Here is a 72089-nt window from a genome sequence, read left to right as displayed (position 1 = left end):
CTTTCATTTATTTGTCATAATCATTATTGATATGACCGTAGGAGGATGGAACCGCTCTTGGCCCTTATTGACCATTGAAGGAGTATGGAAGAGATGACAAATGGGACAAAATAGGGGTACCAGTGAATTGCAGTTGAATTCTCACAGACGCCATTTCGAAAAATGCACAAAATTCCTGATTTGACCCTTATTTGACCTTCAAAGTGACCTTGAGAGGTGATAGTGACCTTGAATTGCAGAAATGATATTTAGAATCACATTCTCTAACCCCGTAAAATCTTCCACATGGGATTCATAACATAAATCAACCTTTTCAATTTGTAACTGCAGTTGACCTTTAACCCGGATGGCGGCCATATTGGATTCCACCAATATGGCGGCCCCAAGGGTTTTTAGTCTTGGCGCCCATCAAAAATCGAAAGAGTATGGTACAAGGGACCTATGAGCCAAATTTGGTGCTTTTGGAAGAATCTGACCCAAACAACCCATTTTGAGCCCCTAGGCCCCCAACTATTCAGAGTTTCCCCAGCCAGGCAGTAGTGCAGTGGATGGAAGGGGGGGGGGGGGGGGCTCTGCTGCGGCGCGGCATGCAGCTGAGCTGCTGCCTGCTAGGAATGGGGCAGAGGGTCCATTGCTAGAGAGGCAGACCAGACAGGCAGCCCCCAGCTACAAAATAATACAAGTGTGATTGCTCTTCTTGTACAAGTTACCGCTCCGATTGCTACCACCGAATAGAGACGTTTGAGACGATATGTACTAGTTGCTTCTGGTGCAGATTATTATCGTGTAGCATTCTCATCTGATCTGTGATGATTATGTGACGTGTGCCATGCCAGATCGCGTACTTGTGAATGATGCAGAGTGTATTTGCCAGCAGCGATGAACTACCTGAGCTGAGGTGAAGTGCGTGTGTGAAAGGGATTAAACATTATGAGTGCTGAGTTGGAGCCTTCTATTGAAGTTCTAATTACTCCAACGACAGATAGCACGGCATAAATATCAAGTACCCGAAATCGCTACAATATACTGACACACTTTCTTGTAATGACCAACCTTTTATCATATTTTGTGCTTTGTTAATATGCTTTTTTGTATTTTTGTTTCTTTTTTTTTGTCAAGTACATGTACAGTGTACAAATTTGATGTGATGTGAAATATGAAATAAACAGCTGGAACTGTTCACTGTGTCTCAAGTGTATTACCAGTGCAGTCTCAGTAATTCAACTTTCCGAGATGATGAGTTGTTTTAGAGTATTTTGAGATCAAAAGTTTGGTCGGTATACTGACTTTTATTCTAGACAGATCGATACTAACTCGGTCTCAGGGAAAACTCGGCTCTATTTCAGACAATTTACACGCAGTTCTTGATCCCCCTACCAAACCACCAATTCAAATGCCGTGTTATCTCTGTTAAGAAGCTCGACGGAAGACGGCTATTTTAGAACCACATTTATAGGGCGTGAACTCGTGCATGTCTACCACTTTACCACTTTATAACACTTTATGCACTGTGCGTTTCTTTGAAAATGTATTGCTATTGTCATTAGATAGTTAAGGTAAGGTGATTTACCTGTAGTTATGAAAACATTTTACTCAGTTCAGACTTCTTTATTAAATCGGGGTAATTCATTTTGATAAATAAGACGTCAATTTTTTATGTGGAATATCGGCTCGTTATTATACCCTACTGATTTCCAATCTTTCTCGTTACTGATCGAACATTCTCTAAGGCCAGATGTTTTGCCACCCGAACTACATTTTTTCCCAAAAAACGATAGACTGCTGAGGTGTCGTGAACAGTGTTCATACCTGAATGCTCAGCTTCTTTTCTGAAAACAGAGACAGAACCTCTTTTTTTTAATACTGCTGTTACTTCAAAGAGTTCCCATACTAAACCACCAATCCAGATGCCGTGTTTTCTCTGTTTAGAAGCTCGACGGAAGGCGGGTATTTTGGAACCACATAAGGCGTGAAGAATTCTTGCCAGTGCACCAAAAGCCATCAAGAATCGCTGTGCAAGCGAAGTGTCCTGTTTTAAATTGTAACTTTGCTGCGACTTCCCTGCGTTTAATTTGTACTACGCCCGACTCGATGGTTGATAAGGTGTATATTGCTCGACGTTTCCAACTGTCGAAGCTTTAGAGGGACGTCATGGAGGCGATATGGGTATTGACGATAATATCAAGATCATTGTCGCGAACGACTACCACTGTTAGGGTGTCATTTTTTCACGGAGCACGCGAACGATTTGCGAAGGACGGGAATGGAAAAATCCAATATTCGGAAAGTTTTTTTTTTTCCGAATGTGTTCCGACAATGAAGCTGAAAACCATTCTTGTGCAATTTGTGCGAAGTTCTCACGACGTATGTGCGAATGTCAAGTGCATAATTGCTAAAGTGCTGCATGTTGCGTACCCGAAGAACATGCGACGGAAATGCGAACACCGCAAATTGTTCAATAATCACGGGAAATATGTACGCAAGGAGAGGCGAGAGCTGTCTTGAGTTTGATTTTTTCCCCTGTATTTCTCCTTTCTTTTCCTTTCATTTCTCTATTGTGTGCGTGCCTACTGTTTTTTCTTAGGACCTATCTCCACCAGTAAAGAATATGATATTGTTTTTTGCAGTTTCTCCAACACTTAATCTCTAGTTTCAAATGTAATTTTGGCATACTTTGAATTCATTTGAAGCGTATCGTGCGATTTTTTGTATATCAAACATTTCCTTCTCTTTGCTAGTCCAGTCCTTATTTTTTTTTTTCACTATAGTTGTTAATAATGGTTTGATGTTAATGTATGCTACTTTGAATTGTAAAAAAACGTAGGTCATACATCCCCCAACAATGCGCTAAACGTTCGTGAGAATGTCTCAAAAGGTACTCTAACAGTTTGCGATAACGTTCACGAACGTTTTGCGAACATCGCGCGTATCTTGCGAAGGTTTTGCTCATATGACGAGGCTTTAAAAGACACTTTTTTTTCCACATTTTTCTTTTGGAAATTCTCGCCTAAGTAAAAACGACATTCGTGAACAGTCGACTACGTTTCCGAACCCTCACACGTTCTTTTGGCGGTCTTTTGCAGAGTAAAAGGCCTGATTTCAAGGAGCGCGCGAACAATTTGCGAAGGACGCGGATGGCCAAAATCAGAATTTGTATTTTAGTCTGCAAAGGATCGCCGAACGAACGCGGAGGTTCGGAAGCGTCGTCAATTGTTCGCCTATGTCGTTTTTACTTCGGCGAGAATTAAACAAAAAAGGTGAAGTTTTGGTGACCCTTTTCCGCACACTTGGTCGTGATTTGCTTGTGATTTGTTCTCGAAAGTGTCTTTAAAGCCTCGTCATAATATATGCGCATGACCTTCGCCAGACGTGCGCAATGTTCGTAAAATCTGTAAAACAAATTTAAAGAAAATAAAACTCTGGAAATTAGCCTATATCTCTCGATCTCTTCCGATGTCTTCCCCACTATCTCTCTCTCTCTCTCTTTCTATTTCTCTTTAAAGGTAGAACTGAGCAGTGGATTAATGAGTGCACTTCTAATTGGAAGAGCACAACAACAACAACAGCAACATAAGCACTAAAATCATATGAAGTAGGCCTACTCAGCATAAGATCACGTACGTGATTGCAGTGAAGCAGTTTTTGACAGTTTGCACATGATTGTCTGAAGAAAACCCTTTTATGAAGAGTGCAGTAATGAAAAAACAGATACAATCCTTAACGAATTGAATTCCCCCCTCCATTAATTCATGTCAATATTACTGTGTCCAGAACCCTAATGTCTCTACTCTCTTCCCTCCCCCAGAAATAATAATGCTAATAATGATAGTTGGCTTGATATTCATAGTAAAAAACAATAATAATGACAATACTAATAATAATAATAATAAAACAGTCAAGTTCAAGTTCAATTTCATTTCGCTTTTCCACAATAGAATTAATATAAAAACGTTAAATCTCACTTTCTTGAGTTACAGATACAATGCATTCACAGTTGTACAGAGAAAACTACAATAATTGAAAAACTTACAGTAGCGATACATTGAAATAATTGCTGGGGTAACGAAAGTAAAATAATTGTCAATATGCACTTGTCTGAAAAAAAAAAAACCCAACAACGGAGGGACCCACTAAAAAGACAACGCTTGTAGAGTGTGGGCCCCTCTTGTATTAAAAGCTCGATGCAAAATCGATGCAAGTCCGAGTCAAAGAGGCGGGGGGGGGGGGTCCTATGATCCATTTAAAAAATGTTTGGAAAAGGGGCCTAGAGGTGGATTTTTGAACGTTTGAAAAGAAATATACATGATTAAGCTATAATTGAACCTTTTATCAAGTGTAAAGTAACTTGTACATGAATGAAAAAAAAAGAAAATGATATTCACAATCCTTGAAGAATCAACTTTTTTCCTTCCCTTAATTCATTCTTATACTAACGCGTCCAAAATCCTATTGGCTATGATCCCTTCTCCAAATAGTAGTAGTAGTAGTAGTAATAATAATAATAGTAATAACAATAATAACAATACAAGCGATAATGATGACAACAAAAGTAACTATAACGAGAAATGAAACTCGTCACACTAAAGACGAGTTAGGTGATACGCTGGGAGTCATCAGAATGATATCGGTCACGGGTGATCGACAACGAAAATGACATAAAATAGCGACTTTGAGTCATATTGAGAAACATTCGTGAGGTCCAGTTTTTTATACAGTCCTACATAATTCAGATCAAATTGTTTCTGTCATGCAATCAAGTGGAAATTTCATGCATGTGTCGGCGTGTGCAAATAAGTCGATTAGATTGGCTATGTAACTGAATGTTTACCAATAGGTCTTCAAAATGTTAAAAAAAAGGAAACAGAAATCAAACATGGCGATAAAGTCTTTTAAGAGTCACCTTCACTTTATTATTTGTATTTTCAAATGTGAACTTTGACCATTATTTACATAATCAAGAGGGCCATGTCTCATCTCGCCGTCATTATATAACTTTGACAAACCCTATAAGCCTGCTAAATTTTGTGCTCTCCAACACAAAACAAAGGGATATTGTGTTGAGTGCTTGTGTGTGCATATGGGTGCGTTTACATGAGAACGTGATTTCTGCATGGACGAAGGTGTAATTACTCCATTGAAGAAAAAAAAAAAAACCCGTAAAAGATAGAAGTATTTTGTTTCGAGTTCTTGTGGGTTCGAACCCGCACGTGTGCAACCTCATGTCTCTGGCGCCAGAGACGTCGCCTTTAACCTCTCAGCTATACGTCTCGACGACGAAATATGGGGAACGTAAGACATGTGAAGATAAATCAGGAATCGTTTCGTCCACATTCAATTCTCATTTTCAATTTTAAGCTGCAAAATTATCAACCTGATGAGGAGATTTGAAAAAATAAAATGCATGGTTACTGCAGCTTATTGTCTCAACTGAAACATACTTCAGTTTCAGAGGAAATTGAGCAAAATCAGCTGAGGTAAAGGTGCTTGAACGTTATCAAGTCAATGCATGGTTTAGAAACAAAATCACCTCCAATAGACATAACACGTGAACTTGGCTGATTTTGAGTCTTTGCCTTTAATCAAAATTTCCAGTATGATGACTTTATCAAGTTGCAAAACGATGACATGGACTTGAAAGGGAAATGTTCAAACTACAACATATCCGAATTGGGGATAATATTGAGTTAAAACAACAAAGATACCAGCAATTGAATGTCAGAAACAGTACCTAAAAAAAAGGTTTTCAGATGACGATATCACGTCAGTAAGTATTAAGGGAAATATTGATACTTGAAATGTTATATACAATTTATATGCTTTTGTAACATGTAATAAAAACATAGGGTTAGCGGAAATTTTAAAGAGTTATGGCGAAATAAACAAAGACATGTTTTTAACTATATTTACACATAGACGCGCGCACGGATTTTTAACTTTGACGCCAGTGCATTCCTTTGTTATTGGTCAAAATTGATTGGAAATCAATGGATATTGTTACTTAATGTATCAGGAACAGAAATCAGTCAAAAAAGTGCATATTATCATCCAATGTTAATACAACTTGAAAGAGTGTATGTGGGCATAACGTTCGAAATATTACGTCGCTCCGATGTAATTTTCGCCATCGGGCCACCTTGTATGTCGGCACAATGTTACATCAACATTATACCAACCATATTTCCACTTTCAATACTGCATTTGTTCAATGTTAATGAAACTTGAAAATGTGTATGTTGGTCCAACGTCTGAAATATGACCTCGCTCCGACGTCATTTCGACCATCGGGCCAGCATTGCCCAGACATTGAAAGCCTGACATTAGACTGACGTTGGTTCAATGTCAGAACGACATTATACCAACCAAGTTACCAATTTGAATGCTGCGTTGGCCCAATGTTGGTCAAACGTCATGCGTGTATGTTGGCACAACGTCAGAATATGACTTCGGCTCAACGTCATACTAGTCGTCGGGCCACCACTGCCCAACAGTGAAAGTCTGACATTGGAATGACGTAGGCAAAATGTCAAATCAGCATCATATCAACCATATTTTCACTTTGAATACTACGTTTATCCAATGTTAATTCAGCTTAAATGTGTGTATGTAAGCACAACGTTAAAAGACATCGCTCCGACGTCATTTTGGCCATCGGGCCAACATTGGCCCAACAGTGAAAGCCCGACAATGGACCGACGTTGGTACAATGTCAGACCGACATTATACCTACCATTTTACCACTCTGAATGTTGCGTTGGCCCAATGTTGATCAAACGTCATGCGTTTATGTTGTCCCAACATTATGATATGACTTTGGTTCAACGTCATTTTGGTCGTCGGGCCACCAGCGGTTCAACAGTGAAAGTCTGACGTTGGATTGACGTTGGTGCAATGTCAAATCAACATCATACCACCCATATTTTCACTTATTTGAGTACTGCATTTGTCTAATATTAATTCAACTTGAAAGTGTAAATGTTGGCACAACGTTCGAAAGATTACGTCGTTCCGACGTCATTTTAGCCATCGGGCCAATATTGGCCAAACAATGAAAGCCTCACGTTGGTCCAATGCTGGTACAATGTCAGACCAACGTTATATCAACCATTTTCTACTTTGAATGCTGCGTTGGCCCAAAGTTGGCAAAACGTCATGCATGTATGTTGGCCAGCGTCAGAATATGACGTTGATTCAACGTCATTTTGGTCGTCGGGACACCACTGGTACAACAGTGGACATCTGACGTTGGCACAATGTCGAATACATCATATCAACCAAATTTCCACATTGAATACTGCGTCTGTCCAATGTTAATCCAATTTAATGTTTGTATGTTGGCACAATGTTAGAAATATGACGTCGTTCCGACGTCATTTTGGCAATCGAACCAACGTTGGCCAAAAAGTGAAAGCCTGACGTTGGTCCAATGCTGGTACAATGTCAGACCAACATTATGTAGTAAGACAGGTTGAACTCCGTGCTCGGCGCTCGGTTTGGTTGTATGGATGGCGATTATATCTGCCACCGGAAGTATATAATATATAAGGTTGGCGATAATATATCTGCCACCAGGAATATATGTTATATACGGTCGGCGATAATATATCTGCCACCGGGAATATACAAGCCAATACCGGTGCCGCGGTACATAAGGTTTACTGGTGCGTAGCCCCGTCCGTCGCCACGCATACACTGTAGCAATGCATGGCCATACTGCCGCGTCCTCCGGTAATCGGCGTATGTGCCAACACAGGCTGACGGACAGCACAACCCCCAACAAACGTGCACGCACGCACCAGCCGCACGCACGGAAAGTTCACCTGGAGGGCAAAATAGAGACCAACAGACAGACGGACCCAGGACAGACGACTTGAAGGACATTTCCCGTACCTTGATTGTCCTCCGTCCCGGTCCTTGGACGCCACTGACATTATTCACTACCTGCACTTGGAGACGCGAGCAGCTGCTCATAACGGTAAGCAGAGGCTGAGCCTGTTTGTTATTAGTGTTTATTTATAGCGTTAATTAGGGCATAATAATAGTAGATATTTTGATAGCGTTTATTCCCTATATACCCTCGGCACCTTAACTAGGGAAAAACGCTACAATGGCGACGAGGATGTCCTTTTCGGACCTTTAGGTTACTGTTTAAGAAATTTCAAATTTGCCGCCATTTTACAATGGCGACGAGGATGTTCTTTTTTTGAACCCGGGAGAGAGTCATCTTAGACATTTTGAATTTGCCGCCAATTTACATGGCCGGCAAGGATATTTGTTCTTTTTCTTTTCTTTTCTGAAAACCCTAAGAAACTGTAAGGTAGTTTAAGGTATGTTATTATTTTGGAGTATTTTTCAAGTAATTTATACCGACTCTTAACGAGTTTGTTTTTCAAACATTTGAGGCTTCTTTACAAACAAATTATTTGCATCATTTTTTTCCGGTTGGGAACAAATACCGGCGCTTACTGCTGCCGGTTTTCTTTAATTCGTAACATTTTGTGGTAAATTCTGGTCTTGCCAACCCATTACGTACGGGTGTGGCAGACCAGAAAGTCACAACAGAAACAGGAAAAATTCTCTTTTTGGTTTACGGAGAAAGGAAATTTTTAAATTTAGGTAAATTAAGTTTAGTTTTATGGTAGTTAAGTGGTGATTTTGGGATTTTTCGTAACATTTGAGTTCACGTGCGGATGCCGCTATTGTTTGGAAGCGCGCCGTTTAGACCAGGTGACCTAAGATTCGCGCCGTTTGCGATCCCGCGGTCAAGTTCCTTTTGTTTAGCTCCTCTTGAGCATCCACCTGTTGGTTTGGGGAGCTAAACAAAACCTCAATTCCGCACAGCACCGGTGATCCACACACGAATGTAAGTAGTAATTTGAGTTATTTTGTATTTTGCTTTCTTATTCTTTCTCCGTATTATACCCGGCTGCTGAAGTGACGTTTTGTGCATATTCGGCAATCTTAATAGTTGATGCGTCGTCCTGCTGGACTTAACGTGTTCCGAAATAGACCGATTGATTTTAGCGTAGTCGCACCGTTAAGTGTCGAGCGCTCGCTTTTGTATTTCTTTGTTTTCTTTTTTCCGCTCAGTAACGCACTCGGGTAGGAAGTACGAACATTTTGACTACCCAATTCGTTGCTTTATAGGGTACGCCGTACACTTTTGTTTTTTCTATTTCGCTTTGCTTTCTTGTTGAAGTAAGGCTGGTAAGATTGATTTGTATGTGATGTATAGCCGTAGTTTTTTCTCCTGAGTAGCGTTTAATTCTTGGTGAATTATTATTCTTTCTTTTTTTTGACAGCTCGTTGTTGATGTATATAGTCACTTGTGATTTTTTTTTTGTCGTTCTCGCTACTCATGTATAACTAGAGGGGTTAGATTTTCCCTTTCTGTTTATATACCACCGTATAGTGTGAGAATCGGCAGCATATTCAACGCTTGCCGTACTTACATGTTTATATGCGTTTTTCGTTTTCCGATTTGAATAGATTTTTTTTCTCTTTCTCGGATAGTCGGATTTTCGCGGTTGCTTGCGCCGTTCGGAATGACCGCGGTAAATAGATCGCGTTGAAACCAGGCAATCGCGGCATCCTTATGTTTCGTTTCTCGCATTTGTATTGCATCCTTATATACTTTATACGTTTGCATGTTTGCATTTGTACATTGTTGTATCTTTGTTTGGTGCGTTTGATGATTGATTTTTGATTGCTTTGAATCGCTGGTGACACATACGTTATATTCTTTCATGCAATCTTCTTTCATGCTTTTCTTGACGCTTATACATGTATTTTCTTGATGCAATTCCTATTTCTCTGTTATATGCTTTTTGCATGCTCTCCTGAGAGTATGATTACATGTTGTACACGCAATTTCTATTTGTTGCTGCGAATGTTTGTTGCGAGAATTGCTTGAAAATGATTTATGTGTTTGTGTTGATTTCATAAAGTGATTTTTGCAGGCGCATTTGTTAACGTTCCACCACATTTTGGACGTCCTAAAGTGATTATAATTTCACTATAAGGGATGATCCAAATATTGGAGGATATAAATTATATTGATTGCTTTATCGTATACCTGTATTTGTCTTGCTTTGCTTCTTTCTCCAGTTTCTCCTTTTCTTTTCCAAGTATATCACCTTTGACGTTCGTGGACTTTGGAAAACTATTTTCTGCATCGTTCACGTAATTCAGCCCCTTGCCAGCATCGCGCGTTCGTATTTGCGTGGTATTTTTTTTTCCTTCGTTCTTTGTTTCTTTACCGCATAATTGCTTCCGCATTAAGAAACCGGAAAGCAAAGCGTTGAATTTGTATTTTATTTTCTTCTTTTCTCTTAATTTCTTGTGATCAGTTTGGATTTAGCGTGCCTAACCTGACTCTTCCGTATCACGTATTACATCCACGTGGTCAGTCCGGCGCCTTTCTAATAAGAGGCTGCCAGACATCGGGACAGCGGGTAAATGTGCTGCCGAACTGATGCATTTTTGTTAGTGTTTGTTCGCTATTAGGCGGGTGTGTATATTTGGTCACTAGATCAAAATACGTAATTGCGTTTCAAACATAAGTATATAATATGTTTATTATTATTACTTTGTCGTAATATATTGTGATTTTCCGCGATTTGTGGTGCGTCTTCGCAGTATAGGCTGCCATATTGGGCAAGCAGATAGGAACTGCAGCCCTAAGTGAACTGTTTGATTTTTTTTTTTGTTTACTATTTGGCGCATAGGTGATCAGTATATACTAGGGTCACTTGACCTATATATATTACCGGCCGCTTATTTTGGTGGCAAATAGATATATTTGTTGTCAGAATATTCAATACCGTGTATAGATTTTTTTCTTTTTCCTTATGTTAGTAATTGTTGGTAATTAAGGTGGTATACCGGGTGGTATTGCCGTTATTCTACCGCTCTGATCAAGAGTATACGGCATAGTTGCGCTTCATTTTGACCGGTATTCACTGAGTATCATACTCAGTTGTTATTTATCGGGTACTATCGACTGTTTGGATATCGGGATATTGCATTTTTTCTTCTTTTTTTTCTCTTCTTCATTTTAGTACAAGTATACCGCACAGTGTAATAATGTCGAAGATTCGTATTAATTTTTGCACGGAAGATGAATTGACGCTGGTGCCAGGGATTGGAAATGCTTTGGCCCAGCGTATTTTGGACTTGAGAGAGGCACAGGGGGACCTTTCCCCCACTTTGCTCTCCTCTATGTCTTATTTGAGGAATATTCCAAATTTGATGGATTATTTTGATTTCTCTCCATCTAGTCCCGGCAAGCGTGACCTTAGGTCACCAAAGCATGCTGCGACCAATGGGTGCGATCAAAATAATCCAATGCCCTATCCCTTTGATTATTTTCCGCCACGTACGAACCAAAGAGAGACCCAACTTAGAGCCCCTGCAGAGAGGCGATCTCCCACTAGGGAGAACCCTGAGTCGGTAAGCCGGGGATGCGGCACCTCTCCGCCCAGATCGTTAGGGGGGGGGGTGGGTGTGCGGCACCTCCCGGCGTGGCAGGGAAGCAAGGTGAGTGCCATGCAGCTCAAATGTATGGGAAAGGAAGCCATGGTACTCAAACCATGGATTACAATGTTGATCAGAGGGTGCAAGATGATCACAGACGTGACCGGTACCCGTCCCCTGGGCTAACCCAGAGGACGCGTTACCGGGATTGGGAGGCTATGGAAAGGCGCGAGCCTCAGTCTGTGAACCCCAGGGAGGAATATGGGAGGGCAGCTCCTCCTTATGAACCTCCCTCGTACAGAGATAGGTATGCCCCCAGACACTACTACCATGAGCGAGAGGCGAGAAGTACCGAATTTGTGGCACCTCCACCGGTTGCCAGGGTTCGGTCTTCTCCTGCCTTTCCATCCCGAGACTATCGGGAGTATGAGAGCTCACCAAGAGCAAGATACCCAGATGACTTTGGTAGGTCCACAGCTCCTACGCGGCCGTTGATTCCGAAGTCCATCACATTTGACGGCAAGGGAAGTTGGCAAGCTTTTATGGCAAAGTTCAATACCTTCGCCGATGACTGTGGATGGAATAGCCGGCAGAGGCAGCGTCAACTATGCTGGTCCTTGGAGGGAGGGGCTAGTGAATTCTATGCCCTCCTCATCAAAAGGGAACCGGACATAAGCTACTGGGACCTGACCAAACGTCTGGAAAAGAGGTTTGCCCGTAGAGATCTACCAGAAGTGTCACAAATGCACTTCACTTATGCTAGACAAAACCCAGGAGAAACTTCTGTGGAATGGGCTGATCGCTTGATGACTCTCGCGACTTATGCCTTCCCAGACTTGCCTGAAAGCCACATTCAGAAGCAAGTAGTCCTCAGATTTTGTCAGGGCTCGCTGGACCGGGAGGCCGGTCAGTACGCAATGAACTCCAGGCCTAGGTCTTTGGATGAGGCACTTGACTTTGTGAGGTGGTACAAGCACACTCACTGTGCAATATATGGTAAGCCGTCTAAGGAAGTAAAGCAGCTTTCAATGACGGAAAGGCCTGGCCGGGACTTTGAAATCCGGCAGGTTTCACCAGCAACCACCAGTCAGCGTCCTCAACCTTCAGACCATGTGGAAAGGCTGGAGAAACGAGTAAGTACCCTGGAAGGAAAGGTAGACTCCATCTATGAGGCAGTCAACCTAATCCAAGGTGCCGTCCAGGGAATTCAATTATCCCTCAAAGATCTCACGAGGGCAACTTCAGCCTATCCTCGTCAGTCCCCTAACCGACTCGCTTCGCCCGGTAGGACCATTCAGTGCTACAACTGTGGCAAAACTGGGCACTTCAAGCGAGACTGTCTAGAAAAAAGACAGAAAAGTCAGTTTCGTTTGTGGACGAGGATCAGGGAAACGGTCGCGGATCGGTGGATCAGACCCAGACCCGGTCCGAGTAAATCTGGGTCAAGGGTTGCCGGAAGTCGAATCCGGCACCAATGTCAAACCTCTGGAGAAACCTTCGAGTTTGCAGGCACAACTTGAAGAGTCCAGAGAAGAAGAGACAGCCTTCACTCCTTCATTTCTGGCGTCTGTGGTGAGTGAAAGATCAGCTGGGGAGAGTCGTGGCACCACGAAGGACACGGTAGGCGAGGATGCACCTCTGCCTTCGTCAAAACCATGGCTGCTACCACCATGGCAATCAGCTGGGGGGAGTGGTGGCGCCACGAAGGGCACGACAGGCGAGGAAGCACCTCTGCCTCCGTCAAAACCATGGCTGCAACCACCATGGCCATCAGCTGGAGGGAGTGGTGGCGCCACGAAGGACACGGCAGGCGCGGACGCACCTCAGACTCCGTCGAAACCATGGCTGCTACAACCGTGGCCCCCTCCTACTGACAAGGTAGAGCTGGACCCGGACTGCCAGAAGGTCGGTGACAGAGCACTGAGAGCAGTTGTGGACACAGCTGCAGAGGTAACTATCATGTCAGATAGGGTGTACAACACATTGTCCCCCAAACCAGCAGTGCTGAGGTATGTAACCCTCAACACTGCGGGAAGGAACATGAAAATGACGGGTATGATAGTCGGACCGGTAGAGTTGTCATTGGGCGGTGTCAATTTCAGTGAAGTTGTATACATTGCACCAATTGACGACGATATGTTACTGGGGGTAGACATCCTCAGAAAACATAAAGCTAACATCAACATACCGGAATCCATACTGTCTATCCAAGGCGAAGACATCCCTATAGACTCGGGGCAACCCACAGTATCAATGACCACGGTCCTTGTATCAGAAACTGTGGTAATCCCCCCAAGATCCATTAAGAGGGTGAAGTGCCGAATGAGTCACCCCTCAATCAGTTCCTGGTACAGCCAAGCAGGGATTTAGTTGGGTTCATCCCCCAAAATCACTCCACGAAACTGAGGCAGACATGGAAATCTTTGCCCTAAACCCGACAGGTAATAATATCCGCTGGAAACGGGATAAGATCATCGGGGGGCAATGGAAGTCTCCATTGTACATCCTGTGGAAGCGGATATCTCTCGGGAGGGCAAGAAAGTACAATTAGTTGATTTCCCCACTAGAAATCAACTGCCTGCCCAGTTAATGGACCTATGGGCAAAGTCAAGCGAACACCTAAACCCAGAACAGCAAGAAATGCTGCGGGAGTTGCTCATAGAATTTGAGGGAGTCTTCGCAAAGGACGAATTCGATCTAGGCGATTTCAAAGAAATAACGCATCAGATCGATACTGGGGAGGCTAAGCCAATCAAACAAAAGATGAGGCGAACCCCCCAGAACTTTGTGCAGGAAGAGAAAGCACATTTGAACAAAATGCTCTCAGCAGGGGTGATTCAACCTTCGATGTCAGAGTGGGCTTCAGCTCCGGTGCTGGTGAGGAAGAGAGACGGGGGTGTTCGGTGGTGTATTGACTACCGTCGTCTTAACACTGTGACAAAGAAAGATGTCTACCCTCTGCCATGCATCGAAGAGTGCCTTGATACGCTTGCGGGCAACACATGGTTCTCGAAGCTGGATGCCAACTCGGCATACTACCAGGTCAAGATCAAGAAAGAAGACCGGGAAAAAACAGCTTTTACCACAAGGTATGGCCTGTTTGAGTTTGTTCGCATGGGCTTTGGTCTGTGCAACGCCCCGGCAACTTTCTCGAGGGTGATGAACCTTGTTCTCAGAGGACTAAATTGGGACATCGCCCTCGCCTTCCTTGATGACGTGGTAGTGCTGGGAACTTCGTTCAATGACCACATGAGCAACCTGAGGAAAGTGCTTGAACGCTTCCGGGATTACAAACTAAAGCTGAAACCCAAGAAGGGTGCACTATTCCAAAAACGAGTGGAATTCCTTGGCAGGGAAGTAGACAGCTCAGGTCTACACTTGAAAGAAGACCACACTCAAGCAGTGGTAAACTGGCCAGTACCGACCAACACAAAAGAAATTGAACAATTTCTCGGTCTGGTCAACTACCACAGAGTCTTCCTCAAGGACTATGCTAAGACGGTGGGTCCCCTGTATGAATTAACGGGTAAGCACGATTTCCACTGGGAGGCGAAGCACCAAGCAGCGTTTGACAATGTTAAACAGCTGATGACTTCTGCAAATTGCAGCTCCACTGGTAGACAATATTGAGGAAAATTGAAGGGGTTGGTGCAATATAGTGATAACCCACACAATAGTCATTTTGAGATAATCGCTGTTGAATGTTTGGAAAGTCCACACATTGTACATTAATAAAACATGAATGCATACATTTTTACCATCTTATTGGTTGAATTCAAACAAGATATTTTCACGGAGGTTAGAGTGAAGGATAAGAATTTTGAAAATGCATGTAACTCAATTTTGACAAAAGTGTGGGTTAGCACTATATTGCACCGACCCCTTCAATTGTTTTTCTATCAAGATTGTCACCATGCAGGTGACAATCTATAGGACCGGGGGGAGTGTAGTAAGACAGGTTGAACTCCGTGCTCGGCGCTCGGTTTGGTTGTATGGATGGCGATTATATCTGCCACCGGAAGTATAAAATATATAAGGTTGGCGATAATATATCTGCCACCAGGAATATATGTTATATACGGTCGGCGATAATATATCTGCCACCGGGAATATACAAGCCAATACCGGTGCCGCGGTACATAAGGTTTACTGGTGCGTAGCCCCGTCCGTCGCCACGCATACACTGTAGCAATGCATGGCTATACTGCCGCGTCCTCCGGTAATCGGCGTATGTGCCAACACAGGCTGACGGACAGCACAACCCCCAACAAACGTGCACGCACGCACCAGCCGCACGCACGGAAAGTTCACCTGGAGGGCAAAATAGAGACCAACAGACAGACGGACCCAGGACAGACGACTTGAAGGACATTTCCCGTACCTTGACTGTCCCCCGTCCCGGTCCTTGGACGCCACTGACATTATTCACTACCTGCACTTGGAGACGGGAGCAGCTGCTCATAACGGTAAGCAGAGGCTGAGCCTGTTTGTTACTAGTGTTTATTTATAGCGTTAATTAGGGCATAATAATAGTATATGTGTGGCGCTCCGTCGAATTGAGTCAAAAGTCGCAAAAAATGAAATCGTAGTTATGCCTATATGTGAATTCTACAGACTCTAAGCTTTACACTGATATGTAATTCAACTCATTTCGACATCCCTATAGATCATAAAAACGAATATTAACTACACTTATGATGTCAGTCCATTTTCTAAATAACGGAGAAAATCGCTCTCAAAGTTCAGGTTATGTTCAACATCACAACCTGTTTCTTTCACGGGACGAAACAATACAACAGTCCTGCTTAGCGACGGCGTTTACGCTCCATCGCACGCACAACCATATAAGGCGATAGCTTGGGTGTGTAAGATAATTAACCAATCGCAGGACAGGTCTATCATTAACGATTCTGACCAATACGGTAGTCCGAATGTAAACTTCGGGGCGTTTGTGTCCGTGCCGCTGCCGCCGCATGAATGAGTCGGTACGCGTTGTGTGTCGGCTGCGGTGTAGTTTGCCCCAAGTTTTTAACTCAGAAACAATAGGAAACAGTAGAAAGAAAAAGGCAGGCAATGCGTATTACGAAAATCATCTATAGCGAGAGCGTTGATCACTTCCATTCTCCTCCCATGTTGTTGTCAATGGAAACTATACAGGATGCGTTTAGCAAGTACAATGTACCAATACCTAAATCGAACCTGAGAACCTGTTGTAGGCGGGCACGCAATGCGTCTTACGAGAAGCGTCTTTTAGCGAGGGCGTTGATCGCTTCCATTCTCCTCCCATGTAGTTGTTGTCAATGGAAACTAAAGAGGATGCGTTTAGCAAGTACCAATACCTAGATACACTCTTAAAAATCCCGGGTCAGAATTGACCCTTTCCGGGTCAATTCTGACCCGGAAACTGGGTCTGTTGGGGTCATACACCGTCCGGGTCAGCCTGACCCGGAGAAAAGAGTTGGCACTACATTAACCCCTTTCCGGGTCACCTTTCTATTCAGTGACCCGGAAATCTGTTGACCCGGAATTGACCCGGAATTGACCCGGAATTGACCCGGAAATCTGTTGACCCGGAATTGTGTTGACCCGGAATTGACCCGGAAACTGGGTCTGTTGGGGTCATACACCATCCGGGTCAGTGTGACCCGGAGAAAAGAGTTGGTAATATATTAACCCCTTTCTGGGTTACGTTTCTATACAGCGACCCGGAAATCTGTGTCACTGGTTTGTACCCTTTCCGGGTCAGTTTGATCCAGAATTCAAATCCGTTGGGGTCAAAATCGCCCCCGCGACATAATGCTGCATGACTCTCGATACATCTTCACATGACACTGCAAAGTATTTGAAATTATTTCATCATGAAATTGTATTTAATACAATTCACTACTTTAATTTAAGTTATACACATATATGGCGGTCTATTTTGTATAAAAAAAAACAATATTCATAAACAGCGAGGATTTACTAACTTTCCCATTACACGTGATGAATAGGCAACTGACATGCCCTTGGTTGATATACTATTATTTGCAGTATTTTGTCAATGTTTGTGAAGTTATTTAGTAAAGTACATTTCTAACTAGAAATGTCGCTTTGGCGACTGGTATGCCTCCGCCATAATGCATGATTTTCCCAATAGGTCTAGATAGTACATGTGGACACTGTGTGATTACATTTTCACAAAATTGGCAAAATATTGGAATGACAAGTTTGTCACAAATGTGTTGAATGTTCACCTTCCTTGACGTAGGTTTAATTGGATGAATAGGAGAGCATGTATCTAGGGATTTAAGGACTTTAACTTGACTTTGACCCACTCATACATTAAGGCATTGAATAATTTTCAAGGTACAGGTGTGGAGAAAAAGTGCAATTTCTGAATTGAATAGTAAATTGTTACCATTTTCATCTGGCCCTTGACCCTAAAATTCATAAGATAATTACTTTCAGGTAGAACATGCATAATATGTACTAAGTTTCAAGGTAACTTGCGCCACTTCCGAGATATGGAGGAAAAAGTTAGTTCAGCACTTTCACTTGATCTTTGACCTTTTGACCTTTGAGGCAAAAAGAGAGAAAAAAAAAAAAACTTTCCAGAGAATTTCTATTAGGTTACACACGCATACACCAAGTGTAAAAAAATAACCCTGCTGGCATTGCATAAATATGAGGGTAATAGTAAAATATTGAAGTCTTGCACTTGACCTTTGACCCCTGACCTTTGACCCCATGAACCCTACATTCTCTAGATAATCACTTCCAGTCAGTACATGTATATACTATGTTCCATGAAGATACCTTGAACAATTTTCCAAGGTATGGAGAAAAAAAAAAAGAAGTTTTGATATTTTTACTTGACCTTTTGACCTTTGACCTTTGACCTCATGACCAAAACTTTCACCAGAGAATCTTAATTGGGTAATACATGTATACACTAAGTTTCAAGAAAATATCTTCAGGCATTCAATAGATATGGTGGAAATAGTGAAATTTTATGTATTTGACCTTGACCTTTTGACCTTTGACCTTGAGCATGTGCACTCAAAAGTTGATAGGCACAACTTCACCCCCTAATACACATACATGCCAAGTTTCATTAGGATACCTCAACAGGTTTCGATAGTTACCTTGTCCACAAAATTCATTACGGACGGACGGAAGGACGGACGGACGGACGGACGGACGGAAGGACGGACGGACAACCCGAAAACATAATGCCTCCGGCACCACTTCGTGACGGAGGCATAAAAAGCTCAAAGTTTATACCAACACTGCTGTGATCATATTTCGAGTAACTATATGAATTTTTTCCGGTAGTTGTCACGATGACTTGTATACATGTACATCGAAAAAAATGAAAAACACACATTAATATTCACAACAAAGAAAATACTTATCGTAAAGCCTAAAATAGGGATATTTATATGATTATGAAGTCAAATCATTGATGAATCTTCCTTTGAGTTCTGTGCAGTGGAGTGTGAGGATCCGCTCAGTGAACGTGCTGGTGCTAAGTCTGATGTCACACCTGGTGTAAAATGGACTGGTATGTCTTTAAGACCGCAATACCTGTACAGAGAGAGAGAGAAAGGGGGGGGGGGGGGAAAGAAGACAAACTGGCATTACATGTAACATGTAATTCCCAATCCAATGCCCTGCCTTATACTGCCCCACCCTACCCTGCCCAAAGCCGTTCCTAACAAAGTTTACTGCAATTCGTGATCTCTGAGAAAATTGCCCAAAATCATGCAAAATCTTTACAATAACATTCATGCTTAGCAGAGATCAAAAAGAATGCAGTAATAAGAAAATGAATTTTGTCATTAATTGTGTGTTTTGTTTGTTTTTTTTTTTTTTTGTTGTTGCATATTCCTATTAAACATTGCATTGCTTGGTCCCACATAAATATAGTCCCATAGTTGGTCCGACATAATGCATGTCATGTTTCCATAAAATTATGTTCAAACTCACATTGCCAAAGGTTTAACAGGTGCTACTTTGACTTCGCTGGGTCACACCTGACTCAAAGATATAATGCTAATAATTCAATAATCAAATATTCCTGCATGTCATTCACAAATTTCCTCACCAGAGAACGTGAGAGACATTTTCTTCAAATGCTAAAATTATAGGAATACTGCAAACATACACTATACAAGTACAGCGCTTTCTCATCCAGTAGTACGAGAAACTTTCTTCCCCTCTTTTCTTTGTTCTTTAAAAACACATTTTCAGCTGACGGTTCAGAGAAATTGAAACATGTTTGAACACTGTTTCAATAGGCCTACACCGCATCACGACCATGAATGGAGAACCTCACAATAGGCTTGACAGAAATTATGATGCAAATATCAGATATAGAACTACAGTGAAATAACGTAATAACAATTATAATAGTGTAGGGCCTAGTCTTTGTTTTAGTGACCATTTTTTTTTTTTTTGTCTTGGTAAGGGAATGATTCTAAGTGCCCTACAATAAAAGAACAAATACAAACTATGAGTAAATGGACAACAGTACGCAGCCTGCCAATATAATCTCGTACAAAGTAGAAGATCTATACCTTTGATGACCATTCCCTTTAGTGAGTGGACAACAGTAAGATGGCTAAGTGCTATTGATCAAGGATGGCCCGAGGAATCGTCAGCAGCTCCCAAGAGGCTTCAGGCTGTTCTTGCTCAGCAAACTGCAGGAGTTCAGCTGGTGGGTCAGCAGGGCGGGGCATCTTCACCGGTCACTTCTCGTTACTCTATTTCTTTTGTTTTTTTAATACAAACAAACAGAAAATGATTATAGCCAATTTTTCATCTCACGCTGCAAATCCGCCGTGCATCTCATGCTCTCTCCCTGTCCATATGATGAGTTTGATCATGAGAATTAGTCGTGATTCTCTCCTCAAACAAGATACGACCATCCACATGTCTGTCTAAAAGTGCGCTATTGTAACTGATTTGAGCGTAGCCAGTCACAATAGCATCAAAACAGACAGGCAGTTATATATGGATTGTAGATCTGAGATAACATAATTTAATGGCATAAAAGCACTGACAAAAGCGGCATATGTGAGGAATCATTTCATTTCAGTACAATGTATATTACTATTGTAACTGTTGTCATCGACATTGTCATCATAATGATCATTTCCAATATTATACAAGAAGTGAATGGACACGAGTGCGATGGTACAAAATTTCGCACGCAGAAAGATAAAGTGAATCGTGAGCTTTTCATATCTTTCAAGTGGAAATTACACTCGGAATAAATCATTGATGCAGGGTGATCGTGCTTTATCCGATCCGTTATATGGAACCAAAATTGTGGAACCAGTTACCTATTCAGTAAGAGCAACTGTCATCTACAGAGACATTCAAATCTTACAATGTACTGTTCCTATCACACTGAGGACCGAAATTGCTCTCATTAATGTTCGGAAAAATATTCTTTATTTGGTATATGCTGTATTCTTTTATTATTATGTTTGTTTGTTGTACTGGGTATGTCATTGTCTTCTTTGTTGTCTTGTTTGAACATAGATCTATCAAGACAAATGTAAAGATCTAGTTCTATATCTTTTAATTCTTGAAGCGCCATGAGCACTGAAACTAAGCTGGACCTGTGCGCTATAATCATCATCATTATCATTATCATCATTGCTATTATTATTCTTATTATCATTACTACTACTACTACTACTACTACTTTTACTACTACTATAGTACTATATTAGACCACAGACTTGTAAAAGGTGAACTATAGGCCTACTGGCAGCCAGTCATGGATAGATAGGCCTACCGTACGCTTGACAGACAGCAACCACGTTAGATAGGCTCTACTGTTGAGTGGACTAAGCTGGGGGAATTAATTTGCACCTTACTGACGAAACAAATTTGATCGAGCAAACTATAGCCAATAAGTCTCTGCACGAGAGTTTCTACTGACATTAGGGGTGCCTGCATCCTCATCCTTAGCTATCCCTCCTACCAATACCTCTAAATTTACGGCTTTAGCTTAAAAAAAAAAAAGAGACTTATATCTAAAACTGCAGGGCCTACTTTGTTCTTATAGTCTGAAACCAACCAGATAGATCTAATTTTAAAGTTAGAGCTCTAACTTATATAGCTAGAGACTAGGTCTTTATAGCTACCCGACCGGTAGGACCTAGCTATTAAATAGATTCTATGTTAGAATTATATTGTCTATAACTTAGGCCTATAGGCTACTTGGTACTAACTAAGATCCTATTGTATTCCTAGGCCAAGCCCAAGCCAAGGCGATATTAAATTAACAGAAATAGATCTAGCCTTATCCTCTAACCGTTAACACTTTAGGCCCTCTTGGCCTACTATTTACGGTAAGAAAATACAACTTTTGAATAGGCCTAGGCCTACGAAGGACGCTAGGTCCTACCTAGAATCTACCATGCTTTCGATACTTATCCAGGCTGAAGATCTCCTGCCGTACACACGCGTAGTTTAGTCGGCGCTCGTGAAATGAGACGTAACTAGTATATACAGTAGAATAGTGGCTGCTGCATTACAGTGCGTACACTCCTGTTTACACAGTGGATTGGGCAACAACACAACAGCCAGGCGCAGGGTAGGTTCTATACGATAGTGTCTTTCTTGACAGATTAGAATCGAAGTCGAGCCATCAGGCATATTTGGGGGCATATCTCTGTTATTTTCATCTACTTATGAGCGTGAGAATTTTGTGAAATATGTGAGAGTGGCAGCCCAATCCCAAAAAGATGATAACCATAAGACCCATGACTTTTCGTTTCGTCCCGATTTGATCCAGTGCACTGCCGCTGGTGATCCACCCCGGGTGTACAGACTGCATTGTACACATAGTCTACACTGTTTGCCCCAATCGCATTGATCTTCGCATGATGAATAACATGTTAAGTTTACCGCAGAAAACCAAAGCTCAATCTAGTTCCATGATTAGTCAAATCAGAACATGAATATAGAGTATCAAATTGTCTGATCATAGCTACGTACCTTTGAAATTTGAGGCAAATCTCTCCAAACCCCAGGTTTCAAGCAGCCTCCTGACACACGGCATTATCGTGCAGCGTCGCCATGATGAATGTTGATGGGATTTAGGCCAATGAACGAAAGGACCAATCAGGCTCGCGCTTTACTAAGATTCCTCCAATCAAATTGCATCTCCTGAACGTCTGCAAAGCGTTGACCACGAACGGGGTCACAAGCATTTATTCAAGTGCTGGAGCTCCAGAGCTTGTGTCCAGTCGACTCCTTTCCGGGTCACATTGACCCGGAAAGGGTGAGATATTTTTGACTGGGAAAAATGGTTAGAATTCTGACCCGGGGTTTTTAAGAGTGTAGAACCTGAGAACCCATTGTAGGCGGGGGTTCAAAATGAAGTTAATTAACGATAGTCGTCTTTTGAAATCGTATTCTTTGCGTGTACTAAAAACCCTCAAATTACGCACATGGTCGTAATGTTGCAGAACATCAAAGACTGCTTTCGCGTCTGTTCTGCTGCAGCTGTATACCTCCGTAACATTCTGAATTCCCGCCATATTAGGCACATTTCCTTTATAGGCGTTGCGTCCTCAGTAATTATCGCTTATCAAGCTTGCCAATGCTGCACATACTATACGTATCAGAAGCAAAGGTTGATGTAGGCCTGACAGCTTCACGTTGGGTTTATAATAATGACTGTATCATGAATATACTTCTTATTCTAGATCACTTTTGTAATACCATAGCATATAAAGAAGCGTTAACTTGTAACTTAAGTTTTTTTTTCCCTCACATTTACAGTTACAATCTTTCTGCATTTGTGAAGTTGAGTATAGATAATTATACTGACATATTATATTCTGAATTAATAATTTACGGAGGCCTTACTCATTTCGTTTTGTAATCACAAACCTTACTAAAATAAATGATTGCTTGATTACTTTCGGCTAAAGGAAACACCGGAAAAGGAACCGCATTTAATGTGTGTGTGTTTGTTTGTTGTTGTTTTTTTAACGAACCTAAGCTAATAGCGAACCATATTTCATTGTGTGATTAACGAACCTTCAGAATAATCAATTGAATTCCCCCCAAAAAACAAACAAACAAACAAACAATTCAATGTCATGCGTTGTCAATAGTGATAAAAGGCCCGTTTTTATTTAGTAGTGTGCATGTCTCAGTACTCCTGTGTTTCTTTTTAAGGATGTAACTCTCCTTATGATTGCGATTGATGTTGAGCTATTTCTTTCCCGCAAGCTTGAAAAGGAAGCAGCTAAAATTCAGGCAAGGAGACGAGTTTGTTTTTTTTCCATGAGATACAATCATTAAGACACACAGTACATTTATTCCCGAAAGTTGTGTGATTGCTTATGCGCTAAAGAATTGTGTCCATTGTAATGTATCGGGCACTATACAAAACGGTTGAAATCTGCTGAAAGTCGAACTTCGTTTTTTTTTTAAATATTTCATTTCCATTTCAAGCGGGGATAGAATATAGGAATTAGTTTGTCTATACTGACAGGAGACACTAGTTTTCCAGTACAAACTCCGCATTTAAACAGTCGCCATATTTTCGTGGTCAGAATCAGATACACACGTCCATACCTACCTGTAATAGTCCGCATAAAAAAACAAGCACGCCAAACAAATAATTTGATAGAATTAATAGTACCCTCAGCGATATCATGCATGGCAGATCAAATCAAGTTCAATAGGTGAGAAAGCTAAATGATGTTAAAAAGTTGACTTCTTTGCGTTTCTCTTTCAGTTTATGAAAACAGAATTACACTATTGAAGCGGATTGTCTTTGTTTCCAACCATTGCCATACAAAGCATTTTTAGTCTTCTGAGCAAATCCGAATCCCGATATACTTTAATTTTTGCTTGATAATGTAATAACACTGGTTATAACTTTAAAAAGGACTCGCAAATTCAAAGTTTCCAACCGTATACTAAAACATTATATTGAAAACGGTGTATTTCAAAAAAACATTTTGAATGCGTTGTGTGTTAGCATGTTAATGGAATCAATCTGCCTTTTATTTTCCGTACGTAAAGCGCACAAAAACGAAACCAAATGTTACCAAATACAGTGGAATCCATTGTACGGGGTGGTATTATCATTATAAGTATATCCCTTTCCTTTTTACTTTTATTATTTGCTTGAAGCAGTAGTCAAACCATGTGTCATTATCGTAGCGACATCACTTAGGAATTAGAATGTATGAAGATAATGGTTACTCATTTATTTCACGCTATTATTATAACATTTGCATTTTCCAACTGTTATTGACAGTATTATGGTACTGTATGGTTACGATTACGAATGTTGGTTATGAATTCAAAAGACTGGTTCATTAATCGAACTATAAAGGTAGCTGTTTTGAAACGGTAGTTTGGTACAAGTTCGAAACGCAAACGAAATCATCGTCATAGGGGGAACTGATAGCTCTAGAAAACTTGTTTAGCCCAATAAAGATTACCGTATGCAATCCTTGTAAAATGTTTTGACTATGGCCATCTGTTGAGTATTTTGAGAAATTATATAAAAAATTATTTGTTTGGATTATGCCAAGAATTAGTTTGAACTATGAGAATAAAAATGCGTGGTTACCCCAACAATGTCGTAGTTCGATGTATAGACATGATGGGTAAAGTGAATTCATGACTTGTTGACTAATCTTTGCTGATTGATGATCATTTCTGTATTAAAAACCATCAGATAAGTCTCGTAGATGATACCTTTGTAATCGTAGTCAAAATTCTGTTGAGCGATGAGACGAAAACCAACAAACAAAATGCCATGTATCATCGCTCGAGTTTCCAACATTTGGCGTCACCCGACCAACAATAAGTGACGAATCAAATGGAACATTATATTGTGGGAAAGCGGACTGTGTTACGATTTTGAAATGTTGCGAGCAATTCTTTAAACAAAAAAAAAAAAAAAACGAGACATGAAACTCGTCACACTGACGAGTTAGGTGATACGCCTGGGGTCATCAGATGTCGGTCATCTGTGATCGACAAAGAAAAGAATGTGATATAGGCACCTTGAAGTTATATTGAGCGTGCATGCAAAACGGTTTCTCTAACCACTCGGCCACGGGACATCCACGGAAACGGTAAGGCCGAAAAAAAAAAAATGTATAGATATTACAGGGGGAAAAAGTCAATGCCCACTCAACAATTGTGGCCGCGTGAACATGTATTGCATTACTAGAAGGAAATGCGGCCTTGTAACGACTGAGGTCGCTGTGCCATTTCTGGCAATTTCGGAAAAATACGTCCCGCAGACATAAAACCTATAATCGGCTGATTTTGATACCTTGCCTTTAATCACAATTTTCAGTGTGATGACGTCATCAAAGTACAAAACAATGACATGGACTTGAAAGACAATTGCTCAAAGTACAACACCTCCGTTGTCGTCATTACATACTATTTGACAGAGTCAGGATGCAACATTCTGCAGCAGTCGAAGCAATGTGGTCTCCAACACAAAACAGAGGGATATTGTGTGTGTGTGTGTGTGTGTGTGTGTGTGTGTGTAGGTGCGTTTATATACGAACGTAATTTCTACATGGACGAATGTGTAATACACCATTGAAGAAAAAAAAAGTAAAATAGCTAGGTATTTTGTTTCGTGATCTTGTGGGGTTCGAACCCGCACGAGTGCAACCTCACGTCTCTGAGACGGCGCCTTTAACCACTCGGCCATACGTCTCGACGAGAAAATATGAGGAACGTAAACTTATGTATGTGAAAGATGAATCACGAATCGATTCGTCCACATTCCATTCTCATTTTCAGTTTTAAACTGCAAAATTGTCAACCTCATGAGAAGATTTCAAAGAACAAAATGCATGATTACTGCAGCTTATTGTCTCAGCTACAACATACTTAAATTTCAGAGGAAATGAAGCAAAATCAGCTGAGATAAAGGTGCTTAAACGTTGTCAAGTCAATGGATGGTTTTAAAAAAAATCACTTCCCATTGACATAACACGTAAACTTGTCCGATTTTGCATCTTTACCTTTAATCACAATTTAAAGTATGATAACGTCATCAAATTTCAAAACCATGACATGGACTTGAAAGGCAAATGTTAAAAGTACAACATATGTGAATTTGGAATAATATTGAGCTTAAACAACAGAGATACGAGCAAATGAATGTTAGAAACAGTACCTCAAAAAAATTAATTCCACTTTTTTGATTTCAGATGATGATATGATGACGTCATAATGTATTTCGGGAAATATTGATACTTGAAACGTTATTTCCAATTCATATGCTTTTGTAATATGCAATAAAAACATAGGGTCAACGGACTTTTTAAAGAGCTATTGCGAAATAAACAAAGACATGTTTTTCGCTATATTTCCACATAGACGCGCACACGAAATTTCAACTTTGACGCCAGCGCATTCCTTTGTTATAGGTCAACATCGATCGGAAATCAGTGGATATTGTTACTCAAAGTATCAGGAATCCAAATCAGTCAAAAAAATTGCATTTTCATGTTGGTTACGCCCTCTGCGCGCGAAATTGCGCGGACGGACGCGCACGCGAGAAAATGTTTGAAACGCTTAAAATTGTCTGAAACTTCGAGATTTCCCATTGGGAAGTCGTTTTGAGCCTTTTAAAATTTTGACGCGCTCTTACGCGCGCGTAATGAAGACCTGGGTAACTAGCGTTAAAAAGTAAGATAGAGCGTGACCTGAACTTTATGTCCACCGAAAATGACGCAGATATTACATCTAGTTATGAAGTTATGATCGATCATGTGACAAGGTCCGAAAATCACAAAATGGCGCCTAAATGACGTCATAGATATGTTACTGTCATGAAAACCTTATTGTGGCTAGATATTGTTATGAGACATGTTGACTGAAAATTTCATGTCATTCCGTAATGTCATTGTTGAGATATTGACGACACAAAATTGTCCAGAAAGAAAGAAGAACGAGATATGAAACTCGTCACACTAAGGACGAGTTAGGTGATACGCTTGGGGTCATCAGATGTCGGTCATCCGTGATCGACAAAGAAAAGAATGTGATATAGGCACCTTGAAATTATTCAGCGTGCATGCAAATCCGTTTCTCTAACCACTCGGCCACGGGACATCCACGGAAATGGTTAGGCAAAAAAAAAATTTATAGATATTACAGGGGGAAAAAGTCAATGCCCACTCAACAAACGGGGCCGCGTGAACATGTATTGCATTGCTAGACGGAAATGCGGCCTTGTAACGACTGATGTCGCTATGCCATTTCTGGCGACTTGGGAAAAATACGTGCCGTAGACATAAAACCTATAATCGGCTGGTTTTGATACCTTGCCTTTAATCACAATTTTCAGTGTGATGACGTCATCAAAGTACGAAACAATAAGCCAGTTCGGGGTTCCACTTTGAGCATGAGCAGAAAAAGGTCATCTGTACCAGCAGAGCATGGTGGTTTTTAAATTCACTGAGATAAGCATCTGTAATGTAATGATTATTCAACTGATCCCTATAAGTGGTGCTTGCCAGCACATCCACATGACAGCAAAAGCGGTGTCTGACAATATCAATAGAAAGAGATTGTTAATACATTCAATGCAAAATAATGAAATGGATGCTTTCCAAAATGTCAATGGAAGGATCATTCTGGTCACCTGGTCTATGCAAGTTCATCCTTTGTTTGAACATGACTGATGAATTCCATAAATTGTTACGTTGGGCAAGCTCATGCCTTCTGTCGCTTGAAACTAGTGGAGTGCCTAATCAACTGAGAAAGAAGAAAGGTCATTTGTACCCATGTGCCCATGAGCTAACCCCGAACTGGCTTATTGACATGGTCTTGAAAGACAATTTTTCAAAGTACAACACCTCCGTCGTCGTCATTACATACTATGATCGGTTTGACAAAGTCAGCCTGCAAAAGTTTGCAGCAGTCGAAGCAATGTGGTCTCCAACACAAAAAAGAGGGATATTGTGTGTGTGTGTGTGTGTGTGTGTGTGTGTGTGTATAGGTGCGTTTATATACGAACTTGACTTCTACATGGACGAATATGTAATACACCATTGAAGAAAAAAAAAAGTAAAATAGCAAAGTATTTTGTTTCGTGATCTTGTGGGGTTCGAACCCGCACGTATGCAACCTCACTTCTCTGAGACGTCGCCTTTAATCACTCGGCCATACGTCTCGACGAGAAAATATGACGAACGTAAACTTATGTGTGTGAAAGATGAATCAGGAATCGTTTCGTCCACATTCCATTCTCATTTTCAGTTTTAAACTGCAAAATTGTCAACCTGATGAGGAGATTTCAAAGAATAAAATGCATGATTACTGCAGCTTATTGTCTCAGCTACAACATACTTTAGTTTCAGAGGAAACGAAGCAAAATCAGCTGAGATAAAGGTGCTTAAACGTTGTCAAGTCAATGCATGGTTTAAAAGAAAAATCACCTCCCATAGACATAACACGTAAACTTGTCCGATTTTGCGTCTTTACCTCTAATCACAATTTTCAGTGTGATGACGTCATCAAAGTACAAAACAATGACATGGTCTTGAAAGACAATTGTTCAAAGTACAACACCTCCGTAGTCGTCATTACTTATACTATAATCGGTTTGATAAAGTCAGCCTGCAAAATTTTGCAGCAATCGAAGCAATGTGGTCTCCAACACAAGAAAGAGGGATATTGTGTGTGTGTGTGTGTGTATAGGTGCGTTTCTATACGAACGTGATTTCTACATGGACGAATATGTAATACACCACTGAAGAAAAAAAAAAGTAAAATGGCTAAGTATTTTGTTTCGTGATCTTGTGGGGTTCGAACCCGCATGTGTCATGGTATACCCTACTGTAAAGTCATGTAATGTCGTTGTGTTTCTACTGTCTTGTTCTCTCCTGTCTTTGTAAAAAAAAAAAAAAAAAAAAAAAAAAAAAAAAAAAAAGTTTAATGTATTCACAAGAATCCTTTTGAGTGGTTCACAATTTACAAGCATGCTTTTCAGTGAACCTCTCAGTTCTTTCTTTTTTTTTTTATCCTCCAAACATAACTTTGTATTTTGCCGGTATGCATGTATAATTTCGTATTTGTTAACCATTTCAATTCAATTCAATTCAATTCATTTATTTCATTCTCATTTTCTTTCCAACAAAACATAACACGAGGTAAATCAGAAAATCCATCATAAGCATGTATACAGTACAAAGTGCGAAGGATTAACGATATCCAACAAACTAATAGAGATGAATCATGTATACATACGGGAAAATACAAAGTTATATTTTGAGGAGAAAAAAAAAGAGAACTGAGAGGTCCACTAAAAAGCAGTGCTTGTAGATTGTGGACCACTCAAGAATTTCTTCCAAAAATACACATACAATTACAAATACATTACACATATGCACAACAACATGGCATAACTAAACTAAGGAGATACAATCGAACGGAATGGGACAAAAACAGAATTAGTGGAAGAAAGGGAAAGGAAGAAAGAGAGAGAGAGAGAGAGAGAGAGAGAGAAATGAGAGAGAAGGGGGAGGGAGAGGGAGGGAGAGGAAAGATAGAGAATGCCTACACGCTGAACAAGAGAAACGGAAGAGCGAATTGATGAGGTGCTTCGAACAGCTGGTGACTGCACGCAGCTGTGTAGAAATTATGCAAATAACATGCCGTATTTCATTGCCTAGTAATGCCGTTTTTCACTGCGTAATAATGAATTAAATAACCGATGATGACCCTCATGTTTGCTGTAACCTGTATAGGTAATGAAAATAAATATCTTAGCTAGAATTTAACAAAAAAGATTTCAAATTACGCTTAAAAATGTATAACGATGAAGAATTTTTTATTTCAGGACCTAATGAATTCCAAAATTTAGGGCCGATGTATATAAATGTGTTCTGAGCTAATAAGGTTCTCAAAAGGGGTAAGTGAAACTCATTAGAGCTCCTAGTAGGATAATCATGAAAAGATTGATTTCGTGGAAACATTGAATTAAAAATATTGGGAAGAGCATTTGTGTTATAATTGAACATAAACTGGCCCAGTTGAAAAAGAAACAAATCTTTAATTTTTAAAATCTTATATTCAATGAACAATGAATCTGAATGAGAACGTGGCGAAACCCCACAAATAATACGAAGTACTTTCTTTTGTAATAATAATAATTTATCTAATAAAGTTTGATGGGCGCTACCCCATGCTAAAATTCCGTAATTAAGATAAGGTAATATTAAAGAAAAATACAACGTTAACAAAGACGACGATGGAATGTGAAACTTAAGTCTGTTGATAATACCAATATTTCGTGAAATTATTTTACTTATGTTGATAATATGAGGCCTCCACGAAAGCTTATCATCCACTGTAATACCAAGGAATTTTATGTGGGATACACGTTCTAATTGAGTACCATCAAAAATAAGATCTGTGCTTAATGTTTCTATGGATTTACTAAAAAGCATATACTTAGTTTTCTGGAGATTAAGTGATAATTTATTAGCTCTTATCCATTGAGTCACTTTTTTCAATTCAGAGTTGACGGTGTCAATTAAAGTAACTGGGTCTTGATGGGAAAAGAAAACATTTGAGTCATCAGCAAAAAGTATAAATGAGAGTGTATCAGATGACCTGCAAAAATCATTGATGTAAACAATAAAAAGTAAAGGACCTAATATACTACCCTGAGGGACGCCACATTTAATAAATTTGAAACTTGAGTTATTCTCGTTCAGAGATACATATTGTTTTCGGTTTTGCAGGTAACTCCTGAACCACTCCAAGGCCTTCCCCCTTATGCCATAATGTGACAATTTATGAAATAAAATGTCATGATTAATTGTATCGAAGGCCTTGGAGAAGTCCAGGAAGATACCAACAAGATGCGAATGATTATCTATTGTATGCGCGGCATTATCAATAAACTTCAATAGAGCGTGAATAGTGCTGTGTTTCCGACGAAACCCAAATTGAGAGTTTACAAAAACATTATGAGAGTTAAGAAAATTAATTGTTCTTTTAAATATTAATTTTTCTAAAATTTTAGATAAGGATGAAAGTAAAGAAATGGGTCTATAATTGCTGACATCAAGATCATCTCCTTTTTTAAATAAAGGGACAACCTTAGCAATTTTCATTTGATCAGGAAAAACGCCATATAACATAGATTTATTGAAAATATGTACAAGTGGGTCCACAATTGAAGATATAATACCCTTTAAAATGAAATTACTTATGTCATCATAACCCGCACTGCGTTTGTTATTCATTCCAGCAACAATGTCCATTATTTCATGTTTCGTAGTTGGAACGAAAAAAATAGAACTAGAATTAGATTCACCTAAAAAATGTGAAAAATGTGTATTAGACGGTGGTACTTCTTTCGCCAAATTCTCTCCAATCATTGAAAAATAAGAATTAAAAATATTTGCCATATCACCAGAATCTTCAAAAATTCTATCATCAAATCGAATTTTTGTAATACTTGATTTCTTTTTTGATACATTCATGGCCTGTTTCAATACCTTCCATGTATTCTTCATATCATGTTTATATTTTTCTAACTGAATCACATAATATTTCCTCTTTTCAAATCGTATAACTTTAGTTAAAACATTTTTATACGATGTATATTTCCTTTTTGACTCTTCAGTTTTTTTCATTTTATATTTATAATATAACCTATTTTTCCTATTCACAGAACGCAAAAGGGATTTAGAAATCCATGGAAGCTTAGGGGATGTTTTATAATTAACTAACTTATCTTTTATTTTAGGAATATATTCATCTAAATTTCTATTAATTATCTCTAAAAAATTATCACATAATACATTAACATCATCATTATCACAAACACCAGACCAATCAACTCTTTCTAAGCTAGCACCAAGGCTAGCTAAATTTTCTGGTGTGGCTCTTCGTCTAGTTGGAGGAACATGAAACTTATTAACCACATGCTTAAGATTAAACCAAGCCATAACTGGGAAATGATCAGTCATGTCGGATAAAATTATAGAAGAATCTAAAAATTGTAATAAATTACCAAAAATATTATCAAGGAGGGTGGCTGAATGATTTGTAACACGTGTGGGTTTCGAGATTAAAGGCAAAAATGAGGCTGATAAAAGTATTTCAAGAAACTCTTGTGACATGATATCATTTTTTATCAAATCAATATTAAAATCACCCATTACAAAAACATTTTTATTAACAAAAAGGGGACTCTTTAACACATTTGTAATACAATTCAAAAAATCATTAGGATTAGAACTAGGGGGTCTGTAAACAATACCAATTATAATATTCTTACTTTGTGGAACAGATATTTCCACAAATAAAGATTCTATAATATCATTCATTGAATTTAACTCATCGCAAACGTTGTAATCAAATTCATGAGACAAATAAAACGCTACCCCACCACCCGTCCTATTCAATCTATTATTAACTATTAAATTATAACCATTCATTGCATACGGTAAATTAATATCAGATGATAACCATGTCTCAGTTAAACCTATAACTGAAATTTGTTGTTTATTTTGATTATCTAATAATATCTGTAATTCATCAAAATGCTTATTGATACTCCTGACGTTTAAATGTAACATAGAAAAAATATTTCCAGAAAAATTTTTCACGATACCTTTAAACTGATCAACTGTAACATACTTAGAAGAAATTTGGGCCGGATCATATTCAAAATCAAAATCATCATATAAATCTTGTGAAGACGAATTAACATTATTGGCAAAACAATTATCAATAAAAGCAGATGAATGTGAATTATTCCGACTTGATTCTGTAGGGGAGTGTCTAAACAAATCAAAGAGTTCATCATCATCAAGGGAATCAAATGCTAGGTTGGGTCTATTAGCCATAATGAAAAGCAGGATCTACATAACAGCATATCAATTGGTGAGGTTGCAAGAGAAAGACATATTCTGGCATAAGTGAAGCACAAACAATTCCGAGTTCATGGAGAGTACAGCGAGTAGGCAAACACAAATAAACAAAGAATTCTGACAACATAAACAATGAACATAGAACACATAAACAGACTTGAATAAGTGTATGAAAAAACATTAATTTTCAGCACAAAGCATAATATGTCTGCGTTGCAGGTCTCATAAATTAATCTTCTTGTTTTTCTACATGGGACATTGGCTATCCTCTTGACAAAATATGGATGTAATCAAGGTGTCGATAAAAATTGTTAATGGCAAACAGATATTGCAGAATGTTGGGGGTTTTTTTAAAATAAAAAATCAAGATACACATGAAAATGAGCTATAGCTTATCATGCTAAGTGGATGAGTAATAAACAGATTAAAGCTTTCACGCAATGAATCCATTTTGGGAGAAAAATATACAAAGAAAGTGTATATTATTTGTGTTGAACAAAAGGAGCGACAATGTGGAGGCCACAAAGAAAAGAAATATATATATATAAAATCACACATTATCAACTCAATATCAGAATAAGTTTACACATATTACACAGCACTGTTATTTCCAATAACAATTCAACAGTAAATCTATTCTGATCACTTTAAAAAAAAAAAAACTTGAACTGCATGTGAATAATAATCAATATATGTAAAAAAAAAACAAACAAAAAACAAACAAAAAAAAAACATGCAATACCCTCAGAGTACATCGTTAACCTGTACACCTGTTTTGCAGTCAATCACCTCACAAATGATTGTGCATACAGCCACGGTGCAAGTCATTGTGCATGACCGGACGGTCGCGCACAGAGTACAGTCGAAAAGGTAAGTGTGCCAGCACGGACGGACAGCAGTACAGGTGTGGTGAGGTAAATAAGAATTCCTTTCATAATCTGTAAATACCTTTCATACTTGTGACGTTTGTAATAACTATTAACCTATGCATCAACTTACTATAACCTATCAATCATTAAAAAAAAAAAAAAACGTTTTAGATATAAATTCATCAATATTCAAACCTATCATATCGAGTGGATGACTGGTAACAACTACAGACAATGTCATTCTCATCGTATTAATATAAGCTAAATATTGTATATGCTTAGAAAATACGAGGGAAAAAATGAGGGAAAAAATGAAGAGCCTGTTTGCAAAAAACCGATAAGTCCACATTTGCCAAACGGAGATATTTGCGATTAAAGGTCAAGAAAAATAAAGAGAATAATAAGAAAATTTTTGCTTCTTTTGACTATAACTTCAAAAAAGTACCTTTATATGTAATGACCAAGATATCATTTAAAAAGTGATATTTTGTACTTTATGACAGAGACCGTACTTCAAAATCTTCAAAAATGGACCCATCGGTTTCTGCAAACAAGCTCCTCAAATGTACCAGTACAGACATCGAATAAAGAAAGCACCGATATAGGAGTCATGAACTCGATCCATGTCGAACTATCACACAGCTGACTCGATCATCATCGGGATATAGGCCAATATACATGTACCGATGGGTCTGTGTATTAAACAGTACCAGCCACCATTTATAATACCTATTCTTATCAATAAATTCCTAGATTACTTAATACTAACGTAGTCAAAGTAACGCCACTCTGAGCCTATTCCCTATTACACAGACGAGCGTAAAAAAGTACTCATACTGCATGCACAGTACATCACCTTTCGCCCGCACGTAATCATTCTGAAAAATACATGTTGTGTAACAGCAGGGATGGACGGTAACACCATCCTTTAACATGCGCGCACACCCACATAAAGTTACATGTTTAATAATTACGACTAAAATCTATAGGAGTGCCAAATGAAACAACTGATTTCTTAAAATTCTTCTTGTTTATCGGATTCATACATAAGATCCAGATGTAGGGCTATTACTATAAGCCTCGGGCCTTCCTCCCCATATCATGTTATTGCACTAATACTATGTGCAGTACGTGAATCACCGTCTTCATCTATGCATGTGAAAAAGAATTTTAAAAAATCTAAACAATTTGCGTTAGAGAAAAAAAAAAGCAAATAGTTTTTATGACTTGTGGTCTCAGTACAGATTGTTGTGATAAGACTGTAAACCATGATGAGAAAGACGAAGTGTATAAACTGCTCTGGATGTCAATTTCAGTCTGCCAAAAAAAAAAAAAAAATAGAAATGATAAATAAAAAAAAAAATATATATATATATATATTCGGCTGTTTTCCTAACAAAAATGTTTATATATAACACACCCCGCGCACAATCGTCTTGCCTTTTACATGCGGATATCTAGACTTATTACTCAAACACAAAAACAAAGACTGAAACGTTCAGAAGAAAAAAAAAACAAAAAACAAGGAGAATTATCTAACTGATCCATACTCACTCCCACCTCAGTTTGATAACTTTCCCCCAAATTGAGTGAGCTGCAGTTACCGGAGAGGGGATTTAGATCATAAAAGTACACGTATTCTTCTTGGGCGACTTAATTCATGCTGACAATCTATTCATCTAATGCTTTATACTTACTGAAAAAAGGTTACCTTAAAACTGAAAATTCGAATATCAAAGGTAAGTCATGGTGCTTGGCTGTATGGCCGCGCACAGACAGTCTGAAAAGGTGAGTATGCCAGCACGGACGGACAATAGCACAGGTAAGTATATATGAAATGAATAAAAATTTATCTTATAATCTGTAAATATCTCTCATACGTGTTACTTTTGTAATAACTGTAATCCTATATACCAGCTTATTATAACACATCATTAATTAAAAAATATAATTTACGTTTCAGTGATGGATTCATCAATACTCAAATTAGATTGTCCTGTCATATAAGATGGATGACTGGTAGCGACTACATCATTCCCGTCGTGTATATAAACATATTATTGTATATGCATATAGTAAATACAAAAGAATGTACCAATTCAGACATCGAACAGAGAAAACAGCGATGTAGGAGTCATGAATTCAATTCATGTCAAGCAATCACACAGCTGACTTGATCATTATCGGGACATAGGCCTTATACATGTACCGATGGGTCTGTATATTAAACAGTACTAGCCACCATTTGTAATAATATCTGAAGAGCCCGCTCGCAGAAACCGACGAGTCCACATTTGTCAAATGGAGATATTTGCGATTAAAGGTCAAGAAAAACAAAGAGAATAATAAGAAAAAATGTGCTTCTTTTGACCATAACTTCAAAAATATACCTTTATATGTAGTGATCAATATATCATTTAACAGGTATTATTTTGTACATTATGACAGAGACCGTATTTCAAAATCTTCAAAATGGACCTATCGGTTTCTGCGAACAAACTCTTCATCTATTCTTCTCAATATATTCCGAGACTACCTGATACTAACGTAGTCAAAGTAACACTACTCTGAGCCAATACACTATTACACAGTCGAGCGTAAAACAGTACTTGTGTGTACTCATACTGCATGCACAGTATGCACCACCTTTCGCCCGCGCCAGTGCCGTATATTATACGGCACTGGCCCGCGCGTAATAATTCTGAAAAATACATGTTGTGTAACAGCACGGACGGACGGTAGCACCACACCCACAAAGTTACATAAAATGATTACTACTGATGTTTGAGATCTATGAGTGCCCAATGAAACAACTGATTGCTTAAAATTCATATTTATCGGATTCATACATAAAATCCAGATCAAATATCATTAAAGATCCGTAAGCCCATTACTATAGGCCTCGGGCCTTCCTCCCATACTATGCAAATGTACTATGTGCAGTACATGAATCACATTCTACATCTGCATGTGTGCAAAAGAACTGTGAATATCCAGACAACAGCAAAGAGATGAGAGCAAATGAATGATAACTTGTGGTCTCAGTACAGATTGTTGCGATAAGAATGTACACAAGACCATGGTGAGAAAGTCAGACTTTTAGAAACTGCTCTGAAAATTATTTGCAATTTGCCAGCTAAAAAAAAAAAAAAAGAATACTCGGCTGTTTTCCTAATAAAGTGTTTTTTTTTTTTTTTATGTATCACACATTGCACACAAGCGTCTTGCCTTTTCACTATAACACAGATTAAAGGATGGAGCGTCAAACAGTACTGATATTGAACAGTACGCCACCTTCCGCCCGCGCGTAATCATTCTGAAAAAAATACATATTGTGTAACAGCACGGACGGACGGCAGCAACACTCTTTAACATGAGCGCACGCCCACATTAAAGTTACATAAAATGATTACGACTGAGATCTATTATAGGAGGCTGAGGGCCAAATGAAACAACTGATTTCTTGAAATTTGTCTTACTTGTCGGATTCATACATAAAATTCAAATCAAATATAATTATACCTCAAAGTGAGCTTCTCAAATAGCTTTATTTCTCATTAATATCAAATGGAGAAGCATTTGTATAGCTTTCTTGATTGAGGACACAGTGTAAATTTGATACAAGAACTAAAAAAAAAAGAATAAATAAATAAATAAATTGCCATATATGCCAAATGAGCGTTGCACGTAATTTGTTACAAAAACAAAACAAAACAAAACAAAACAACCCAAATGGTTATTAGTCAATATCCATATATTCTTATCAGATTCATACGAATCATAGATATACAGCAATTATTTAGCACTTATCTTCATACATGTAGGTCGTCCTTCACTCAAAGTTGAAGGGGATGCCACCAGCCTGTCGCCATTTGCCGGAGTAAAACTTCAGTTTTGTTCCTTTGTTGTATAGATCCTGAACTTGTTTTGTCCACTTCTTTTTTTCCTCCAGGTCCGTTGGGGTGAGATCATCTGTGATGAAATACCTTTCATCCTTCAGGGTCTCGCGGGCACGGCGCATGATGTCGACCTTTTCTCTATACGAGAGAAGCTTCACTAGAATATGCCTGGGACGACCTTCGACTTTTTTCCCGTCACGATGGGCTCTCTCCACTTTCGTCTTCACCTTAAACTTGGAATGGAGGATCTCCTCCACTATGGTGACAGGATCTTCGCGTTCGCCTTGAGGAGCTTCCGGAATACCCACCAGCCTGATGTTGTTTCTTCTGGAGAACCTCTCGCTTTTGTTGTTGGCCGCTTTGTTTCTCTGAACTTCCAGTTGGAGCTCTGCTATTTCTTTTTCCATGGCTTCTAATTTGCTTTTCATGCCCTTTTGATTTTCCACCAGGTCGTCTACACGCTTCCGCTCAAACTCCAGCGAAGCTCCAAGATTCAGCTCGAGCTGGTGCAGCTTATCCAGGAAGTTCTCCACCGCACTGCTGATCATCCTCTCGAACCTCTCAGTTGCCTTCTGAAAATATTCTTCCATGTTCGATGAAATACCTTCTCTCTCCACCACAGGTTCCGCAACGGCCTGGCAAGAGGACTGGGAGGGTGACCGACTTTCGTAAGACGTGGTTGCAGGCGCCATATTGATGACGTCATCACCCTCAGCTTCTACAACTGGTAGCGTGTCGCTGTTGTCTGGCGGCGTAGTGGCTGAGTTCACCGGGCTAGCAAGGCTTGCCCGGCTCGCGGACCGAGCATTCAAATTTGGCGGGCTGTTCCGTGCCGTAGCTGGTTGGGCCTTTCGAGCAGGTTGAAATGGTACATAAGTTTTCGGCCTCGTAGCAGCTAGTCGTTGAGGTCTTTTGCTCTGTTGTTGATCCATACTCGATCTACGATGAGTAATGAGTAAGATACTGCAGAGATTGTTTGAAGAAAAATGGCCTTGGAGTCCCAAATCTGGAAAATTGTAGCCACTTTTGAGACGAGCAACAAAACGCGTGTTCGCTATTCCATAGCGCCCTCTATTATCTACCATGTAAAGTCGAATACATGCCTATGTTATATCTTCTGATACATTTCGTGTTATGTTTGACGAAAAAGAAAGAAGGAATGAAATAAATGAAATGAAAATGAAAATGAATGAATGAATGAATGTGTGCAACCTCACGTCTCTGAGACGTCGCCTTTAACCACTCGGCCATACGTCTCGACGAGAAAATATGAGGAACGTAAACTTATGTATGTGAAAGATGAATCAGGAATCTTTTCGTCCACCTTCCATTCTCATTTTCAGTTTTAAGCTGCAAAATTGTCAACCTGATGAGAAGATTTGAAAAAAAATAAAATGTATGATTACTGCAGCTTATTGTCTCAGCTACAACATACTTAAGTTTCAGAGGAAATGAAGCAAAATCAAGTGAGGTAAAAGTGCTTGAGCGTTATCGTCTGTGCATGGTTAAAAAAAAAAATCCCCCCATAGACATAACACATAATCTTCGCTGATTTTGATATCTTGCCTTTAATCACAACTTCTAGTATGATGACGTCATCAAATTAGAAAACATCGACATGGACTTGATAGACAATTGTTCAAAGTATAACATATTCAACGTATGTCGTCAGTTTGGTATTGACTGGACGATCAAACACAGGAACATGAGGCAGCGATTAGTAATCTTCGCTGATTTTGATATCTTGCCTTTAATCACAACTTCTAGTATGATGACGTCATCAAATTAGAAAACATCGACATGAACTTGATAGACAATTGAAGGGGTCGATGCAATATAGTGCTAACCCACACAATGTTCATTTTGAGATAATCGCTGTTGAATGTTTGGAAAGTCCATACATTGTATATTGATAAAACATGAATGCATGCATTTTTTACCATCTTATTGGTTGAATTCAAATATGATATTTTCACGGAGGTTAGAGTGAAGGATAAGGATTATGAAAATGCTTAATCGTGTCATTAATTCCCAATCAATGACATCCCTACTATAGGCATATCATAATTTCTCATCTAAAATCAATGGTCTATAGGATTCATGCACCATTACTTGTATAGTGCATAAACTTTGCTTTTTAAGCTTTGAGTGAAACGTGTCATAGCATAATTCTGTAATTCCATCAGCAGTGATTGACATAATGAAGAAGAAATATATATCACATTGAACGCTTAGAACCTAACGGGGGGGGGGTATTATAGCATGATACTCGGTTTTTTACTGCCCAGCTAGATGCCAACAACATCCATCACTCACGGCTACGCATAGAGAAACAGCCATGGCGAAAATAAAACTTTGCTTTCTCATAGGCACAATGACACAGAACCCCGTCAAACACACTTTTCTTGGCAGGGATGGACATGAAAAAGTTCATTACTAATACTAAACAGCGTATGCACTCCATTCATGTGGAGCTAGATACCTCTATAGCAACATAAAGCCTGTCTTCAACTCCGTTGATAGAACAATGACAACCTGAAATTTCAAAGAGATGAGCGAGACGCTATATACACCTGGCCTAGAGTTAATTTATTCAGTTCTCATTCCTACTTCAAGTTGGGTTATGTTATTGTAATCATTCCCATCTGCAGTATAACAAAACCAAAGTGAGGGAAAAGGGGAGAGAAAAACGAGAGGTGGCAAAAGGAAAACTGCATGCACAACTGCAATCCATAGCATTGCGTGTGACAAGTGAAACAAATGTTTTAGTTGTTATAGCAGTGTTTTATGAGCATAAACAGACAAATAGACAGACAATGTCAAATTTAAAAACCATCAATTTAATGTCAGAGAAGATGGTAAACAAGATGCATTGAAACCGTAACTAAATCGAACATATTCAGATATAACATTCTTGAATTAAAAACAAGATAAAGAAAAATAATGTCCACGTCAGGATTAAAAAAAAAAACGCCGCACGAACATGCATTATATTCTTGATGCAAAGTTCCAAGGATTGTCTCATTAATTTAAAAGCAATGATTCCCTTACCACCACCAGCACCACACCACAATGACGTCTCTAAAATCAATGGTAGCACATATCATTGTATCTTGCATTGAATTAGCTCCCTTTTCCTAAACTACCAGTGAAACGTGCCATATTATATGGTGTAATTCGATCAGTAGTGATTGACTTTAAAGAAGAAAGATAATGCAACAAATTGAATGCTTACCACATTGCTTATAGGGCTATTCCAGTTTGGTACTGATCTGTTCTATTCTCCCAGATGCCAACAACACATATCACCTATGGCTAAACTAGTGAAACAGCCATGACGAAAATAAACGACAGAGAACCCTGTCAAAATCACTACACTAATTGGAAAGGTATTGCCCGAAATTCCTCATATAATATGAAGCAATATCAAGTCACTTCCTTCCCTGCCTGTCTTTAACTCCGTTTTTGTCAAACAATAACAACCTGGAATTCTAAACAGATAAGCGAGACGCCATACACCTGGACTAGAGTTAATTAATTCAGTTCCCATTCCTGTTAGTTATGTAAACGTACACGTTCCTAAATATCCTGCTACAGTATAACAAGAACAAAATCTAAATGAAGAGAAAAGGAAAGAGAAAAAGAATGGTAGCAAGCGTGGCACTGTTTCAAGGGGCAATTTACAACATTATGCGTGACAAAATTAATGAAGCAAACCCAACCTCCAAACTCCAATACAAAACAAGGGAAATAGAGTAGCTGTGTTCATGACATCAGAGTGAAGCTGAACTGCTGAAAAAAAGAAAAGAAAAAAGAAATAAAAGGAAAAAGTCCTGCGGGACTCGATTAACTTCTCTCCTTCCGGTCGGGCATTATAAACACGCAGCGTGCTAAGCGATTCTGCCACACGGAAGATCCGAAGATCCTGTGCGAAACTTAAATCTATCTATGTATGCTATACACAACACAAATTTACATTGATATTCAGTTTTTTGGCGATATACGTCAAGTGACTGATAGCGCTGTTCAACTTCCCACGAGTGGCCGCGTGGATTCGATCAATATACAGTTACAAAGATAAATCGGGAATCGTTTCGACCAGATTCCATTCTCATTTTCAGTGATCGACAACGAAAATAATGTTAAGTAGCGACTTGAAGTATAATATAATATTGAGAAATATTCGTGAAGTCCAATTCTTTATGCAGTCCTACATAATTCAGATGAAATTGTTTCTGTCATGCAACCAATTGAAAATTTCGTGTGGTGTCGGCGTGTCCAAGTAAGTTGATTGGAAAGGATATGTGAATGAATATTTACCAATAGGTCTTTATATTGTAAAAAAAAATCAAACATGGCCATGCGGTCTTTTTAGAGCCATCTTCACTTTAACATTTGTAATTTCAAGTCCAAGTTGCCAGTCAAAGCAATGTGGTCTCCAACACAAAACAAAGGGATATTGTGTGTGTGTGTGTGTGTGTGTGTGTGTGTGTGTACGTTTACATGAAAACGTGATTTCTACATGGACGAAGGTGAATACTCCATAAAAGAAAAAAAGCAAAAGATGTAAGTATTTTGTTTCGTGTTCTTATGGGGTTCGAACCCGTACGTGTGCAACCTCACGTATCTTGTGACGTCGCCTTTATCCTCTCGGCCATACGTCTCGACGAGAAAATATGAGGAATGTAAACTTATGTATGTGAAAGATGAATCAGGAATCGTTTCGTCCACATTCCATTCGCATTTTCAGTTTTTAGCTGCAAAATTATCAACCTGATGAGGAGATTTGAAAAAATAAAATGCATGATTACTGCAGCTTATTGTCTGAGCTACCACATACTTAAGTTTCAGAGGAAATGGAGCAAAATCAGCTGAAATAAAGGTGGTGAAACGTTGTCAAGTCAATGCATGGTTTAAAAAAAAAATCACCTCCCTTAGACATAACACGTCAACTTGTCTGATTTTGAGTCTTTACCTTTAATCACAATTTGAAGTATGATGGTAAGTCTTCTCGAACTAAGAGTGTGGAACGGAAGCTTCTACGTGAAAGATGAATCATGACGATCACCCGTGACCGACACATCTTTAAAGGGATCAGTTATTAGAGGTGGAAGACCTCGTGCCAAGATATTGTTTCAGCAATTCCAAAGCAATGATACCCTTACATTTAGGTATACCATAATTTCCTTCTGAAATCATTGGTATTATTCATGTACAATTGCTTGCCTTGTCCATAAACTTTGCTTTATAAACTTTCAGTGAAAGGTGTTATAACATAATTCTGTAACGCCATTAGCAGTGATTGACTACATAAGTAAAGATATATCAAATTGAACGCTTAGCGCGTATAAAAGGGGGATTTTAGCCTGATGTTGTGTTATTCACTGCTCAGATACCAACAACACTCATCACCTACGGTTACGTATAGAGAAATAGCCATGGCGAAAATAAGGTTTTCCTTTTCTTTGGCAGATAGACACACAACCCCTTTGAACACACTATAATTGACATGGAGGGACATGAAAAAGTTCATTACTACTACTAAACAGTGATGCCTTCTACTCATGTGGCACAAGATACCTTTATAGCAGCATAAAACCTGTCTACAATTCCGTTATTGGGTCAAACAATAGCAACCTGGAATTTCAAAGAGACGAGCGAGACGCCATACACCTGTCCTAGAGTTAATTTATTCAGTTGCCATTCCTGCTCCAGTTGAGTTATGTAAATTATTTTCCGACCTGTCTTGTGCAGTGTAACAGGAACAAACGTAGAGAAAAGGAAAGAGAAAACGAAAGGTGGCAAGCGGGGCACTGTATATCAAGGGCAATTTACAACATTACGTATGATAAATGAAGCAAATCCAACCTCCAGCCTCCGACAAAAAAAAAAAAAAGGGAACTTGAGTGACTGTGTGTCGTGGGGTAATGACATCGGAATGAGGCTGACCTGCCAAAAGAAAAACAAAGAAAGAGAGAGAGAGAGAAAAAAAATAATAGCGTCCTGCGGGTCCCGAACATCTCGTCCTAAGGTAGTGCATAATGACCATGCAGCGCGCTAAGCGACTATAAAGCCACACGGCTGTCCCGAAGATTGGATGTGAAATTCATATCTTTATATCATTTACAACATGAAAAAGTTCATTACTACTACTAAACAGTGATGCCTTCCATTCATGTGGCACAAGATACCTCTATAGCAACATAAAACCTGTCTACAACTCCGTTATTGGGTCAAACAATAACAACCTGGAATTTCAAAGAGATGAGCGAGACGCCATACACCTGGACTAGAGTTAATCAATTCAGCTCCCATTCCTGCCAGTTATCTAAACGTACATGTTCCTACCTATCCTGTTACAATATTACAAGAACCAATGAAGAGAAAAGGAGAGAGCAAACGAAAGGTGGCAAGCGGGACACTGTAACAAGGGGCAATTTACAACATTAAGTGTGACAAAATTAATGAAGCAAACCCAATCTCCAAACTCCAATACAAAACGAGGGAAATAGAGCAGCCGTGTTCACGGGTTACGTATACTTGGTAAAATAATACGATAAATGACATCGGAGTAAAGCTGAATTGCCGGAAAAAAAAAAAAAAAAAAAAGAAAGAGAAAACTTCCGCGGGAGTCGAACTTCTCGCCTTCCGGTATGGCGTTATGAACACCCAGCGCGCTAAGCGATTACGCCATATGGCTGTCCTGGAGATTCTATGCGAAACTTAAATGTATGATTATACTGTCGTGACAGTGCTGACTGAGATGGCGCTATTCAACTTCCCACAAGTGGCCGCGTGGATTCGACCAATATACAGTTGCAAAGAACAATCGGGAATCATTCCGTACAGATTGCATTCTCATTTTCAGTTTTTAACTACAAAATTGTCGACCTGATGAGGAGATTTGAAAATATAAAATGCATGATGACTGCAGCTTATTGTCTCAGCTACAACATATTTATGTTTCAGAGGAAATGGAGCAAAATCAGATGAGGTAAAGGTGCTTAAACGTTGTCAAGTCAATGCATGGTTTGAAAAAAAAATCACCTCCCATAGACATAACACGTAAACTTGTCTGATTTTGAGTCTTTACCTTTAATCACAATTTCTAGTATGATGACGTCATCATATATCAAAACAATCACATGGACTTGAGAGGCAAATGTTCAAAGTACAACATATCTGAATTTGGGATAATATTGAGCTTAAACAACAGAGATACGAGCAAATGAATGTCAGAAACAGTACCTCAAAAAAATCAATTCCACTTTTTTTATATAAAATGACGATTTGATGACGTCATCGCGTTTCTCTGGCAATATTGATACTTGGAATGTTATTTACAATTCATATGCTTTTGTAATATGCAATAGAAATATAGGGTCAACGGACGATTTAAAGAGCTATGACGAAATAAACAAAGACATGTTTTTTCACTATATTTGCAGAAAGACGCGCGTGCGGAATTTCAACTTTGACGCCTGTGCATTCCTTTGTTATGGGTCGAAATCGATCGGAAATCAATGGATACTGTTACTCAAAGTATCAGGAATCCAAATCAGTCAAAAAAAATGCATTTCCATGTTTCTTAAGCGCTCTGCGCGCGAAATTGCGCGGACGGACGCGCACGCGAGAAAATGTTTGAAACGCTTATAATTGTCTGAAACTTCGAGATTTCCCATTGGGAAGTCGTTTTGAGCCTTTTAAAATTTTGACGCGCGCTTACGCGCGCCTAATGATGACCTGGGTAACTAGCGTTAGAAAGTAAGATAGAGCGTGACCTGAACTTTATGTCCAGCGAAAATGATACAGAAATGACATCTAGTTATGAAGTTATGATTGATCATGTGACAAGGTCCGAAAATCACAAAATGGCGCCTAGATGACGTCATAGATATGTTACTGTCATGAAAACCTTATTGTGGCTAGATATTGTTATGAGACATGTTGACTGAAAATGTCATGTCATTCCGTGATGTCATTGTTGAGATATTGACGACACAAAATGTGGCAGAAAGAAAGAAGAATAAAAAACGAGACATGAAAACTCGTCACATTGAGGACGAGTTAGGTGATACGCTTGTGGTCATCAGATGACGGTCATCTGTGATCGACAAAGAAAAGAATGTGATATAGGCACCTTGAACTTATATTGAGCGTGCATGCGAAACCGTTTCTGTAACCACTCGGCCGCGGGTCATCCACGGAAATGGTAAGACAAAAAAAAAAACAATGTATAGATATAACAGGGGGAAAGTCAATGCCCACTCAACTAACGTGGCCTGGTGAACATCTATTGCATTGCTAGACGGAGAAGCGGCCCTGTAACGACTGAGGTCACTATGCCATTTCTGGCAACTTGGGAAAAATACGTCCCGCAGACATAAAACCTATAATCGGCTGGTTTTGATACCTTGCCTTTAATCACAATTTTCAGTGTAATGACGTCATCAAATTACAAAACAATGACATCGTCTTGAAAGACAATTGTTCAAAGTACAACACCTCAGTCGTCGTCATTACATACTATGATCGGTTTGACAAAGTCAACCTGCAAAATGTTGCTGCAGTCGAAGCAATGTGGTCTCCAACACACAAAAAAGAGGGATATGGCGTGTGTGTGTGTCTGTGTGTGTGTATAGGTGCGTTTATATACGAACGTGATTTCTACATGGACGAATATGAAATACAAAATTGAAGAAAAAAAGTAAAATTTAAAAAAAAAAAATGTTTCGTGATCTTGTGGGGTTCGAACCCGCAATCTCACGTCTCTGAGACGGCGCCTTTAACCACTCGGCCATACGTCTCGACGAGAAAATATGGGGAACGTAAACTTATGTATGTGAAAGATACATGGGGAATCGTTTTGTCCACATTCCATTTTCATTTTCAGTTTTAAACTGCAAAATTGTCAATCTGATGAGGAGATTTCAAAGAATAAAATGCATGATTACTGCAGCTTATTGTCTCAGCTACAACATATTAAAGTTTCAGAGGAAATGAAGCAAAATCAGCTGAGATAAAGGTGCTTAAACGTTGTTAAGTCAATTGATGCTTTTAAAAAAAATCACCTCCCATAGACAATACACGTAAACTTGTCCGATTTTGCGTCTTTACCTTTAATCACAGTTTAAGGTATGATGACGTCATCAAATATCAAAAGCATGACATGGACTTAAAAGGCAAATGTTCAAAGTACAACATATCTGAATTTGGGATAATATTGAGCTTAAACAACAGAGATACGAGCAAATGAATGTCAGAAACAGTACCTTAAAAAAATTAATTCCACTTTTTTGATTTCAGATGACGATATGATGACGTCATATTTTAATTATGGAAATAATGATACTTGAAACGTTATTTTCAATTCATATGCTTTTGTAATATGCAATAAAAACATAGGGTCACCTGACGTTTTAAAGAGCTATGGCGAAATAAACAAAGACATGTTTTTTCACTATATTTGCACATAGATGCGCACGCGAAATTTCAACTTTGACGCCAGTGCATTGCTTTGTTATTTGTCAAAATCTATCAGAAATCAATGGATATTGTTACTCAAAGTATCAGGAATCCAGATCAGTCAAAAAATGTGCATTTTCATGTTACTGACGCGCTGTGCGCGCGAAAATGCGCGGACGGACGCGCACGCGCAAAATTGTTTGAAACGCTTAAAATTGTCTGAAACTTCGAGATTTCCCATTGGAAAGTTGTTTTGAGCCTTTTAAATGTTTGACGCGCGCTTACGCGTCCTAGATGACGTCCTAGGTAATTAGCATCTGAGAAAGAAAGATAGAGCGTGACCTGAACTTTATGTCCACAAAAACTGATACAGAAAGGACCTTTAGTTATGAAGTTATGATCGATCATGTAACATGGTCCGAAAATCACAAAATGGCGCCTAGATGACGTCATAGATACGTTACTGTCATGAAAACCTTATTGTGGCTAGATATTGTCATGAGACATGTTGACTGAAAATGTCATGTTACTCCGTAATGTCATTCTTGAGATATTGACGACACAAAATGTGGCAGAAAGAAAGAAGAATAAGAAAAAAGACAGATTTTGACAATCACAATAGGTGATACGCTGATAGCGTATCACCTAAAAAGAGAAATTTTGACAATTACAATAGGTGATACGCTGATAGCGTATCACCTAAAAAGAGAAATTTTGACAATTACAATAGGTGATACGCTGATAGCGTATCACCTAAAAAGACAGATTTTGACAATCACAATAGGTGATACGCTAAAAGCGTATCACCTAATAAAAAAAAAGAGAAATTTTGACAATTACAATAGGTGATACGCTGATAGCGTATCACCTAAAAAGAGAAATTTTGACAATCACAATAGGTGATACGCTGATAGCGTATCACCTAATAAAAAAAAATAAAGAGAGATTTTGACAATCACAATAGGTGATACGCTGATAGCGTATCACCTAAAAAGAGAGAGAAAATGAGGCAGAGTTCAACAAATTAGAAAAAGCACGTAAATGCAGGCGATCATGATTAATAGTCAAAGTATGAGATTACAATCGGCCATGCGGATGTATATGATTGCCTTATTTACATGTCTGATTTCTATAAACTATGTTATATTTAAATTTAAGTTCCCTTCCCTCCTTGATAAAAGTTGTGTTGGGTTTTCGCTATAGGCATTTATTAGGACACGCTATAAAAACGACAACAAATGACTACTATACATCAAGAGATGACCTATACATGAACTACTATAATTCTGTACGTTCTGATATAATGCAACTGCTTGTTTGTTTGTTTGTTTGTTTTGAATTACCATGGTCTATGTCAGGGGAAAGATGAAGAAAAATAGTAGAGTGTATCACTCTCATATCCGAATGATTGAGATAAGTGTGTATTCCCGCCCTTTCTATACAGGTAAACGATTTAAGCTTGGTATGCTATTATAAAAGCCTTGTGTCACGCAGAAGAACTGATTCCGCGATCCCTTTAACCTTTCATAAAATTCACGTTTTAAGATAGTAACGATAGCTTGTAGGAGATAAAGTAAGTTAGCGTCCCTGGCTGTGGTTCTGAACACAAAAGGGACTGAAAAAATCTTTTACAAATTAGCAGACATAATGCCGATCCTCCAACACTGTCGCTCCATTACGTCACTAATTCTGCTATCAATGACGAAAAAAGAATACTGGTTGCGTGATTATCCACCCTTTGATAGCAGGAAGTTTACCTTTCATTGTTCAAGGCTTCGTTGATGCGGGGTTTACTCGGATACAAGCGTGAACAGTGTCGTCCGAGTTCTTTCATTCGGAATTCCTCAGAATACACAATTCAATAGGCAATTAGCGCTGCTACTTCGCAAAGCTGTTAGCCAAATTCTTTGCAGACTTGACCTCTCACATGTCAGCTACACGTAAGACACGACAAACAGCTATCATTACACACATTCTGATTTTAGAAAAATAAAGAAACACACTTTTGAGTAGCGACACAGCTTTCTGTCACTTTCTCAAATAGGTCCTACTTCTAAAAAATACACAAATGACAAGAGTCAGAATATCCTCCAAAGGGAACACGAGCTATTTGGGCATTGATATATGTTTGTCGTCCGATTTCTCTCCATGTCGTCGCGGTCCAAACCATCATAAGAAAATAGGGCAATAAGTTTTATTAACCAGGGAAATAAAATTACGCATTACATACATTTGGCTTAAATTATCACACGAATTGTCGACTTTATGAAGACGAGAATAATTGACAACTTAGGCCATGCTATATCTCCAAAGATGAACTTTAAACAGCAAGTCACATACCAGGGAACGCAAATTATAATTATTTGAATGAATTCATTAATGAGGCCAATAAAAGTTGTAAAAGTACACACACACATAGAGAGGTTTCAAGTTCGATATGTGATCATGTATTAGCTCATTGATAAAGTATCATAAATTTTTCGTGATCATTCGTTGGAATTATTTTTTTTTTCAGCGCCATTTGTGCGTCACATCAATCACCACTTCATGAAATGTGGTGCATGTATCAAACGCAACTCGCTGGTCATGCAATCGATAGCCTTGGTCAGCTCACTGTTATTACGTAATTAAGCCCTCGCAGCCGCCGACGCCGCCGCGCGCACCATGCTTTGTTTTGTCTTCAATGGGGTCAAGAGCAATGCTTCATTAGCATACGCCCTAGCAACGGAGGCGGAGTTTCAATCGGGCAAGAACAATAGGTGCGAAACGCAACGCAAAGGCGAGCATTCGAAAAAAATGAAACCGAAAAAAATTGTCGCAGAAAAACTGTGATTTGGGACCCTTGTCCTCATTTTTACACGCTGAAATTTTCTGTAGAAATAGATAAAACGTCAAGGAATCAAAATCCGTCATAAAAAAATTTCGACCCGAGCAGTGCTTCCCCTTCATTTTCGGCTCATTACGGGAAAAGTCCCCGTGCGACTTATGACTCATTTTGTCGGAGCGCCACACATATATTCTGATAGGGTTTGTTCCCTATACACCCTCGGCACCTCAACTAGGGAGAAACGCTACAATTACATCAACTATATACTTTTCCAGTTTAAATGCTACGTTCGTCCAACGTTGGTCCAACGTCATGCGTGTATGTTTGTACGATGTCAGAAACGTGAGGTTGGCCAAACGCCATTTTGTCCGTCGGGTCAACATTTTTCAAACGGTGAATGCCTAATGTTGGACCAACGTTGGAAAATGTCAGACCCTCATTGTATCAACCGTTTTCCACTTTGAATGCTGCGTTGGTCCAACATTAGTCCAACGTCATGCGCGTATGGTGTCACGTCAGAAACATGAGGGTGGCCAGCGCTTTGGCAAAGAGTTGCGTTGAGTGTTAGCCAATGTTGAGGAGATTATAGCATATATATGTAATTCACAACCGGTTACTTGTCCAAATGTTGATGAATTGTAACATACAGTTGAGTTAGCTAACAATGGTCAACTGGAGTGGGGTTGGTGTACTCCTGGAATGATACTCCGTATATTAAAGTTCACTATAGCTTGGTCTAGAGTTGGGAAAAACGTCATTTCCATCATTATCCACCATAAGGGAGAGTCTGTAAATTGAAAACTAATGAAGGAAGACCAAAGACATTAAAGTGAAAACTAAGTTTCGGTAAGTGCTTGAGAACCCGTCTAGCACCATTTCATTTTTGCTTGCAATATATCGAAAGAGTCAACTAAGAAACTTACCTGGCTGACGCGGTTTGCCGGAATGATGAGTCGGTTTGGAGTATTTTGAGAAAAATAATTATAGTAGGAAAACCGACTTTTATTCCAGAAGGCTCCAGATTACTAAGTAACTCGGTCTCGGGAAAAATTCGACCTTACTACAGACAATTCACACACGTACGCAGTGAGTGATCGCCACATTCTACTGGCCAATGCATAATACCAAATGAGGCCTAACTGAATGGACAGGAAAGTGCGTGCTAACGTAATCCTGTACAAAACAAAACAAAAATGAGAGCGCGCGGTCCTCAGGTGCTGAGACACGCGGTCTTTGGAGTTTTTGTTGTTGTTTATCAAGCGCCTTTGATTGTTTTAGAGGTGCTTCATAGGCGCACACTAATTTTGCATGCGCGCAAAAGAGGTTTTTGATGCGCGCGTTGTAACAACTCGGACCATTACTGCGAGTAGCCAGAACACGAGGCGCTAGTTTATACAGGCCGTTCCCATAGGACAACACTGGACAATCAGAGGGACAACCATTACAATTCATCCCGCCGTCAAAGCGAAGCCGAGTTATCCCCGAGTCCGAGTACTAGCCTGACCCCTTTCGTGTAAGTTCTGAGACTGAACCTTTTTGGTTATAATTTCGCATTTTCGTCGTTACCCATCGAATATCTTGTAATAACATCATTATCCTGCACATTTCCTAAGCATACGTTCACATTTGGGAGCGAAATTTGACAACTTTTGCAGGCGTACCAGAACTTTGTTTGGGCTTTAAATGAAAATGTATTGATGCCAAGAATGAACTTTTTTAAAAAGATTTAACAGTTTTATTCTTATTTCCACCAAAGGAAAAAAATGATTTAAAGCCGTACATGTTGTCAATTTCACTTTCATTCATTGAATGATGGTTCACCGAACAGAATATAAAAAAGGCACTATTTATATTTAAAACTAGAAATGTCGCTACGGCGACTGGTGTATGCCTCCGCCATAATGCATGGTTCTCCTAATAGGTCTATAGTACAATGTATTAACAATGTGTGATGAAAGTTTCACACAATTGGCAAAATATTAAAATGACAGGTTTGCCACAAATGTGCTGAATGTTCACTTTCCTAGAACTAGGTTCAATTGGATGAATGATTAAAACGTCAGAGTGCAGGTATTTGGGGGAACTGATGATTTTTACTTAACTTTTGACCCTTTTATAAGCTTATGCATTGAGTAATTTTCAAGGTATTGAGAAAAAGTATAATTTCAGTATCAAATGATAAAATAGTATCATCTAAACCTGGCCTTTTACCTTTGACCTCACAGTTCCAAAGAGAATCACTGTTAGGTTGAACATGCATAAATATGTAAGTTTCATGATGATACCTTGAGTTACTTTTGAGATATGGAGGAAGAAGTGCAATTTAGCACTTTCACTCGACCTTTGACCTTTGACCTTTGACCTTTTGGCGAGAAACTTCCCACAGAATATATATTGGATTATACATGCATACATCAAGTTTAAAAAAAATCCTTCAGGCATTGCATGAATATAAGGAAAGCAGTGATATTTTGAGGAGTTGACCTTGACCTTTGACCCCTGACCTTTGACCCATGACTCCCAACTTTCCTAGATAATCACTGCCCATCGGTACATGCATATATACTAAGTTCCATGAAGATACCTTGAACCACTTGCGAGATATGGAGAAAAACATGAAATTTCAACCTTTTTTCACAAAATAACCCGTGACCTTTGACCTTTGACCCCGTGACCGTAAAATCCAAACAAAGTATTATCCCCCCAGGATATACCCTCATACCAAGTTTGATGCAAAACCACCTCACGGTTCTTGAGATATCGACAAAAACAAAACGGGACGGACGGACGTACAGACGGACGTACGGACGTACGGACGGACGGACGGACGGACGGACGGACGGACGACCCGAAAACATAATGCCTCCGGCCACTTCGTTGGCGGAGGCATAAAAAATGCAATAAAAATAATAAAACAATGCACACGCCGTCATGGTAACAAAAAAGATAATGAATCACAACAACGGAGAAGAGAAAAGTGTTAAGCTATTTAAGTGTTTACTGTTTATAATATTATTGCAACATGTTCATGATATAAAGTCTTTTTTTTCAGTACACTGTATCGGGATTTTTTGCCAAGTCATAATCACGTCAAAAATGTGGTTGGGACAACGTCGGCCCAACGTTGAAATAACGACGTACAAAGATCATGAATATTAATGAGAGAATTTGCAATTCAAATATGACGAAAATATTTTTAAAAAACGTTAAATGTAAAAGTATTGATGCTGGGATTAAACAGTAAACTGTGTTGGAAATTTTCATCACATTTTTGTTGATTTATGCACAATTTCCACTCGAGTTTGTAAAAAGTATTCTGATGTTTTGATGGAATTTTGACGAAAATGTAATGAAAGTGTCAATCAGTAACCACGTCTTGAAACATTATCATCACGCAGGGGTTCATAAAGAAAACCAAATAGACGCTACTGTTCTTACAGATAGGATATAGGAATAGCTATAGGTATAGGTATAGGTAAAGGAATAGGGATAGGATGTAGAAGCTTAGGAATAGGGTAGATTCTAGGAATTATAGGAATAGACTCTAATTCAGGCGGCTTCTGCCCAGAAAAAAGACTACCAGAAACATGCATGACGTTGACCTAAAAAACTTTTTTGGTCATCGGACCAACGTTGGCTCAACAGTAAAAGGACGTTGGACGAACGTTGGTACATCTTTGGCTCAACGGTGAAAAGTGAATTATAAACTGTTGATCCAGCGTTGGGACAACGTCATAAAAAGGTCGGAGAGGAATTTTTAATGACGTTGGTGGGAAGTTGAGATTGCGCTATTATATGGTGAAAATGGTTGGTATAAGGTTGTTCTTTCGGTGGGATGACATCAAAACACTTTCAAAAAGTGGTAGGTATATCGTTGGGAAAGTGTTATAGCATGGTAGACTAGAAATGTCGCTATGGCGACTGGTATGCCTCCGCCACAATGCATGGTTCTCCGAATAGGTCTATAGCACAATGTCTTGACAATGTGTGATGACAGCTTCACATAACTGGCAAAATATTAAAATGACAGGTTTGTCACAAATGGATGGAGTGTTCACTATCCTTGAACTAGGTTTATTTGACCCTTCTGTAAGTTTAAAGAAGAAGTGAAATTTAGCACTTTCACTTGACTTTTGACCTTTTGACCTTTGACCTTTAGTTAAGCAACTTGCGAGAGAATCTGTATTGGGTAATATATGCAAACACTAAGTTTCAAGAAAAAATCCTGCGGGAATTGCCTAGATAAGAGAGAAATAATGACATTCTATGAGTTGACCTTGACCTTTCACCCCGACCTTTGACCCATGACCCCTAAATTCCCTACATGATCACTGCCCGTCAGTACATGCATATATACTAAGTTCCATGAAGATACCTTGAAATATTTGAGATAATGGAGAAAAAAGTGAAATATTAAATTTTTCACTTGACCTTTGACCCTTGACCTTTGACCTCATGACCCAACGCTCTCTCTGGGGAATCCTTATTTGGTAGTTCATGTATACACCAAGATTCAAGAAAATACCTCCAGGCATAGCATAGATATAGCGGAAATAGTGAAATTTTGAGCATTTCACCTTGACCTTTCGACCTTTGATCTTAAGCATGTGCGCTCAAAAGTTGATAGGCACAACATCGCCCACCATACATATACATGCTAAGTTTCATTTGGATACCTTAACTGTTTTTTAGATACGCTGTCCACAAAATTGATTACGGACGGAAGGACCGACGGATGGACGGAAGGACGGACGGAAGGACGGACGGACGGACAACCCGAAATATAATGCCTCCGGTGACACTTCGTGGCGGAGGCATAAAAAGTGGTTGCTACAACGGTGGTTTAACATTGGGATAACGTCATAACAGAGTGGAAAAGTGGTTGATACAACGTTGGTCTAACAATGGGATAACGTCATTGTGGGATGGTTTATACAACGTTGGTCTAAGGTTGGGATAACACCATAACACCTTTGCAAAGTGGTTGGTATAACGTAGAGATAATGTCAACATATGGTGGATCAACGTGGTTATTAACACGTTGGTCTGACGTTGGGATAACGTCGAAACACGATGGAAAAGTGGTCGGTGCAACCTTGCTCTAACAGTGGGATAACGTTATCACGTGGTGGAAGAGTGGTTGGTATAACATTGCTCTAACATCATGAAACAGTTATAGTATGGTATGAACTTGGTTGGAACAATGGCGGTGTAACGGTGAGATAACGTCATTACAAGGTGGAATAGTGGTCGATGCAGCGTTGGTCCAACGGTGGGATAGCGTCATAACAAAGTGGAAAAATGGTTGGTTTTATGTTGGGATAACGTCATTACAAAGTCGAAAAGGGAATGGTTTAACTGTGTCATATTACAGTGGAAAAGTGGTTGATATAACGTTATAACAGGGTGGAAAAGTGCTTGATATAACGTTAAAACAGGGTGGAAAAGTGCTTGATATAACTTTGGTATTACGTCAAGATTTCACTGTTGGGCCAATGTTAGCCCGACGGTCAAAATGACGTTGGATCAATGTCATGTTTCTGACATTGTGTCAACATACACACAAGTATTTGGGCCAACGTTGGGACGGGGCATCATGTAAAGTGGAAGAACATTGGTCTGACATTGTACCAACGTCGGCCCAACATAAGGCTTTACCGTTGGACCAACAATGGCCCGATGGCCAAAATGGCGTCGGTCGGAGCGACGTCATGTTTCTGTTGTTGGCCTGACGTACATGTATGCCGTTGGACCAACGTTGGGCCAACGCAGCATTGCTGTCTGGGTTCATTTTGCTAACGCGCTGTGCGCGCGAAAACGTGCGGACGGACGCGCACGCGCGGATTTTTTTGAAACGCTTAAAATTGTCTGAAACCTAGAGAAAAATGGTCGGGAAGTCGTTTTGAGCATTTTAGATTTTTGATTCGCGCGTGCGCGCACGTCATGGTGACCTTGGTAATTAGCATAGTACAGGATGACCAGACGTGACTTGAACTTTATGTCTACCGAAAATGGTAAGAAATGACACATAGTTATCAATTTATGATCGACTATTGAAAATCACAAAGTGGCGCCTAGATGACGTCACAGATAAGTTATCGTCATGAAAATGTTGCTGTGCTGAGATATTGTCATGAGATGATGACTGAATTGGTCAAGTAATTATTGACATATTTTGTTCACAAAATTCGTCAGAAAGAAATCGGAATTTCGATCAAACACAATAGGTGATACGCCAAAAGCGTATCACCTAATGAACAGCCTGAACCAAGTTCACAAGTGGTTCTATAATCCATGAAACAAAGTTACGTGATAACAACAAGCAAAAATGAGGAGCAAACGAAGGCGAAAATATTTCATTTTTACTCTCCTAACGCGGGAAAAGAAATACGAATGGGGGGGGGGGGTGGTGGGGTAATATCAAAGTCAAAATGTCAAGGGTATCTCCCGGTTTCGACAGAAAACAGAACTATCGGGGAGCGTTTTTAGTAATTTTCCCAAAATTGTTGTTTTCGCTTTTGTTCGTCTATTGTTTTGCAGGGTACTGTTCGTTATTCCGAAGGTTCGCTATTCCGAAGGGTCATTATTCCGAAGGCTCGTTCAGGCCCTATCCGAAAAAGAAATTCGGAATTACAAACCTTTGGAATAATCTTCGGACTAAGGAGCCGTGAGAATAACGAACCTTCGGAATAACGAGTTGTAACCGTTTTGCCGGGGGGGGGGGGGGGGGATCTGTGTGTGTGTGTGTGCGTGTGTGTGTGTGTGTGTGTGTGTGTGTGTGTTTTATATCATATATGATCCGTTAGATTTCAGCGGGTGCTGCTATAACCCCTCGAAACTCGAGTTCAACAATAAAAGCAAGTGGCGGGTATATAGAAGAGATCACAATTTGACGATGAATTGAGAAGACATATATTTCAATACATCAATAGGAATTAGGAAGATCATAATTACATGAACAAATAAAAAGCCCTCAGACCCGTAGATTTCAACGAGTGCTGCTAGAAGATGTATCGATATATATATATATATATATATATATATACATATATAAATCTCATTATCATTATTCTTCATTCATGTTTATAATCTATTTCATACATCACTTTGTTATCCTATTCATAAAATTTCTATTGACTGTTCATGTCATAATCTTTAATTATCATAATTTATCGAATTATCATATTTCTATTTTAACCCATATCGTTACCCATATTTCTGTCATAGAAGATAACATTATCCATATGTTTATCACAAGTCAACCCGCAATGTTTATTTCTTTTTGTCTTTTCATTTGTCTTTCGTTCTATAGCAATATACATTATTATGAACTATATTTTATGAGAAAATTTTATGACGCTATATGCGTACACGTATAATATTACTATCTTTGACTCTTTTTGTCACCAGCAGCGACTAAATTCAAAATAGGTTGTTGGAATTAAAATGTTATACATAACAGAAGAATGCTTAAGCAAAATGAGAACAGACTCAATTTTATAAAAACATGTTCAGGGATCCGTTGCATTTTTTAAGCTACGTGCCAGGCACAAGTAACAAACATGCGTGAATAAATTTCATATGCTTACCAAGTGCACTTCGATGTTGTATTTTGATGATTCGTGTTTGGCTCCAAAGTACAATATGCGAGAGATTCCGATCTGTTGTCTGTACAGTTTATAAGATGCGAACACGAGTTGGATTGGACGTGGTCTTACTTTAATGACCCAACTAAATTAGCATGACTAGAGTACTGGGTGTTAGTCAAACGAAAGAGAAATGCCGTATGACGCACTCACGAAACGGTTGTACGAGTCACAGTAGCTATCAAAGACGTGTCTTAATTGATCTTATTCACTATTAATTTTGTTCACTACCAGACTGCAACTTTTGTGTGTGTTATTGTGGGTTTTCCCCACATCTTCAATACTGCGTGTTATCAAGTAAATCCAAACTTGTGTGTAAAATGCTTTCAACGTGATTTACGCACACACACATGACACACACATACACACACACACATTTGTTTTTTTTTTTGTTCTAAACGATAGATTGCTGAGGTGTCGTGAACAGTGTTCGTAAAAAAAAAAAAAACCTGAATGCTCAGCTTCTTTTCTTAAAACAGCGACAGAACCTCCTCTTTTTCTAAAGATGCTGCTGCGACTCTAAAGAGTCCCCATACCAAACAACCTGTTCACATGCTGTGTTTTCTCTATTCGGAGGCAAGGATTTATATTATTTCAATTTGAATGAAGATTTTTTTTAATCTCTCTCTCTCTCTCTCTTGGAAGTACTGTGAAAATTGTTTGCCCTGATACGTTAAGAGCAAGAGAAAATGCTTCCTTTAAGAAATTAAAACAAAAATGGAACATTCCATGGAGCAAACGAAAAGGATTCACCATCGGAATATCACAGGAGTTTTCGATGATCAGACTAAACTATTTATCATTAAAGGAGGGATGGCTAAGTATGGCCGGAGATGAGGATTGGCCTTTTTAACTTTTTGCGGGATACCAAAAACAACTAGGACAGAGTACAGAGCATACCATTCAAAGAGGAATTAAAATTTATGTTTTGGAATGGCTGTGATTAAGGTTATGGATATCTCACAGGTATTTCAAAACCCATTTTCATCAAATAAAAGTTGAATTTCTCTGGAAGTACGTGCTCTTTTAAAGCCCAAACAAAGTTCTGGTACGCCTGCAAAAGTTGTCAAATTTCGCTTCCAAATGTGAACGTATGCTTAGGAAATGTGCAGGATAACGATGTTATAACAAGATATTCGATGGGTAACAACGAAAATGCGAAATATTAACCAAAAAGGTTCAGTCTCGGTACTTACCCGAACGGGGTCAGGCTAAACTCGGACTCGGGGATAACTCGGCCTCGCTTTGACGGCGGGATGAGTTGTAATGGTTGTCCCTCTGATTGTACAGTGTTGTCCTATGGGAGCGGCCTGTATAAACTACTAGTAGCGCTTCGTGTTCTGGGGTAGTCCAGATTCTGGACGTTTTCTTATCATTACGCATCCACGCGCGCTCCACAGCTTATCGCGCTATCCCCTGTAACCGCTCGATATCGATGAGGGCGCCAACAGGTCGAGATGCGTGCGTGCGCGGCAAATTAATACAAGAGCGTACGGTGGAGCATACGCGTGCTGTAGCGGTGTGTGCGCGCGGTAAATGATCACACAAAACAGTCCAGGCAGTGGACTAGTTCTGGGGTGGTATTCTGAGACCGTTTTATCTCTGTTGTAAGTCTGTTGTAACAAATCGGTATTCTGAACACCGTTTTATCTCTGTTGTAACTTCTGTTGTAACTTCTGGGGGGCGTTTCATCAACGAGTTCGTCGGAGTTTTCACCGACGAATTTGCTATCAGCCAATCAGACACAAGGATTTACACTGACAACTGTTAAAAGCTAATGAAATCCTTGGTCTGATTGGCTGATAGCAAATTTGTCGGTGAAAACTCCGACGAACTCGTTGATGAAACGCCCCCCTGTTGTAACTTGTGTTTTATCTTGCGTACTCTTTGCCTGCGCATACCATTGTCTTAGGGTATGCGCACGCGCGTAACAGTGGGCGCAAACCTGAACACCCATTAGATCACACGGTATTCTGAAAACTGTTTTATCTTCTGTTGTAAGTCATGCCCCGTGCAAATTTATGCTTCTGAGATAAAACAGGGTGGAAGGTGTTTTAACTCAGTTGTAACTTTCGTTTTAGCTTATGTTAGATAGTGAGATTGTTCATCAACTCAATATTGTGGTATGTGAGTTCAAAATAAAAAAGATATACAAAAAATAAAAACAATGTATGTACAGAAAGGCAAATGATATAGCAGTTTGACAAAATGTAAACTCATTCCACAATACAAAATTTGGTAACAGTAACATAGCAAGTACATACGCGTAGCATAATTATGCACATAGATAAAAACACAAACACATGAACAGAAAGGTTACCGGCACCGTCGGCACTAACTTGTTTTAAGCACTATTCATTTCAAAAATATCTTTCAAAATATTAAATATTTTTTGATATGATTTCACTATCTTCACCAATAAGAATTCATTATCAGTACCTTTGGGTGTTTCAAAAATATTTATTGCTGGGGATGGCGCGAATCCTAAGAAAAGTACTAGAAGTCTATCAGGTTCCATGATGGAACTTGACGTGATATTGATCTCCAAGAGATATCTTGTGAAGATAGTGACAACAATAATAATGATAATAATAGCATGGCATTGCAAGGATTTAACTTAATTTAGAAGCGTCTAGTTTCCCATAAACCATGAAATTTGGGTTCCTCTTATGAACGCCAGATATCTTCTTATTTTCTAAACAAAATTTCAAATAAAAAGACTCAATCTGAGATAACTTTGCGAATCCCCTACTGCACCAACTATACGTCAAAACCGGTAAGAAGGCATAATGATCAAGCTTCTGTTGTAACTTTATTTCATCTCTGGCTCTCTTTTAACCTGCGCATACCATTGTCCTATTTGTGCGCACGCCAGAAAAAGAGCGCTTGTTAAAACGCGCAGATTAAAGCAATGCGCATTTGCACAAGGGAGCAATCCTATTGGTTGAAATGTCTTAGATGCTACTTCTAACAATATTTCCTATTGGATATGATTATTGCGATGGAAGTGGTTATCATGACTTACAACACCGTTAAAACAGTTTTCAGAATACCGATTTACAACTGTTTTAGCGGTGTTATAACTCACAGACTTACAACACAAGTTACAACACAAGTTACAACAGAGATAAAACGGTGTTCAGAATACCACCCCTGGGGTGGTATTCTGAGACCGTTTTATCTCTGTTGTAAGTCTGTTGTAACAAATCGGTATTCTGAACACCGTTTCATCTCTGTTGTAACTTCTGTTGTAACTTCTGTTGTAACTTGTGTTTTATCTTGCGCACTCTTTGCCTGCGCATACCATTGTCTTAGGGTATGCGCACGCGCGTAACAGTGGGCGCAAACCTGAACACGGTATTCTGAAAACTGTTTTATCTTCTGTTGTAAGTCATGCCCCGTGCAAATTTATGCTTCTGAGATAAAACAGGGTGGAGGGTGTTATAACTCCGTTGTAACTTTCGTTTTAACTTATGTTAGATAGTGAGATTATTCATAAACTCAATATTGTGGTATGCGAGTTCAAAATAAAAAAAAGATATACAACAAATAAAAACAATGTATGTACAGAAAGGCAAATGATATAGCAGTTTGACAAAATGTAAACTCATTCCACAATGCAAAATTTGGTAACAGTAACATAGCAAGTACATACGCGTAGCATAATTATGCACATAGATAAAAACACAAACACATGAACAGAAAGGTTACCGGCACCGTCGGCACTAACTTGTTTTAAAGGCATAATTTACCATTTGCAGATGAAACAAAAACCCAGCATTAGTGCTTTAACATTGTTCTAAAATGTGAGTTAGGGATAGAAACAACCACTGTTAAAATTTGAATCCGTATAATCGATGTTAAGTGTTGTTAAATACAAAAAATGTGAACAATAGTTATAATAAAAATGTTTCCAGAATAAACCGTATACAGTTACGGTTTATTGAGAAAAACCCTGATATCTCCTTATATTTTAGGTTTTATTGCAAATATTTCATATGGTAGGATGTTTTATGACACAACAGACCAACACATATTCTTCAAATGTGATATCTTGAACATTTTTGAAATCACTGCTCCCAAAGGTAAACTGGACCTTTAAGCACTATTCATTTCAAAAATATCTTTCAAAATATTAAATATTTTTTGATATGATTTCACTATCTTCACCAAAAAGAATTCATTATCAGTACCTTTGGGTGTTTCAAAAATATTTATTGCTGGGGATGGCGCGAATCCTGAGAAAAGTATTAGAAGTCTAAGGTTCCATGATGGAACTTTACGTGATAATGATCTCCAAGAGATATCTTGTGAAGATAGTGACAACAACAACAATAATAATAATGATAATAATAACATGGCATTGCAAGGGCTTAACTTAATTTAGAAGCGTCTAGTTCCCCATAAACCATGAAATTTGGGTTCCTCTTATGAACGCCAGATATCTCCTTATTTTTTCAACAAAATTTTAAATAAAAAGACTCAATCTGAGATAGCTTTGCGAATCCCCTACTGCACCAACTATACGTCAAAACCGGTAAGAAGGCATAATGATCAAGCTTCTGTTGTAACTTTATTTTATTTCTGGCTCTCTTTACCTGCGCATACCATTGTCCTATTTGTGCGCACGCCAGAGAATGAGCGCTTGTTAAAACGCGCAGAGTTAAGCAAGGCGCATTTGCCCAAGGGAGCAATCTTATTGGTTGAAATGACTTAGATGCTACTTCTAACAATATTTCCTATTGGATATGATTATTGCGATGGAAGTGGTTATCATGACTTACAACACCGTTAAACCAGTTTTCAGAATACCGATTTACAACTGTTTTAGCGGTGTTGTAACTCACAGACTTACAACACATGCTGTTCAGAATACCACCCCTGGCTACTCGCAGTAATGGTCCGAGTTGTTACAACACGCATGCAAAATTAGTGTGCGCCTATGAAGCACCTCTAAAACAATCAAAGGCGCTTGATAAACAACAACAAAAACTCCAAAGACTCAGCAACTGAGGACCGCGCGCTGTCATTTTTGTTTTGTTTTGTACAGGATTACGTTAGCACGCACTTTCCTGTCCATTCAGTTAGGCCTCATAGTCCGGGAGCCAGCGGGGGTCAGCCTAGCTGAAAAGGTTACCAATTTTTATGTGTATAGCAATTTAGTACATATGCCCCTGAGTATGGAAATGCACGTCTGGCTGGTCATAGGTGGTGGGTGTGGCCAGGAGGGCCACAAAAAGGACCCCCCAAAATTAGGCTAGCCTAGCTGGAAAAGTAACCCCATGAAAACAACTGGAACTTGTTCGTTACACTTACAGGATAAATGAATGACCATTGCCAGACGTTTTAAGTGGTGGGGGGTAGCCGCCAGACGCTCTTAAAGGCCCAACTCCAGCTAGGCTAGCCTAGCTGGAAAAGTAACCTCATGAAAACCACTGGAACTTGTTCGTTACACTTACAGGATAAATGAATGACCATTGCCAGACGTTTTAAGTGGTGGGGGGTAGCCGCCAGACGCCCTTAAAGACCCAATTTTTTCCAGCTAGGCTAGCCTAGCTGAAAAAGTAACCTCATGAAACCCACTGGAACTTGTTCGTTACACTTACAGGATAAATGAATGACCATTGCCAGACGTTTTAAGTGGTGGGGGGTAGCCGCCAGACGCCCTTAAAGACCCAAATTTTTCCAGCTAGGCTAGCCTAGCTGAAAAAGTAACCTCATGAAACCCACTGGAACTTGTTCGTTACACTTACAGGATAAATGAATGACCATTGCCAGACGTTTTAAGTGGTGGGGGGTAGCCGCCAGACGCCCTTAAAGACCCAAATTTTTCCAGCTAGGCTAGCCTAGCTGAAAAAGTAACCTCATGAAACCCACTGGAACTTGTTCGTTACTACACTTACAGGATAAATGAATGACCATTGCCAGACGTTTTAAGTGGTGGGGGGTAGCCGCCAGACGCCCTTAAAGACCCAACTTTTTCCAGCTAGGCTTGCCTAGCTGAACAAGTAACCTTGTGAAACCCACTGGAACTTGTTCTTTATACTTACAGGATATATGCATGACCGTTGCCAGACGTTTTAAATGGTGGTGGGGGGGGGGGGGGGTAGCCGCCAGACGCCCTCAAAGACCCAATTTTACCAGCTAGACTAACCTATATATAGCTGGAAAAATAACCTCCTGAAACCCACTGGAACTTGTTCTTGTGATACACTCAAAGGATAATTGAATGATTGTTGCCAGACAATAGCCGCCAGACGCCCCAAAGACCAAACTCTTACCAGCTAGGCTAGCCTAGCTGAAAATTAGAAAAGTAACCCCATGAAACCCACTGGAACTTGTTCTTACACTTACAGAATAAATGCATGACCGTTGCCAGACGCTTTCAGTGGTGGGGCGTAGCCCCCAGACGCTCTCAAAGACCCAATTTTACCAGCTATAATGTTCACATATTTCAGAAATAATAGCAGTGTAATTCCATAACTATACCGCTTGCTTGCGAGTTCACCTGTCTATGCATACCTTATTCTTTTGTTCTGCTTCCTTGAGCCCCAACTCATGCATTCTTATGGTGACTCTCCCATGTCATCATCCTTGTTCATTGCAGTTTGTTCTATTTTTTGAAAATATTCTTATTCTTCATCCCAATTATCACAAATTCTGAAACTCTGTCCTCAGTATAACTAATTCATAGTTGTACAAATGTAAAAATCTGAGAATCACCCGGAGGTCTCCTTTAATGGGGGAGTTCCTTGAGCGCACAGGGAAGCATACTTTGAAATATCAATAGGGCAAGTGTTGAGACGAAATACTGTAGAAATATGAGAATATACAGTGCTGTGGTTTTGGTAGAAGAAATAGGGTATCTGTATTTGTCCTCAGTGATAACCAAAAAACTTATTTGGAAAGAATGATAGACATCAAAAAAGAATTGCCCAATCAAACATGTCGGGATTTTTCTCAAACATCAGTGTTCTCATTTTCTTTGCAGTGTAAAACAAAAATAAAAAACAAAAAAGCAGGGCCGGATACAGTACCCGGATGGAAATTGGTGGGATGGGCGTAAACCCGCGGGTATTATAACATACTGACGTGAAAAAAAAACCAAAAAACAAGACCAAGAACTACTTTCTTTCTGTGCCCTGGGGAGAAATATTCATCAATTGCATTTTGGAAATGTTGGAAATCACAACTTTTGATGAAATTGTCTCCTACAGTATCTCTTCTTATATCATGAAGGCTTTTTTTTTTATAATTATGTTTCTTTCCTCTATGAACATGATAAAACAAACCCCTGATGATTAAAACAAAAGACAATCAGAACTTGGCAAATGAACTCTTTGGACATTAGCAAAAGGGAATACATTAACAGTTTTTGCAAACACTTTATACAATTGTCTAATACTCCATCAAGCTCATAAAAAATACAATTCTACTGCAACAAGAAATCCATTCAGTAAGACTCGTCCTCGGTGTACATCGCTTAAAATGCCAACTTTTTAAAAATAATGCCCCAGCTCTTAAATTTACTTTAAAAAGGGGAATTAAAGCTCAACACCTTTGGCCTATGACTTTTTTTAGGTACCGTATCACCTTACGGTTGAGGAGATGGGTAAAGAAAAATTATTAACGAAATAAAACTTATAGGAACATGCTTCACATGACCTCATCGTTTTCTTCTCTTAAGAAAGAAACGAAATCTGAAAATTGTTCAAGAGTGTTTTTGAACAAGTACATTGCAAAAGCAGAAAAAAAAAAATCAGTGTTTTTAAGAAACATAACTCACAACAACAAGGAATTCCTGTCGTGTCTAGTATTGCACGTATTTTGGTTTGGAGGGTTTAGGATGCTAATATTTCAAGACAAGTTTATGCTCCCGGCACTTCAATGAACTTAACTGTAAAGTAATGATCAACCTCTCTTGGCAATAAACTCAACATTTGCTGTTCTTCAGTAAAGCACATGACAGAAACATATGAGAAACATGTCTAAAATTCATATGAATAAGGTCACAGCAACAACAAAAATACTATGTTATCTATAAACTAATACTGCATGTACTTAGTTTCGAGGGATTTAGATGCAAAATGTTATGACAAAAGCCCCTACGTGGCTACCAGCAATTAAACATCCTTCAACTTCTTTAGCAAATGAGCTCATGTGTATCATCTTCTTGTTGAGAAGACGAAGATGAGTAATGATAAAATAACCAAACTATCAACTTTCCTTAACATGTTTTACATGAAATCATTATTGCCTTCTCGTAACGAAATAGAAAAAAAAAACAGAACATCTTAAATTGTTCAAAATCGCTTCTTGATAACGATGAAAGCAAAGGAAACTTAGTGTTTGTAACCACTATGACACGTGTCTACAGATCTGTCATGCTCATAAGAAACGTAACTCACAGGAATATAATTTTATACAGTGTAAAAAGTACTTGGTTTGGAGGACATTTAGATGCCAACTTTTCAAGAATAATACACCAGCACTGACATTAACTGATGAAAAAAAGTAATGCTTAGCTTCTTTATCCAATTAGCCCATAGGTAATTCCTTGTAGTTGAAAAAAAAAACCCGAGTACACATAAAAATATAGACTTTCCGTAACATATCACAGGTCATGATCTCCACATTTTTGCTCCTCTTAACTTAAAAGAAATAAATATATATTTAAATTTGTTTTAAATGACCTTTAAACAATATGAAGAAAAAAATTCTGTGTCTGCAAAGGCTTGACACGTGTCTAATACTGGGTCACGCTCATATTAAACGTAGCTCACAGGAACAAGGAATTCACGTGTGTATAAAATAATACTGCAGAGAGGGTGCAAAGTTGAACCCTTTATTGAGGGTGCAAAAATATTCCCTCGGATACATCTTTCCACCCACACTAAGTGGTGCTAGGTTGCACCTCTTCTTGAGGGTGCATCTTTCCACCCACACTAAGGGGTGCTAAGTTGCACCTTTCTTGAGGGTGCGATCTTGCACCCTTTACCTTTCGGCGCACCTTTGCACCCCGTGTAGCCTTTTCATCTTGGTGCAACTTTACATCCTTTCGTGAGGGTGCAAAGTAACACCCAAAGTTCCAAGATTGTGCCTTGTTTTGAGGGTGCAATCTTGGAACTTTGCGTGCTACTTTGTACCCTCAAGAAAGGGTGAAAGTTACATCCTCGGGAGCAACTTTGCCCCCTTGAAAAAGGCGCAACCTCTTTCCTTTAGGTGCAACTTTATGCCCGAAGGATGCAAGAATGTACCCTCTCTTGAGGGTGCAATCTTGTGCCTTATTGGTATGATGTTGCACCTATGTGGTGCTTATTTGCTCCATGACTGCTGCAAAATTGCTCCTTTAAAGGAGCAAGTCAGTGTCACCGCCTGCTCCCTTATAGGGGCAATATTGCCCATCATCTCAAGGTGCAACTTAGCATCACATAATCGGGTACGATTTAGTTCCTTAACTACTCTAAACCTTGAATAGTGCGAACTGATGTAAGCCTATTTGCTCAGAATATAACTTATGTTGTTGCACTCTGCAAAGTAAATGGGATTAGTGTAACTTAGATCTTGTGAATCATGAAATGTGTGTGCGTGTGGAATTTGTGAGTTGTGAAAATGTTAATGTAAAAGTTAACTTAGTTGTGTTTGAATAATATACTGAAACCAAAAATTTACCCAATTACCTTTTCAATATTAAAAAAAGGTGAGCACTATAGCTATCAAACAGTTAACCTTCTCGGCAAGAGTATACATCTGCATGACGGAAGAGGTGAAAATATGATATGCAGTTGTCTGGATACTTTTTATTCAAAACGTTTGAATGCGTACTTATTCACATAATCTATAAGAATAACATATTATGCTTCTTACCAGTACTCAAAGCCTCTAAAACAAGAGCATGCTTCTTACACTTCTAAAGTATACACCATATCTTAAAAACAAAATGTAAGAGGATTTAAGAAGCTGTTTGTATACATTCAAACGAATCCATATTTCTATCTAAAATCTAAAACGTGTCTTGTTAAAGGGGAATTCGTTTTATAATGACGATGCCAATTGTCTGAAAGTCCTTATCACAACATGTCTTGGAGTTCACGCTTATTGAAAACATGAGATTCTTGGCACGTAGATTACAACTATGGTTTAAAGAGTTAACTGAGATACGCATACCGTATACGGGCATTTCGATAAAAACATTTAAATACAAGGCACTGTAAATAATATGAAAATCAAACTTGATACCAGCCCTTATCGGCAACCAATAGAGACTATGGAGGACTGCAGTTATAATTGTGTTCAGATATTGTTTTGGGTGATACACGCATGCCAACTGATTTGGGATCAATTCGAGTCCCTCGAGCTGAGATTCCGGAACTGCAATGAGCAAACCATCATTATGCATAACAAAGTGACTGAGAATAATGCATGCACCAGTTTCTGTTTCGTTGTTCTATACACAGAAAGTTGTTTCGTTTTCCAATCCTGTGCAGGCACACAGATTTTACAGAATTCAATCATCTTTGGCTATAACGCCATGGTCGCGTGCAAAATGAATGCAGCTTATCTAACTTAACCTGTAGTTACTGAATAGGGGACTACTGTATATTCAATTTATACATTATTAATCGGATGATAGAACCTGTCAAAGAGTAAATTGCGGATATCACATACCATTGTCAAATTCACTTTAATTCTATAAATAGTATCAATGGAATGTTATGAACCACTTCAGCATTAACAATCATTATCATAATCATTTCCCTGAAACGGCTGCATTTGTATGAGAGGGAAGAGTTTGGCATCATACATAGCAAGAGTCGTGACTACAAAACTAAATACATGTATTATACAAGGTTTTAGGACACTTTGAATCATGCCCCCCCCCCCAAAAAAAAAAAACCAACAACAACAAACAAACAAAAAAACAAACCAACAACTTAGTGAAATGTTGTACAATGTATGCCCTACTTCCATTAACCTATGATCTTTGACCTTTGAATACATGGCCCGCATTTTTTCAACGAATAGGCATTTGGATGCAACGTAGGTAATATATAAAAGAAAAAATGTTTTAGGAAAATACATTCACTTCAGAAATGATTATGGAACAAATAGCAAAATATTGACACGTTCACTTCTTCCGTAATGACATGACAGAAAACTTTCCTCACCGAATCGTTCTGCCGTAATTCATGAGCAAGTCATGGATATATACTTAGTTCGATTAAAAGTATACATTGAGTCATTGCAAAAGCATCTAATGAAAAGTATGCTTCAGAACTACATCATTGTCATTTATTCTATAACACTAATAATATAGAGCTATTGGTCCGCCATATTGCCTAACAGGTCGTTGTCCTCCTATCACTATACCACGTTTGTTTAGCAAATAAGGCACAGAATTTAATTTTGCACTTGTTGCCAAAGACTCTAATCTTCTTTACCGCTATTCCCAGACATGTATGTTGGTGCTGTATGAATTAGAAACGGAAGCTTACAAATATTCACCATCTAACAAGGCAAAAGCGAAGTGATGTCTCGTCCACGTATCGACTTTGTGATTACAGAGATTTTCAAATGGCATAGGCCTAGTTCATTGACTTTTTGACTGTTAACGTAGTCGGACTTCACCAATATTAACACTTGACAGCAATCATTAGATGATCTGAGGAGTGAATTTGGTGGTCATATAGCTCAAAAGTGTGGAAAGTTATTGAAAGAACACCAGAATACTATGTCGACAGTGTTTATCAGGTGAGATACAAACATAGAACAAGTTCCAGTGGGTTTCAGGAGGTTACTTTTCCAGCCATCAGGGCTATAGTCTATATAGCTGGTAAAATTGGGTCTTTGAGGGCATCTGGCGGCTACCCCCCCCCCCCCACTTCTTAAAACGTCTGGCAACGGCCATGCATATATCCTGTAAGTGTAAATAATAAGTTCCAGTGGGTTTCATTAGGTTATATTTTCAGCTAGGCTAGCCTAGCTGGAAAAAGTTGGGTCTTTAAGGGCGTCTGGCGGCTACCCCCCACCACTTAAAACGTCTGACAATGGTCATTCATTTATCCTGTAAGTGTAACGAACAAGTTCCAGTGGGTTTCATTAGGTTACTTTTTCAGCTAGGCTAGCCTAGCTGGAAAAAATTGGGTCTTTAAGGGCGTCTGGCGGCTACCCCCCACCACTTAAAACGTCTGGCAATGGTCATTCATTTATCCTGTAAGTGTAACGAACAAGTTCCAGTTGTTTTCATGGGGTTACTTTTCCAGCTAGGCTAGCCTAGCTGGAAAAATTTGGGTCTTTAAGGGCGTCTGGCGGCTACCCCCCACCACTTAAAACGTCTGGCAATGGTCATTCATTTATCCTGTAAGTGTAACGAACAAGTTCCAGTTGTTTTCATGAGGTTACTTTTCCAGCTAGGCTAGCCTAGCTGGAGTTGGGCCTTTAAGAGCGTCTGGCGGCTACCCCCCACCACTTAAAACGTCTGGCAATGGTCATTCATTTATCCTGTAAGTGTAACGAACAAGTTCCAGTTGTTTTCATGGGGTTACTTTTCCAGCTAGGCTAGCCTAATTTTGAGGGGTCCTTTTTTTGGCCCTCCTGGCCACACCCACCACCGATGACCAGCCAGACGTGCATTTCCATACTTAGGGGCGTATGTACTAAATTGCTATATACATAAAAATTGGTAACCTTTTCAGCTAGGCTGACCCCCGCTGGCTCCCGGACTATCATTTGGTATTATGCAGTGGCCAGTGGAATGTGGCGATCACGAACTGCGTGTGAATTGTCTGAAGTAGGGTCGAATTTTTCCCGAGACCGAGTTAGTCAGGAGCCTTCTGGAATCTAAGTCGGTTTTCCTACTATTACTATTTTTCTCAAAATACTCCAAACCGACTCATCATTTCGGCAAACCGCGTCAGCCAGGTAAGTTTCTTAGTGGACTCTTTCGATATATTGCAAGCAAAAATGAAATGGTGCTAAACGGGTTCTCAAGCACTTACCGAAACCTAGTTTTCACTTTAAATTCCATAAGAGGTCATGTTATGACATCATCAAAGTGTTCAATGAAGTCTAGTAACTGTCAATGATTATAGAAGAAAATATGTTAATGTTTCCGATTCAAATAAAAAATATTTAAAAGTGATCATTTTCCGAAATTTATAAAGGAGGTAAATAAGAGCTGGCTTGTCCTGGAACTGTTTTTTTTTTTTTCAATAGCAATGACTATCGTACTGTACCACTTTATGCACTGTGCGTTTCTTCAAAAATGTATTGCTTTGTCATTAAATAGTTAAGGTAACATGCATTACCTGTAGCTGTGTCAAAAAAAGGATTTTACTCCGTTCAGGCTTCTTTATCAAATCGGAATGATTCTTTTCCATAGATTACACGTGCATTACTGTGTGGAATATTAGCTTGTTATTATACCCTATTTCCCATCTTTCCCTTTAGTACTCGAACATTCTCTAAGGCCAGATGTTTTGCTATCCGAACTGCATTTTTTTTTTTGCCCCAAACTATAGACTGCTGAGGTGTCGTGAACAGTATCCATACCTGAATTCCCAGCTTCGCGACAGAACCTCTCTTTATTGTAAAGATACTGCTGTGACTTCAAACAGCCCCCACACCAAACCATCAATTCAGATGCCGTGTTTTCTCTGTTTAGAAGCTCGACGGAAGACGGATATTTTGGAACCATATAAGGCGTGAAGAATTCTTGCCAGTGCACCAAAAGCCATCAAGAATCGCTGTGCAAGCGAAGTGTCTGGTTATCTTTTAACTTTGCTACGACTTCCCTGCGATCAATTTGTACTACTGTCGCCCGACTCGATGGTTGATAAGGTGTATATTGTTCATCGCTTTCAACTTCCGAACCTTAGAGGAACGCTGAGTGACGATATTATCAAGATCCCTCTCCGGAACGACTGCAACTGTTAACAAAGGTATACACCCACGTCATCCACATGTTGAAACTATAAATATCCGGAATAGCCATAAAATTTATTTGAAATTGC

The 72089-nt window shown here is 39.1% G+C and overlaps 1 protein-coding gene across 1 annotated transcript; it reads right to left on the bottom strand.

Moving 5' to 3' along the window:
* Positions 1-38072: 38072 nt before the first annotated feature.
* Positions 38073-39071, bottom strand: LOC140233937 (uncharacterized). Its single transcript, XM_072314025.1, has one exon. The coding sequence runs from the start codon at positions 39069-39071 to the stop codon at positions 38073-38075; it is 999 nt and encodes a 332-aa protein (XP_072170126.1).
* Positions 39072-72089: the final 33018 nt, after the last annotated feature.

Source organism: Diadema setosum, chromosome 10, assembly GCF_964275005.1.
Source record: "Diadema setosum chromosome 10, eeDiaSeto1, whole genome shotgun sequence".
NCBI lineage: Eukaryota > Metazoa > Echinodermata > Echinoidea > Diadematoida > Diadematidae > Diadema > Diadema setosum.
The sequence above is the reverse complement of the archived record's forward strand: the minus strand, read 5'-3'. Positions and strand labels throughout refer to the sequence as shown.

Excerpts from the sequence above, each read along its gene's own strand:
- LOC140233937 (XM_072314025.1), bottom strand. The coding sequence starts at position 39,071 with ATGGATCAACAACAGAGCAAAAGACCTCAACGACTAGCTGCTACGAGG.